The sequence below is a fragment of the Schistocerca serialis genome, chromosome 1 (genome assembly GCF_023864345.2).
Source record: "Schistocerca serialis cubense isolate TAMUIC-IGC-003099 chromosome 1, iqSchSeri2.2, whole genome shotgun sequence".
Classification (NCBI taxonomy): domain Eukaryota; kingdom Metazoa; phylum Arthropoda; class Insecta; order Orthoptera; family Acrididae; genus Schistocerca; species Schistocerca serialis.
This window is the reverse complement of record NC_064638.1, coordinates 128,084,443-128,156,531: the sequence shown is the minus strand read 5'-3', so window position 1 is coordinate 128,156,531 and position 72,089 is coordinate 128,084,443.

Below are 72,089 nucleotides of genomic sequence, written 5' to 3'. Positions count from 1 at the left end.
CATATAACTTTGCTTTTTACCTATTTGAAAAGCAGACAAAATTTTGTATGCATGCCTTGTTACCACATGCTGTGGATTTCCTGGATTTTATGAAATTTAATGTAGTTGTTTCGTTTCACAATTTGTCATCTGCAGTCATATAGAACTTAATGTGAAAAAGTTATTTACTTCGAAAATTTACTACTGGACATGTTATTACTGTGCCTGCAATTAACTGATATAATACAATGCGGAAGATTTGTGTGTGTGTGTGTGCGTGCGTGTGTTTCTCTTAATTTTGCTTGTTTCCCCATTATCTTCGGCGGCCGATGTGGCCGAGTGGTTCTAGGCGCTTCAGTCCGGAATGTGTGTGGTGTCCTTAGGATAGTTAGGTTTAAGTAGTTCTAAGTCTAGGGGACTGATGACCTCACATGTTAAGTCCCATAATGCTTAGAGCGATTTGAACCCCATTATCTTCATTGTGAAGGCCTACACTAAGTAACTTGTCGTGTCGCTGTTTACAAATAACAGAAACAGGATGGCGGATAGCTGAGCAGTTTAAATGCTTTCTGGGCAGGAGTGTTGAATCTTTTTAGAGCTTTTCTGTCACGTTCTGTGTGTGTGTGTGTGTGTTTGTGTGTGGGTGTGTGTTTGTATGTGTGTGCGCGCGCGCGCTTGTGTGAATGGGTATGAGATGTATTTATTTATTTGATTATTACTTTATTTGTTTATTTTTATATTTTTTATTTTTGTACTTTATATTTTTATGTTAAGTGCGTGCGTGTGTGTGTGTGTGTGTGTGTGTGTGTGTGTGTGTCTATTTATTACTTTTTTTCTTTCAATTACGGCTTTTTGTATTTTAAAGGTTTCTTGAGTTATTAGATTGTGTGGGGAGCTGTTGCTGCGTTTGAGAATTATCAAGTCAGTGTTGATGTTTGTTGGACTGTGTTTCATGTCCACAAGCTGCTCTGCAAATGCAGAATGAAAACCGTTACTTTTTAATGCTGTTCTATGTTCTGTTCAACTGGTATTAAAATGAAAATCTTCTTCGGTATAACAGTAATGCAAGGGCGCTGATGAACTAGCTGTTTAGCGCCCTCCACCATAAATCATCATCATCATCATCATCATCGTAATTGTGGGTAATGTTTGCGGGAAATCGCTACGTGCTCTCCTTCTCGAATACTGCTTGCTCAAGTCCGGGTAATTTTTGCTCCGGGAGATACATTTCCTCAACACATATGTATAATTTCTAGCTCTAATAGTTGAATTACTGCGTTAAACCATTAACATAAGATTATACCTGTTAATGAGTAGACTATGACAGCATTTCAAAATTTTAAAGTCGCTCAACTAATATGTGACAACTGCGATCGTACCAAAGGTTAGGGTAATATAGATAGAGTTTGTGTTAACTGGAGGGAACTTTAGAACTGCCGACACTGGTGTGTACCCTATTACGGACCCACAAACTATTCACACAGAGTCTGGTGTCGTCCTTACACAAACTGTTCGCACCTGGTAGGAATCCTTCCACGGAGCTATTACATGAAAGCAAGCAACGTACACCAATTTTCTGCGATAGAATCGTGTTGCGGAACCCACACCGAGTTAGCCCTAAGTAGGTTGCTAAGTCCCGAAGCGGCGATGATGTAAGGGTGATCCGCTTTCTCGACCCGCCGAGACAGCCACTGGGCACATTAGGTGTGGTTACTCCGCTGTGCCGCGATTGTCTCGTCTAGGGTTTACAAAATTTTCCATCGCTCACTTCGCTGGCCAGCTACTCGGTAGTATTTCACAATACATACAAGATGACGCACGAATAGCTGATACATTTTAACACTGAATAAAAATTGTACCTCTCGTTACATTTCATTCAAATTTCGCTTAAAAGTGTTTCATGCAAATTTCTGAAGAGGAAGCGCTGCTGCAGTGTCTCCAGTTCGTTGTTTCGCAGTTAGCGTTTCGCACGACATAGCATGAAGTGTATCTCTTGAACAGCGTGTTAAGGCAGTCCTCCTATACGCTTAATTGAAAAGTGTCGCATTAATGTAAGCAAGATGTAGGGTAATATTTAACATTTGTTGGGATCCATAAAGGAGCACATTTCTCCGATAGCGAGAAAGTTTGAAGAAGAAGGCTGTTTGTTGGAACGGGAACGACCTCGGGCACCGATTGTTCGTTCTCCCGAAAACATCACATCCAGACAAGTAATCCCAGAGGAAAGCAAGGGAGATGTAGATATCTAGTTGTTATATACAAATACACTACTGGCCTTTAAATTCCTACACCACGAAGATGACGTGCTACAGACGTGAAATTTAACCGACAGGAAGAAGATGCTTTGATACGCAAATGATTAGCTTCTAAGAGCATTCACACAAGATTGGCGCCGGTGGTGACACCTATAACGCGCTCACATGAGGAAAGTTTCCAACCGATTTCTCATACACAAACAGCAGTTCACCGGCGTCGCCTGGTGAAACGTTGTTGTGATGACTCGTATAAGAAAGAGAAATGCGTACCATCACGTTTCCGACTTTGATTAAGGTCGGATTGTAGTCTATCACGATTGCGGTTTATCGTATCGCGACATTGGTGCTCGCGTTGGTCGAGATCCAATGACTGTATTCAGAATATGGAATCGGTGAGTTCAGGAGGGTAATACGGAACGCCGTGCTGGATCCCAACGGCCTCGTATCACTAGCAGTCGAGATGACAGGCATCTTATCCGCATCGCTGTAACGGATCGTGCAGCCACGTCTCGATCCCTGAGTCAAAAGATGGGGACGTTTGCAAGATAACAACCATCTGCACGAACAGTTCGACGACGTTTGCAGCAGCATGGACTATCAGCTCGGAAACCATTGCTGCGGTTACCGTTGACGCTGCATCACAGACAGGAGCGCCTGCGAACCTGGTAGCACGAATGGCAAAACGTCATTGTTTCGGATGAATCCAGGTTCTGTTTACAGCATCATGATGGTCGCATCCGTGTTTGGCGACATCGCGGTGAACGCACATTGCAAGTGTGTTTCTTTATCGCCATACTGGCGTATCAGCCGGCGTGATGGTATGGAGTGCCATTGGTTACACGTCTCGGTCACCTCTTGTTCGCATTGACGGCACTTTGAACAGCGGACGTTACATTTCAGATGTGTTAGGACCCGTGGCTCTACCCTTCATTCGATCCCTGCTAAACCCCACATTTCAGCAGGATAATGCACGACAGCATGTTGTAGGCCCTGTACGGGCCTTTCTGGATACAGAAAATGTTCGACTGCTGCCCTGGCCAGCACATTCTCCAGATCTCTCACTAACTGAAAACGTCTGGTCAATGGTGGCCGAGCAACTGGCTCGTCACAATACGCCAGTCACTACTCTTGAGGAACTGTGGTATCGTGTTGAAGCTGCATGAGCAACTGAACCTGTACACGCCATCCAAGCTCTGTTTGACTCAATGCCCAGAGATATCATGGCCGTTATTACGGCCAGAGGTGGCTGTTCTGGGTACTGATTTCTCAGGATCTATGCACCCAAACTGCGTGAAAATCTAATCACATGTCAGTTCTAGTATAATATGTCCAATGAATACCCGTTTATCATCTGCATTTCTTCTTGGTGTAGCAATTTTAATGGCCAGTAGTGTAATTGGCACAATGATCTCAGGTTCTTGCCTACAAAAAGACTATTACAGAAGCTGGCTCAGCAGAAAAAAAACACAGAATACTGGAGTATTCATTATGGGCAGAAGGAAAATAAGAAATAATGTTCAACATTTTGTTCTCAGAAGAAGAACAGTAAACAAGTAAAATGTTAGATTTTGGAGTAGAGAAATATCACAAAACGTTTACTCTCATGAAAAAACGACGCATGGATAGTGTGAGTCATGGCCCAATAGGAGCAATGTTTTTGAACGAAACTGTCAATGCTGACCGATACAAGACACTGTTTGAAAATGACTTTGCGTCACGTCTTCTTGCCCGCAATCTTCGAATTAACACACAGTGGTTTGTACAAGACGGCAGAACACCTCATACGGCTAATGCTCTACTGGATTTTGTACAGAAAATATTCGGTAACTGTCACGTCCCACCGTTACTCGCAGCGCCATCATGGGGGTTCTTTATTTCCAGATTTCAACCCATGCGTTTTATTATTTTTTTTTGTGGCGCTATTTGAAAGAGAAACTGTTCTCCTTGAGACCACAGGATATTATGGCAATGCAGGCCCTGATAGTGCAATTGTGCAACGAGATAAAGGAAGATTTGTGCCACATAGTTGTGAAGAATATGTGTACTCGCCTTCGCTAAGTTTTCCACTGAGTGGAGCGCATATCGAACACGTGATGAAGTGAAATACATTTCCATGGACCATACTACCAGTGTGTTAAATTTGAAAATTAGCGTTTCAGAAATAAAAGTTTAGTGGCATTATTAAATATGAAATTGCAGAGCCTGTGTTATTAAGAATTACGATGCAATGTTACTTCGTACATTCATGCATGCCGGAAGAAACACTGCATCGTACTTTTTAATACAGAGGCCCTGCAATTCCGTATTTATTCGCCAGTACCACGCCATCGACCCTCAATAAATACGACCTTCCTGAATAGGAAAATGGCGCCCCAAAACCTCAAACCACACACACACACACACACACACACACACACACACACACACACACACACACACACACAATAGGAAAATGCCTAACGTACGAGTGCAGCTTCTGACACAAGGACGACGGCACATGCTAGTTTACGCCTGGCCTTTAGTCGTGCACGGATAGCCGAAACACTCAGCTACGTTCGGGCCGGTCTTCCAGTCACCCGTCCTTCTCGTACAAAAGACTATTATAGTTTGTTTCTGCTGTCCAACCCTTGCGAACCCCATGGAGCTACAGCACCCTGACATTAACTGGCGAACTGTTTGGGGGTGTGTGCATGCACCCTTTTTACCGTCGTCTGCGTCTGCACTCTGGTATGTTTTAGTCTATGGCAAATTCCCGACTAATAGTCGACTTTATCACATAGGACTGGCCACCTCCCCACTCTGTCCTGACTGTCAGCTCGAAGACACCGACGAGCACCGTCTCACGTGGCCCCTAAAACGAAACGTTTGGCTCCTCATCCAACGAATCGTGGGCTTTTACCTCCGTGCCCCGCCAACGACGGTAACCCCAGATTTCTTGTTGTTGCCCCAGACATTTTACTACCCTCTTGCTAAGCACCATACACCCATCTGGTTTCGAGGACAGGCTTTAGAATACCTCTTTCAGAGTGGTCCCCATACAGTCCTCGATTTCTGGTACAAAGTTGTGACCGCGCATAGCACCCTCACCCGAAAACCATTTTATTGACAAACTTTTACCGGTTATCTGCGCAGCGTCTTCCTTGATCCCCCCCAAAGTTCAGGTGTGCCATGCCTAAACGCCACATGATGCAACACCCTTATCCTCGTTCTCATGCATAAAAAAAGACAGAATGTGTTATATTTTGTTGTATTTAATGTTTTTCTAATAATTTTGTTAAACTAAAATCATTTGTAAGCGTTTAAATTGTACCTTGAAGAACTCTTCCATTGTGTATATATATGTACTGTTAGTTTGTTCAATAAAGATTGTTGCATCTTTGGTGACGAAATACATACCAGCAAAAAAAAAAAAAAAAAAAATAAATAAATAAATAAATAAAAAAAAATTGAAAGAAGAAAAAGCCAGTTAAGGTGGCCGCTCGAGTGAAGCGGGAAATCCAGGTTCGAGTCGCCATCTGGCACTTATTTTCACTGTCGTCATTCCAGTATACAGTTGATGGTGGTTCATATTTTCACCAAAATACAGCCGATGAGGCTCCTATGCGCAATTACGAATAAATTTCCTGAAGAATACCATTTTTTGGAGTTATTTGAAACACTTTTGAACCTTAAAACCGTACTGCGTCACACAATGAATGGAAACACAAACAAATGTATTCCCAACTTTGAGGCAAGCTCCCAATTTAGTTTTACAATGCGCAACAAAACTGAAGGTCAGTATTTACTATTGCAAAAATGGGGAAATATAGGAGTCTCATGTCACATCTTGCCAGGGCGTTCCTTGAAATATTTCCATTTTTGGTGTTATATCACAAAGTAGAAACGTCTGGTGCAAGTAGAAACCCTGTAGCAACGCTTTTAAGGACCTAAGAAATTAATTTAGCGTTAAGATTCTTGATTAGTGTACTAGAAAGTTGGAGGAATCCAAGAATGTACCGACTGAACACTTCAGTAGACCTGTTACATGCGGTGGCACCTATAGCACTTTATACTGCTTCATAACGTTCAAGACGAAAGAAAATCACTAGCTACCAAAATTGTTTTTTCTTTTTTTTTAAATTTGAGGAATAAATCTCTTTAAAGCTTCCTTCTTTGAGCCTTCATCGTACTTCAGGGACACTACAATGAAATCATTCACATTCAGATTATGAAATTCTTCGAACTTGAGACAGAATGGCCATTGGCGACACAGTCAAAGGTTATACATACCAGGGTCACTCCAAAAGAATTGCGCACTATTTATTTTAAATCCATCTTTTATTCCACATGTTTGAAAGTTTCACAGTGTGTAGATACATCCTTTAGGAACAATATTTTCATTTCTCCACATAATTTCCATCCCTCTCAACTGCCTTACGCCATCTTGGAAACAGCGTCTCTATACCCGCAGGTTCCCAAAGAGATGATAGTCACATGGAGCCAGATCAGGACTGTAAGGCGGGTGTTTCAGTGATGTCCATTCGAGTTTTGTGATTGCTTCCATGGTTTTTTTACTGACATGTGGCCGTGCATTGTCGTGCAACAGCAAAACATCCTGATTTTGCCGATGTGGTCGAACACGACTCAGTCGAGCTTGAAGTTTCTTCAGTGTCGTCACATATGCATCAGAATTTATGATAGTTCCACTTGGCATGATGTCCACAAGCAAGAGTCCTTTGGAATCGGAAAACACCGTAGCCATAACTTTTCCAACAGAAGGTGTGGATTTGAATTTTTTTTCTTGCGTGAATTTGCATGATGCCACTCCATTGATTGCCTCTCCGTCTCTTGTGAAAAATGATGGAGCCATCTTTCATCAAGTGTCACAATTCTTCCAACAAATTCATCTCCACCATTCTCGTACTGTTCCAAAAGTTAGCTGCATACCGTTTTTCTTGTTTCTTTGCGAGCCACTGTCAACATCCTGGGAACCCACCTGGCACAAACCTTTTTTAACGCCAACACTTTCAGTATTCTGCAAACACTTCCTTCCCCTATCCCAACGTAGCGTGACAATTAGTTCACTGTGATGCGTCTGTCAGCAGTCACCAATTCGTTAATTCTCTGCACATTGTCTGGAGTGTGTGCAGTATGAGGCCTGCCGTTGCGAGGACAATCCTCAATACTGCCGTACTCGCTTTCATCAAGTAACCTGCTTGCCCATCGACTAACTGTACTGCGATCGACACCAGCATCCCCACACACCTTTTTCAACCTCTTGTGGATGTTTCCCACTGTCTCGTTTTCACATCACAGGAATTCTATGACAGCACGTTGCTTCTGACGAACGTCAAATGTAGCAGCCATCTTGGGGACATGCTGTGACGGCGCCACTCACGGGAACAGGTTGAACTAAGTTTGAAAACAAGCGGGAAGGATGTATCTACACACTGTAAAACTTTCACACATGCAGAATGAAAACTGTATTTGTACAAAAATAGTGTGCATTTCTTTTGGAGTGACCATCGTACATATCTGAAGGTGGAGTTTGGGTCTTATGATGAAGACTGTTAACTGGCAGCACAATAAAGACAATCACTTACCTGCTGTCGGTGTGTTTTCCAACATGGCATTCATATTTTACGCTGTCTGTGAAATGTTAGACTTCTTTCTAACAAAATACCCATCACAGACGGCACAATTTTCAGGGTGTATGTAACAATTCGTAATAAATATAGCGGAAGTATTCTTAGGGTCGAAACAAGACAAAATGTTCACGCGAATAAATGCCCTACAGTTCGTTGTTATGAGTTATTCCCAACGGAGTTACAGAATAGTGGTGAAGTCACAGAAAACACTGCGGAGTTACTGTGTATGAAGGACGTAGCAGCCAAGAGCGGCAGTCCATTCATCGCACTTATTAACATTTGTTGATGTCTACATTTATTGTACCAGGTCTAGGCCTTTCAGACCTCCCTCATATCCAACCAGACATTGTTAAAGTGTCTTTCTACAGTTAATATTGTAACATGAGCTTAATTATCTTTAGTAATAATGTTATTAATAATAATAATAATAATAATAATAAACTCCGCCATAGTCGGTATCGAGCGCGACTGAGGAAGGAGTAATGGGAAGAGCATTGGTTCAGGTGGCCTAGGTGACAGAACCTCGCGAGGGTGCCTTGCCAGGGCAACGGTGAAGACCTCAACGGTAGTGAAAATGGAGAAGAAGATCATCGGTATGGGGAAACTGGCGGAAGAGACAATCCTGCTGTCAGGGATAACATAAAAGCTACAAATTAAAGTCCAAATGTGTGTGCTCTCGTATCGAGTGGCAGTTGGTCAGCATCTGTATTCCATGTGAAGAACTGCTAAAATTACTTTGGAACTTACAATCTCAGGTTTAAATGGGAATTGGCACACGCCAATTCCACAACAAGAATATAAAATACTTACAGCTTATGCAGAATGTAATTTCTCCAGATTGAGCTACGGCAAGAGGTTACTTGAAAGGGAAATCCTACATCGCAGAAAGCGGAGTAATTGGGCCGTCTTATAACGAGGAGTCCGAAAAAACATGCAAAGTGTAGTATTCACAAGGTTCTGGAGGACCTATACGTAAATTAAGAACAAAGAGAAAATAGTGTTTTGGTACCCTAAGATAAATTCACTTTTGGAAACAGGGAAACTAATAAAATAGATTAAAGTAGTAGGCGAATACGAAATTCAACTCTTGATTCTACAAGATACTAAATACGCTCTTGAGGACATTATACCGACATCAAAAACACTTTTTCATCATCTCGGTTCGGAGAGTTCCGGAACCTGTAAAGAAAATTGGAATAGCGATCAACATAAACATCATTTCCGCCCTTTTTACTGCTCATGAAAACCACACGTGTCATGCTGTATCACCATACACCGAGACCTTCAGAGGTCCAGATTGATGTACACACAGGTACCTCCAATAGCCAACAGCACGTCCTCTTGCATTGATGCGTGTCTGTATTCGTCGTGGCATACTATCCACAAGATCACTGTCCACTGTTGGTCCAGTTTGTCCCACTCCTCAACGGCGATCTCTCAGGGTGGTTGGTGGGTCACATCGTCCATAAACAGCCCTTTTCAATCTATCCCAGGCATGGTCGATGGGGTTCATGTCTGGGGAGTATGGTGGTCACTCTAGTCGAGCGATGTCGTTGTAATGTAGGAAGTCACTCACAAGATCTGCACGATGGGGGCGCCAATTGTCGTCCATGAAGACGAATGCCTTGCCAATATGCTGCCGATATGATTGCACTATCGGTCGGAGGATGGCATTCACGTATCGTTCAGTCGTTACGGCGCCTTCCATGACCACCAGCGGCGTACGTCGGCCCTACGTAATGCCACACCAAAACGGCAGGGAACCCCCCACCTTACTGCACTCGCTCGACATGTGTCTAAGGCGTTCAGCCTGACCGGGTTGCCTCCAAACACGTCTCCGAGGATTGTCTGGTTGAAGGCATATGCGACATTCATTGGTGAAGATAAAATGATGCCAATCCTAAGCGATCCATTCGGCATGTTGTTGGGCCCATCTGTACCGCGCTGCATGGTGTTGTAGTTGCAAAGATGGTCCTCGCCATTGACATCCGGAGTGAAGTTGCGCATCATGCAACCGATTGCGCACAGTTTGAAGCGTAATACGACGTCCTGTGGCTGCACGAAAAGCGTTATTCAACATGCTGGCGTTACTGTCAGGTTTCCTCCGGGCCATAATCCGTAGGTAGCGGTCACCCACTGCAGTATTATCCCTTGGGCGGCCTGAGCGAGGCATGTCATCGACAGTTCATGTCTCTCTGCATCTCCTCCATGTCTGAACAACATCGCTTTGGTTCACTCCCAGACGTCTGCACACTTCGCTTGTTGAGAGCCTTTCTTGGCACAAAGTAACAATGCGGACGCGATCGAACCGCGGTATTGACCGTCTAGGCATGGTTGAACTACAGACAATACGAGCCGTGAACCTTCTTCCTGGTGGAATGACTGGAACCGAACGGCTGTCGGACTCCCTCCGTCTAATAGGGGCTGCTGTTGCAGGATTGTTTACATCTTTCGGCGGGTTTAGTGACATCTCTGAACAAAGGGACTGTGTCTGTGATACAATATCTACAGTCATCGTCTATTTTTAGCAGTTCTGGGAACCGAGGTTATCCAAAACTTTTTTTGATGTGTGTAGAATCAGAAGGATATAGGATAAGGAAAGAAAGGGTGGAACCGAATGGAAAAGGATAATCCGCTTCTAGGGACAGGAATCATTTTAAGCAGAACAATAGTAAATTTGGTCACAGAGTTCAGTTCTTCAAGCGAAAAGCCCTCAGTCCTTACTCGGCGAAGTGCAAAGAAGTCTTACATCTTAATAAACTACCATGGTCCTATAAATGAGAACAGGACAAGAAAAGGACTCCAGAAAAAGTTGAAAGCTTTTGGGAATCAATGGTACATGACCTATCAAAAGTTCCATTGAACAATGTTAAAATTTTCGTAGGGGGTTTCAATACGCAGATTGAAAAATAAGTAAATAAGTAAATAAAGTTCATGAATGAAGTTAGAGGGGATCCAGCACACAAAATAACAAATAAAAATGGGGAAAGACTAACGGAACTATGCGGAGGCTTCAACGTCAAATGAACATCTACAGATTTTGAGACACTGCCGAGGAAACAAAAAACTTGAAAATCACCTACTATAAACCTAGATTAAGTCAGACAGACCATATAGTTACGTCTTTTAACAATCAAAAAGGAATCAAGAACGTAAGTGCTAGAAAGTGTGCAAGTACAGAAACAGATTAATCCCTGACCACAATACAAATGGAAGATATTCCACAAACAAGGATTCCAACACTAGGACATACAATTCATAAAATTGATAATGAAACCCTGAAAGCGAAGAAACAAGATTTAATAATGTGCTTCATACAGACTCAGAAGTTTTGGAGGAGATTAAAACAAAATTAGTCAAAATAGCCCTTAAAATAGCACCACTGACGAAAAGCATAGATGGTGGGATGAACAGTCTCAAAAAGTATACTGCTTAGAAAAAAGTGCCCACGGAAGTGGCACTCCAAAAAAAGAAGTGAAGACTATATCAGCTTTAATTATTACAGGCGTCAAACGTCAAAAACGATAAAGGCAGTCCAAAGGAAATTTGAAAGAAACCAGCAATAATTAATTGTGGAAGACTTCCAAAAGGACGACTCAGGAACATTTACAAAACTTTATAACAAAGTTTCCAACTTACCAGTTTCCTAACTTGTGCTTCGAAAATGAATATGGAAGATTAGCTCCAAACAGCATAGAAAGGTGTGAAGTATTAGGAAGCTATTTCAATGAATTGTTAAATTGTGAGGAAACAAGAGCAAAATTTCTAGAGCTGGTTCCAGAATCCACTCACACTAACTAAAAATCTTCCCAGTATTGATAAAATCCAAAATATCGTTAAAGATTTGAGGAATGATAACGCCCCTGGGGAAGATTCAGTTCCTGCTTAAATATGGTAAACTGCAGGTGCTGGAACAGTCGTGAAGGCACAAGGAGTCTTCCAAAGAATCTGGGAAACAGAAGCTATACCAATAGATTGAAAAACAGCAATAATGCTTATACTACACAAAATAGAAGATAAAGCTAACCCCAAAAACTATACAAGAATTTCCCTCTTTTCAGTGACATGCAAAATTCTTTCAGAAGCATTAAAAACTGGCTTGAAAGCCAACTGGATCAGCTATTAGGAGAATACTATGGAGGGTACTGGAAGGGTGTGGAACAAATTTTAAATCTGAAATTTAGAAGGACCAAGAAACAAAAGGATTTATATAAAATTTGTAGACGTTAAAAAGAATATTATTCGATTGACAGGGAAACATTATTCAACACATTAAATGAGTTTGGAGCTGACAACAAATACAAAAAGCAAAACGAAATTTTTAGGTGAACACCACAAGGCTTTTGAGATCAAAACTGGTGTAAGAAAAGGAGATATTTTGTCCCATTGCTGCTCAATTTCGTATTAGAAAAAGTAATTAGGGAATGAAGGGAAATAACAAAGGAAAAAGGTATTTAAAAAATCACAGTTGGAAGACACGGGAATAATGTGACTATTAATTGTTTGGCAAACGACCTTGCTACCTTAGCTGTAACTATAAAGATAAAACAATGCAGATAAATCTCCTACAAGAGAAAGTTTCAAAAGCAGGCCTGTGTATATTGAAAAAGAAAAGAGTGTGTGATAGATGCAAGAGGCACCGAAATACATGGAAACTAACTATGGAAGAGTAAGAAAAGGCCAAAAAATTTAAATATGTAGGTGAAATAATACAACGAAATGCTTTAGACAAAGAAGCTAACTTAGGAAAGACAAGGAAAATGGTATTGGCTTTTCAATTAACAAAAAAAAAAAAAAAAACTGAAGAACGAGAAATGTGTTTCCATAAATGCAAAACCACAGCACTACAACAATGTCGTTGGACCAGAATGCAGTTATGCTTCAGAGTGCCTTTCGTTAAACACAGCCAAACAATTAGGTGAAACAGGAAAGAAGGAAAGTGTGGTGTCACTGCCAGACACCACACTTGCTAGGTGGTAGCCTTTAAATCGGCCGCGGTCCGTTAGTATACGTCGGACCCGCGTGTCGCCACTGTCAGTGATTGCAGACCGAGCGCCACCACACGGCAGGTCGAGAGAGACTTACTAGCACTCGCCCCAGTTGTACAGCCGACTTTGCTAGCGATGCAACCCTGTCAAATACGCTCTCATTTGCCGAGACGATAGTTAGCATAGCCTTCAGCTACGTTAATTGCTACGACCTAGCAAGGCGCCATAGCATTGGATATTATTTTATATTGTGGTTATAACATGTATCGTCAAGAGAGATGTTCTACAATTGTGGATTAAAGTTAAGTATTATATCAACTACGTACTTTATTTGCTACTATTAATTCCCTTAACTGTTCCAGACCTCGCGCCAGCCTGCGTGAGCTTAAGCGCGTGCCTTTCGGCTTACTTTCATTGTGACTTGGCTGTCTTGCCAAGTCACAACAGAAAGCAAAATAATCAGGAGAATCTTGGGACCAAAATATGACACTAAGAAATGGAAATTTAGAAGTAAGAAAGACGTTTATGAAAAAAATATGAAGAATATTAGATACAATGAAGATGAATTGTGTTATAAGAACACTTAAAAAGGCCAGACGAAAAAAGAACAACAACAATAATTTTTAACTTTTTAACAGAAATCCAAAAATATAAATGACGTGAATCAAAGAAGTCAAAGTGGAGTGAGGGAATTTCAGTTAACATAGGAAGAAATAGGAGAAAGAGAAAAGTTCAGGGCCAAAGTAAAAAGTGTCAAGGGCTTCCAGGAGGAAACAAAGAGAAGACAGTTGGAATAGGAAAAGAAGATAGAAGAGAACAATACAGGGAAAGAATGAAAAACTATTGGAAAAAGAAAGGAGAAAATATAGAAGACATAAGTTATTTCATGTGGTCCTTAGTAGACCAAACCAACAAAATAATAACAATTATTGCAGTAGTGAATGTGGATACTAAGGCAATATCAGCCTTATTAGAACTTGCATAAAGTACACATGAACAGTAGATTCTGTCGAATGGGAGTAAAGGCATACTAACATAAGCGCTTGGTATCAGTGTAGAAGGACACGAAAATGAAGAAGAAAGTAGCAATCTGGGGAAGATCTGGAAGTAATACAGAGAAGACAGCAGACGAAAGGATGGAAACAACTGGAAATATGTCCGATAAGCACGAGGAAAGTTCAGGGAGTGTTGAAATTTTGCAGCTATGTTAGTTAGCTGTTGGGCAAGAGGAAGCCAGTAGGAATTTACCGAGAGGGAAGCTAACAAGAAATGCTTTAATATCCCCTTGAAAGCAGCGTAGTTTTGAATCATATTGCATTGTTTGTTCCAGAACCGCATGAGGGCAATGTAGAAGGAGATGGAGAAATAGTGAAAGGCAAGGTGCAGGGGGTATTAGATCATTTAGCACAGTTATGGGATGACGATAAATATCTGATATTCGTTGAAAGGCCTTGAAGGCACAAGTGATTAAGAAGCCTATGAGATAACCATGTGAAAATGGAGGTGGGCAGAAATTTAACTACCGGAAGATACGCTGCCATTGGCTGGTGTTACCTGACGTCACAGAGAGACAGAAGTTCTCCGCTGCACTAAGCGGTGACTGCAATTTTGTTCCTCTCTTTTTTCGTACTGATAATAAGCCGTTGTACCTATAAACTCTGGTAAATTTTAAAACACTCAGTATTCTAATTGGGTAACCTGGAAACGTTGTACAATAACAATGTTAAAAAGAGGATGAAGTTTCTCGAAGTAAAAGAAGGTTGCACAGCCAGTTTATTTTTCCTCGCAGCTGAGTGTATTTTCCGTTTATAAAACATATCTTATCACTATGAATAGCAATGCAAATTTAGTAATTTTTCGCATGAAATTTGTTACCCAAGTTAATAAATAATGGTGTAGTCAATTTAAACGATATTTGGAAAAATACTCTCGGACTCAACCAATGAGAGTAATCTAGTCATGATTCGCGATTTATTTTGAGGGAGTCTGACCATTGTTGTTCGCCATTTCAGTGAGGACTCGTTGAACGGTAGAACGAAATACTGAGAAAGAAGTGCTTTTCACTTTTGTCTTTGATGTGAATTACCGGTTAAATTGGTTGTAGTTTCACGCTTAACTGAGTTTCCAAAGACAGTTTCCGTAATCTGCGTTAGCTTCTCCGAAAGCATACAATTGTTTGAGGAGACACTATTGTCCTTTTCCCTGTCGTCAACTCCCCAATCATGGACGAGGCAGCTTAATTATAGCTGGAGGAGAACTGTTTAAAAACTTCGAAGAGGTTGCATATGTGTCCGTAAAGTGAACATTGACAGTCAAATAAGTTTCATCCGCTAATGTGATACTTCAGTTGATTGAGCTCCGACATAAAAACGGCTAGTGAGCTTTTAGGAGTAATAAATAGTAGTAGAAGGAACTGAAGCGCGCATTGTAGTTGTTACTTGGGGGCCAACAATTTTGAAGCACAGAAGCAGCCTGGGTTACTCTCAAATAAAACGTATTTCTCAAACCATGCGGACCGTGACAGGGTAGTATGGGTAGTCTGTAATGCACGCGCTGTTGAAAGTGCCAAGAAATCATTAAGAAGACGAGAGATTACTTTCGCCAAATGTCATGACCGTGTCAAAGAAGTTAATCTAATGTGAGAACTTTTCCCGGAGAATCGAATGTTCAAATAACTTACGGGTTTGCTGCCGGGTGACGTCGTCGAACACCGCCGATATTTCGACAGGAGCACACCCTGCCATTCTCAAGGCACAAATGCAAGGAAGAAAAAGTGTGCAAGCAAATTTAATACCTCGGTTAATAGAGGAGAAACAAGGAAGACACCACACACAGAACAAGTGTCAACGCAACCAAAGATAACCAACATCAGAAATATCGATGGTTACTATTAATCAACAGGTGAGGTAGCACTAATACTGTCCCTCTGTTTTTTGATGAGAGACAGAGCCGGATTCCAAGCAGTATTTAAACAAAATCCACCATCTCTGTTAATAAGGTTGCTTGATAGTCTGATTTCAACAGCTTCGTTAATAACACAATCCCAATAGCTGGACGTGCAAACCAGAATCTCAGTGTTGTTGTGTTCCATAGGATGACCGGTGTCAATGCAATGTTCTGCAATAGCGGATTTGCTCGGCTGTTGTAAGCGTGTGTGACGCTTATGTTCAATACTTCGGTCTTCCACAGTCCTGATTGTCTGACCAATATATGACATGCCACAACTGCAAGAATACGATAGCCCCCAGCCTTACGCAAACCAAGATCATCTTTTACGGACGCTAACAGGGCCTTAATCTTAGAAGGTGGTCGAAAAACACATTTCACATCATATTTCCGCAAAATACGGCCAATCCTGTTGGAAATGCACGCAGGTTTCAAGGTCGCTGACTCCAATGCACGTTCCTTAAAGTCCTCCATAAACAAATTGGCCACAATAGATGACAACGGACTGCGTGTTTTTTCAGATATGTAAACGATGCTTTTGTTGTGTGGCCCATGGTAGTGAGAATTTAAACCGGTTTTTGGAACATCTGAATTCAATCCACCCGAATATTCAGTTGACTATGGAGGTGGAAAAGAATGGATGCCTTCCCTTGGTCAAAAGGAAGACTGATGGTACGTTGGGACATTCTGTTTATAGGAAGCCCACCCACACTGACTTGTATCTGCGAGCTGACAGTTGTCACCATCCAGCTCAGCGTGAAGGAATACTTTGCACCTTGGTTCACAGGGCCCACGTTATCTCAGACCCTGAAAGTTTGGCAGCTGAGCTAGCACATCTCGAAGTCACCTTTCGCCAGAATGGTTATAGTGAGAGGCAGATCAAACGTGCGTTGCGCCATCAGCCTTCTGTGCAACGGGTGAGTGACGATAACAACGAAGTGGTACCTAAGTCTACGGCCTTTTTGCCTTACGCAGGAAGCATTTCTAACAGGATTGGCCGTTCCTTGCAGTTGTGGCATGTCATGTATTGGTCAGACACTCAGGACTGTGGAAGACCGATGTATTGAACATAAGCGTCACACACGCTTACAACAGCCGAGCAAATCCGCTATTGCAGAACATCCTATGGAATACAACAACACGAAGATTCTGGCTTGCACTTCAAGCTATTGGGATTGTGTTATTAACGAAGCTGTTGAAATCAGACTATCAAGCAACCTTATTAACAGAGATGTTGGATTTTGTTTAAATGCTGCTTGGAATCCGGCTCTGTCTCTCATCAAAAAACAGAGGGACAGAATTAGTGCTACCTCACCTGTTGAGTAATAGTGACCATTGATATTTCTGATGTTGGTTATCTTTGGTTGTGTTGACACTTGTTCTATGTGTGGTGTCTTCCTTGTTTCTCCTCTATGAACCGAGGTATTAAATTTGCTTGCACACTTTTTCTTCCTTGCATTTGTGCCTTGAGAATGGCAGGGTGTGCTCCTGTCGAAATATCGGCGGTGTTGGACGACGTCACCCGGCAGCAAACCCGTAAGTTATTTGAAGTTAATGTAAGATCTGATGATTATCAGAAGAGGGATCTGTCAGTTGTGTTTCATAATTACGCGATAATTAACCTCAATGGTACTGGGCGTGTACGGGGAAGTGTGAGGATAGCTACTGTTACTTCCAGGCGACCGTGTGTAAGATGTGAAATACACTATGTGATAAAAAGTATCCGGACACCTGGCTGAAAATGACTTACAAGTTCGTGGCGGCCTCCATCGGTAATGCTGGAATTCAGTATGGTTTTGGACCATCCTTAGCCTTGATGATTGCTTCCGCTCTCGCAGGCATACGTCCAATCAGGTGCTGGAAGATTTCTTGGGAACTGCAGCCCATTCTTCACGGGGCGCTGCACTAAGAAGAGGTATCGATCTCGGTCGGTGAGGCCTGGCACGAAGTCGGCGATCAAAAACATCCCAGAAGTGTTCTATAGGATTCAAGTCAGGACCCTGTGCAGGCCAGTCCATTACAGGGATGTTATTGTCGTGTAACCACTCCGCCACAGGCCGTGCATTATGAACAGGTGCTCGATCGTGTTGAAAGATGCAATCGCCAACCCCGAATGCTCTTTAACAGTGGGGAGCAAGAAGATGCTTAAAACATCAATGTAAGCCTGTGCTGTGATAGTGCCACGCAAAACAACAAGGGGTGCAAGCCCCTCCATGAAAAACACGACCACACCATAACACCACCGCCTCCGAATTTTAGTGTTGGCACTACACACGCTGGCAGATGACGTTCACCGGGCATTCGCCATCGGATCACGACATTGTGTACGGTGATTCAGCAATCCACACAATGTTTTTCCACTGTTCAATTGTCCAATGTTTACGCTCATTACACCAAGCGAGGCGCCGTTTGGCATTTACCGGCGTGATGTTTGGCTTACGAGCAGCCGCTCGACCATGAAATCCAAGGCTTCTCACCTCCGGTCTAATTGTAATAGGCCTTGCAGCGGATCCTGATGCAGTTTGGAATTCCTGTGTGATGGTCTGGATAGATGCCTGCCTATTACACATTATGACCCTCATCAACTGTCGGCGGTCTCTGTCAGTCAACAGACCAGGTCCGCCTGTATGCTTTTGTGCTGTACGTGCCCCTTCACGTGTCCACTTCACTATCACATCGGAAAAGTGGACCCAGGGATGTTTAGGAGTGTGCAAATCTCGTGTACAGACGTCTGATGCAGGTGACACCCAACCACCTGACCACGGTCGAAATCCGAGAGTTCCGCGGAACACCTCTTCTGCTCTCTCACGATGTCTAATAACTACTGAGGTCACTGATACGGAGTACCTGGCAGTAGGTGGCAGCACAATGCACCTAATATAAAAAACGTATGTTTTTGGGAGTGTTCGGATGCTTTTGATCACATAATGTAAGTCTTGAAGAAAACACTATTCAGTCACTCATTGACCACGATGGAACCGAAACAGAGGACGACCGAAGAAAGGCAGAAATACTGAATTCAGTGTTCCGAAACTGTTTCACTGCGGAAAATCGTAACACGGTCCCTGACTTCAGCCGTCGCACGGACGCCAAAATGGAAAATATTGAAATAAACGATATCGGAATTGAAAAACAACTGCTATCACTTAGTAGCGGAAAAGCATCCGGACCAGACGAGATACCCTTAAGATTCTACAGTGATTATGCTAAAGAACTTGCCCCCTTTCTATCAGCAATTTATCGTAGATCGCTGGAAGAACGTAAAGTACCTAGCGACTGGAAGAAAGCGCAGGTCGTTCCCATTTTCAAGAAGGGTCATAAATCAGATGCGAATAATTATAGGCCTATTTCGCTTACGTCAATCTGTTGTAGAATAATGGAACATGTTTTGTGTTCTCGTATTATGACGTTCTTAGATAATACAAATCTCCTTCATCATAACCAACATGGATTCCGCAAACAGAGATCATGTGAAACTCAGCTCGCCCTATTTGCCCAAGAAATTCACAGTGCCGTAGACACTGGCGAGCAGATTGATGCCGTATTCCTGGACTTCAGGAAGGCATTTGATACGGTTCCGCACTTACGTTTAGTGAAAAAAATACGAGCTTACGGAATATCGGACCAGGTTTGTGATTGGATTCAGCATTTCCTAGAAGAAAGAACACAACATGTCATTCTTAACGGTTCAAAATCTGCAGATGTAGAGGTAATTTCGGGAGTACCGCAGGGAAGCGTGATAGGACCTTTATTGTTTACAATATACATAAATGACTTAGTTGACAACATCGGTAGCTCCGTGAGGCTATTTGCAGATGACACGGTTGTCTACAAGAAAGTAGCAACATCAGAAGACTCGTACGTACTCCAGGAGGACCTGCAGAGGATTAATGCATGGTGCGACAGCTGGCAGCTTTCCCTAAACGTAGATAAATGTAATATAATGCGCATACATAGGGGCAGAAATCCATTCCAGTACGATTATGCCATAGGTGGTAAATCATTGGAAGCGGTAACGACCGTAAAATACTTCGGAGTTACTATCCGGAGCGATCTGAAGTGGAATGATCACATAAAACAAACAGTGGGAAAAGCAGGCGCCAGGTTGAGATTCATAGGAAGAATTCTAAGAAAATGTGACTCATCGACGAAAGAAGTAGCTTACAAAACGCTTGTTCGTCCGTTTCTTGAGTATTGCTCATCAGTATGGGACCCTTACCAGGTTGGATTAATAGAAGAGATAGACATGATCCAGCGAAAAGCAGCGCGATTCGTCATGGGGACATTTAGTCAGCGCGAGAGCGGTACGGAGATGCTGAACAAGCTCCAGTGGCGGACACTTCAAGAAAGGCGTTACGCAATACGGAGAGGTTTATTATCGAAATTACGAGAGAGCACATTCCGGGACGAGATGGGCAACATATTACTACCGCCCACATATATCTCGCGTAATGATCACAACGAAAAGATCCGAGAAATTAGAGCAAATACGGAGACTTACAAGCAGTCGTTCTTTCCACGCACAATTCGTGAATGGAACAGGGAAGGGGGGATCAGATAGTGGTACAATAAGTACCCTCCGCCACACACCGTAAGGTGGCTCGCGGAGTATAGATGTAGATGTAGATGTAACGTAATTTTACTGAACAAGTAAATAATACGCGTTCAACTCGAGATATCCTATATGGTCTCAACATTAAAAACCTGGAGAATATTTCAAGAATATTTGTGGAAGTTTCTTCGGCCATGACTGTAAGAAGTCAGGTGATTCTCCAAGATCTTTAAAAATTTGTTTTCACATCCTTGAACTCAATTATTGGTTTCTTTTGCGGTATAATAAACGTGGGAGCATTTGTGGCCCAGACAACACGCTTTCGTTTTCTTAGTAAACATCGAATGTGCCCAGATGTGAAACGTCGTGACAAAATAGCCTGAATGTCATTAGTAACAGTCTTATGTTTCGTAATCTTCTATGTTTTCCGTCGTTCCTTACTTGCTTCTATTGTCTTGGTGATGTCGCCCGTCTACGCAACTAAATGAAAGGCTGTTTTGTGCAGTACGCATTTCGCATCTTTTTATTTATGGTGAATCTTCAGTATCCGAAATGCAAGCTTCTTTTATGTGTGTCATAATTGCGCCATGTAATGATCCCAGAAAAGTAGGTATATTACACTTATTTGTTATTCTCTTGCTAGGTAAGGAACATCTTTTAGCAGTGCAAGTTTCATAATATTGAATTACTGTTTGGTTCTACTTAAGATTTTGCCGATCTTATTATTCCATATGTGTCGTCCTGAATTATACTTGGGTGGCCTGCGAAATCAGGAAGCTGGATTTTCGGCGTTTTCGAACACATTTCATATAAACACTTCCGTTGTGCGTCGGTTTTGTGTGGTTACCGTATATAGTCTTGCCAACTGTCGCTGTGCGTTTTTCGTTCGTCTTTTGTTTATGTTGAGGTGTCTGAGTGCAGCCTGATATTGTGTGCGTGTGTTAAACTTCTAACATTACAGGAATAGTCTCACGAGCCCTTGTGATGAACAAGAAAGTAATAAACGCCGTAATCAGTATAAGTAACAATTCGCTGATCATGTTAGCCACTGAAACGACAACAAATAGAGATGTAAAATATAACCAGATTAAATAATAACTTTATCTCCCACCACAGACATTGAAAAATTTACGACTTTCTCCACTAAAAATATCAGAGAACTCCCGCCACACACAATAACACATGCACATAAATAACAAACAAATATCAGGCTACACACAAAGATCACAACACAATCAAAAGGACGAACGAAGAACACACAGCAACAGTTGGCAACAACATATACGGTAACCATATACGACGAGTACTTTCCGAAAGTGAAGTGTTTAGTTGAAATGTGTTCGCAAACACCTAGCATGGGAAATCCTCGTCCACGCAGACCAACTCCAGGATGATACATTGGTGTAATAGAATCGCATAATCGTAAGTAGCACCAAAAAGTAATTTAACCTTACGGATCTTGCTCTTCATTGATCTGTTTCTTAACCAACGAAAGAATAACAAAAAGTGTAATACGACAGCTTATCTGGAATAAAGTATTAATTGTATAGGCTGTAAGAAAACTACATATAGATAGTTGTAGAGTGTTTAGAGGAGATAAAATAAAACACCTTTTATGTGAAAGAAATGTGAAAGGTGTACCGTTTCCGCGCTGAGGTCGCACGTAGGTTTTTGCCGCTAGGGATGTTCGGAGACGGTATTCAGATTTTCATGTGACGAGTATTGTTTCAGAGACGTTGCAGAAAATGCCGATCGTTTACATATTGCACAACTAGCATCTGCGTGTTAGTAATTACTTGACACGCCCAGAACAACAGGTGTTCCAGGAATACATTGTCCTCGATGGTGAGTGTTCATCGGAGGTGAGGGTATTATCTGGAGTGTCCCAGGGAAGTGTGGTAGGTCCGCTGTTGTTTTCTATCTACATAAATGATCTTTTGGATAGGGTGGATAGCAATGTGCGGCTGTTTCCTGATGATGCTGTGGTGTACGGGAAGGTGTCGTCGTTGAGTGACTGTAGGAGGATACAAGATGACTTGCACAGGATTTGTGATTGGTGTAAAGAATGGCAGCTGACTCTAAATATTGTTGTTGTTGTGGTCTTCAGTCCTGAGACTAGTTTGATGCAGCTCTCCATGCTACTCTATCCTGTGCAAGCTTCTTCATCTCCCAGTACCTACTGCAACCTACATCCTTCTGTATCTGTTTAGTGTATTCATCTCTTGGTCTCCCTCTACGATTTTTACCATCCACGCTGCCCTCCAATACTAAATTGGTGATCCCTTGATGCCTCAGAACATGTCCTACCAACCGATCCCATCTTCTGGTCAAGTTGTGCCACAACCTTCTCTTCTCTCCAATCCTATTCAATACTTCCTCATTAGTTCTGTGACCTACCCATCTAACCTTCAGCTTTCTTCTATAGCACCACATTTCGAAAGCTTCTATTCTCTTCTTGTCCAAACTATTTATCGTCCATGTTTCACTTCCACACATAGCCACACTCCATACAAATACTCTCAGAAACGACTTCCTGACATTTAAATCAATACTCGATGTTAACAAATTTCTCTTCTTCAGAAACGCTTTCCTTGCCATTGCCAGTCTACATTGTATATCCTCTCTACTTCGACCATCATCAGTTATTTTGCTCCCCAAGTAGCAAAACTCCCTTACTCGTAATCTAATACCATCAGCATCACCCGACTTAATTCGACTAAATTCCACTATCCTTGTTTTGCTTTTGTTGATGTTCATCTTATATCCTCCTTTCAAGACACTATCCATTCCATTCAACTGCTCTTCCAAGTCCTTTGCTGTCTCTGAGAGAATGACAATGTCATCGGCAAACCTCAAAGTTTTTATTTCTTCTCCATGGATTTTAATACCTACTCCGAATTTTTCTTTTGTTTCCTTTGCTGCTTGCTCAATATACAGATTGAACAACATCGGGGAGAGGCTACAACCCTGTCTCACTCCCTTCCCAACCACTGCTTCCCTTTGATGTCCCTCGACTCTTATAACTGCCATCTTGTTTCTGTACAAATTGTAAATAGCTTTTCGCTCCCTGTATTTTACCCCTGCCACCTTCAGAATTTGAAAGAGAGTATTCCAGTCAACATTGTCAAAAGCTTTCTCTAAGTCTACAAATGCAAGGAACGTAGGTTTGTCTTTCCTTAATCTAGCTTCTAAGATCAGTCGTAGGGTCAGTATTGCCTCACGTGTTCCAATATTTCTACGAAATCCAAACTGATCTTCCCCAAGGTCGGCTTCTACTAGTTTTTCCATTCGTCTGCAAAGAATTCGTGTTAGTATTTTGCAGCTGTGACTTATTAAGCTGATAGTTCGGTAATTTTTACATCTGTCAACACCTGCTTTCTTTGGGATTGGAATTATTATATTCTTCTTGAAGTGTGAGGGTATTTCGCCTGTCTCATACATCTTGCTCACCAGATGGTAGAGTTTTGTCATGACTGGCTCTCCCAAGGCTGTCAGTAGTTCTAATGGAATGTTGTCTACTCCCGGAGCTTTTTTGCGACTCAGGTCTTTCAGTGCTCTGTCAAACTCTTCACGCAGTATCATATCTCTCATTTCATCTTCATCTACATCCTCTTCCATTTCCATAATATTGTCCTCAAGATTATCGCCCTTGTATAGACCCTCTATATATTCCTTCCACCTTTCTGCTTTCCCTTCTTTGCTTAGAACTGGGTTTCCATCTGAGCTCTTGATATTCATACAAGTGGCTCTCTTTTCTCCAAAGGTCTCTTTAATTTTCCTGTAGGCAGTATCTATCTTACCCCTAGTGAGATAAGCCTCTACATCCTTACATTTGTTCTCTAGCCATCCCTGCTTAGCCATTTTGCACTTCCTGTCGATCTCATTTTTGAGACGTTTGTATTCCTTTTTGACTGCTTCATTTACTGCATTTTTATATTTTCTCCTTTCATCAATTAAATTCAATATTTCTTCTGTTACCCAAGGATTTCTACTAGCCCTCGTCTTTTTACCTACTTGCTCCTCTGCTGCTTTCACCACTTCATCTCTCAAAGCTACCCATTCTTCTTCTACTGTATTTCTTTCCCCCATTCCTGTCAATTGTTCCCTTATGCTCTCCCTGAAATTCTGTACAACCTCTGGTTCTTTCAGTTTATCCAGGTCCCATGTCCTTAAATTCCCGCCTTTTTGCAGTTTCTTCAGTTTTAATCTACAGTTCATAACCAATAGATTGTGGTCAGAGTCCACATCTGCCCCTGGAAATGTCTTACAATTTAAAACCTGGTTCCTAAATCTCTGTCTTACCATTATATAATCTATCTGAAACCAGTCAGTATCTCCAGGCTTCTTCCATGTATACAATCTTCTTTTATGATTCTTGAACGAAGTGTTAGCTATGATATAACTCTAAATATAGATAAATGTAAATTAATGCAGATGAATAGGAAAAAGAATCCTGTAATGTTTGAATACTCCATTAGTAGTGCAGCGCTTGACAGTCAGTCGATTAAATATTTGGGCGTAACATTGCAGAGCGATATGAAGTGGGACAAGCATGTAATGGCAGTCGTGCGGAAGGCGGATAGTCGTCTTCGGTTCATTGGTAGAATTTTGGGAAGAAGTGGTTCATCTGTAAAGGAGACGGCTTATAAAACACTAATACAACCTATTCTTGAGTACTGCTTCAGCGTTTGGGATCCCAATCAGGTCGGATTGAGTGAGGACATAGAAGCAATTCAGAGGCGGGCAGCTATATTTGTTACTGGTAGGTTTGATCATCACGCGAGTGTTACGGAAATGCTTCAGGAACTCGGGTGGGAGTCTCTAGAGGAAAGGAGGCTTTCTTTTCGTGAATCGCTACTGAGGAAATTTAGAGAACCAGCATTTGAGGCTGACTGCAGTACAATTTTACTGCTGCCAACTTACATTTCGCGGAAAGACCACAAAGATAAGAGAGATCAGGGCTCGTAGAGAGACATATAGGCATTCATTTTTCCCTCGTTCTGTTTGGGAGTGGGAGAGAAGATGCTAGTTGTGGTACGAGGTATCCTCCGCCACGCACCGTATGGTGGATTGCGGAGTATGTATGTAGATGTAGATAATGGCTGCAGCTCCAGCCAAACGGGCAACCAACTTGTCTGGAGGTGGGAAGAATGTGGTGGCCAGAGTACTGGCCTACCGCTTCCAATCCAACAGTCGGGGAAAGCTTTGTCTTAATGTCCTCTAATATCAACGGCAAAGTGTGGTGGACCAGTTATGCTGGAACCATAATCGTTGTCTGACATACTCCAAGATATGCTGTAAAACTTTAAGGAGAGCCGCGCGGGATTAGCCGAGCGGTCTTAGGCGCTGCAGTCGTGGACTGTGCGTCCTCCCTCGGGTGTGTGTGCGTGTGTTTGTCCTTAGGATAATTTTGGTTACGTAGTGTGTAAGCTTAGGAACTGATGAACTTATCAGTTAAGTCCCATAAGATTTCACACACATTTGAACATTTTCTTTAGGGAGAAACCTCCGGTAATTTCGTCCGATGAGTGTCTCAGGTAGAATATACGGTGCAATCAGATAGTCGAAAACAGTGTCAGGCAATCCATTTACGGTAAATTTCTGTCGATGTTGGAACACACGCGTTGCGTCCTCGTACGGGACGAGGCAGCTAATGTTGACGTGGAGGCGGACGGGATATCCGACCTCATGAGAGACACCGCCATTGTCACACGGGACGAGCTGGTTAACGCAATTTGCACTCTCAGCGCCCTCCAGCGGCCGTTGTCGGGTTTATTTGGCTGCAAAGCACACAGTTTCTTTACGAAAATGGACAAGCTCAAAACAGCTGCGTTCTCTCTGAGAACGGTTGTCGGAGAACAGCGGAGAATATGGCGAAGAAGATTCTGGACTCGTCAACGGGCTGAATAGCGCAATGCTGATAGAGGAATACTACACAATGCTGTACAATGATGTGGGATACACACTAGCAGAAATTATTGGTTTACTAAATTGTATTTTCATCCCATTTCCTGTTTTAAATTGAATATAGTTAAGGTATAGGGCGTCAGTTATTGAAGTATATGAAATAAAATTGTCATAACTTCTGAACGGTTTGCGTTAGGACATTCAAACTGCCGCTGGGCATGATGGGAGTTAGTATGGCGGTTTAGCGACGGAGCCCACTTTCGATTGGATGGATTCGTCAATAAGCATAATCAGCTCATTTGAGGCACTGAGATTCTGCACTTCGCGATCGAGAAGTCTCTTCACCCTCAACGGGTGACTGTGTGGTCCACAGTCCAGTCACGGAATAAACGATGCGATATTCCTTGATGCACGGTGACTACCGAACATACGTGAAGGTTTTGGAAGATGATTCCATCCTCATTATCCGAAGTACCCTGATTTCCACATGATGTGCTTCATGCAAGACAGAGCTCTACCCCATCTAAGCAGGAGAGTGTTTGATGTCCTGTAGGAGCACTTTAGGGACCGCATTCTGGCTCGTTGTGTACCCAGAGACTACTGGCATGGTCCTCGATTGGCCGCCATAGTCTCCGGATTTGAACCACATGCGTTCCTTTTTGTGGGATTGCATTAAAGGCAAGTTGTACAGCAATAATCCCAAAATCATTGCTGAGCTGAAAACAGCTATGCAGGACGTCATCGACAGCATCGATGATCCGACACTTCAGTGGGTCATGCAGAATTTCGCTATTCGTCTGCGCCACACCGTCGCCAACGATGGCTGCCATATCGAACATGTCATAACATAAATCCAAATATCTGTAGTGACGTTTACATGTTGAATAAAGTGTGTGCACGCCGTAGTTTGTAACTCATTTAAGTTTTTTTTTTTTTCATGCAGTTCAGTAATCGTCACCTTGTGTAGTGGCTAATGTCAGTCTGCGCACTCATAGGATCCATATTGTTGCACTGACTAACAACACGTACTTTACCACATAGATTTCAAGATCGAGATTAGTTTATACTTTCAATCGAATGGGGAGATTTTTACGAAGCTGCACATCGTGACTGAAAAAGGTATTTACCGCCAAGATAGAAACATAAGGCAGTCGAAATCCAGAGAGAGTTACATACATTGTACATAAAGTTTCATTATAGCAAAAATTTCCGGTTTGAACTTGTGAAATAGACTAGCTGTCACGTTAAGGTTTCTGGCGGAAGGGGTAACATTCCAGGCCCTTGCCTTTGCAGCAAATATGTGATTTACGTTGAGGTAACGAAAGTCATCGAATACCTCCTAAAGTCGTTCTGCCCGGCATAGTGCAGCAACTAGACTTGGCATTGACTCAAAAAGTCGTTGGAAGTGCCCTGCAGAAATATTGAGCCGTGCTGCCCCTATTCTGCCCATCCCCCCCCCCCCCCCCGTCCCCACAAGATCGGTTGACATTGTCTTTGGTAGGAAGGTTCGCACGCCTCAGCAAAACAGACAGCCGTACCATGGATGCAACAATGCAACAACAGCAGAGGGGTATCTGGTGAGAGACCCCTGAAACCGTCCGTGCAGTGTTGCTGGTGCAGGATTTTCTGCACGAACTGATCTTTGATTATGTCACACAAATGTTTGACGGGGTTAACGTCGGGCGATCTGGATGACAAAGTCATTCGCTTGTGTTGTCCAGAAAGCTCTTCAAACCAATTATTTATAATAAATAAATAACATCGGCTTTCGAGATAAAACTGCTATTACATGAATAAGAAAGACCCAGAAACTTTTAGCAAACGAAAGGTGGAAAGAACCTGGAAGGATGTGGACGCGAACTAGCTACTTTTCTATTTACAACTCACGAGCCGGCCGGAGTGGCCGTGCGGTTCTAGGCGCTACAGTCTGGAGCCGAGCGATCGCTAGAGTCGCAGGTTCGATACCTGCCTCGGGCATGGATGTGTATGATGTCCTTAGGTTAGTTAGGTTTAATTAGTTCTAAGTTCTAGGCGACTGATGACCTCAGAAGTTAAGTCGCATAGTGCTCAGAGTCATTTGAACCATTTTTGAACAGCTCACGACGCTATAAATTTTTTTTCCCCATGTTAAAAGAAGAGCCGGCCGTGGTGGCCGAGCGGTTCCAGGCGCTGCAGTCCGGAACCGCGCTGCTGCTACGGTCGCAGATTCGAATCCTGCCTCGGGCATGGATGTGTGTGATGTCCTAAAGTTTAAGTAGTTCTAAGTCTAGGGGACTGATGACCTCCGATGTTGAGTCCCATAGTGCTCAGAGCCATTTGAACCATTAAAAAGAAGAGCGAAAAATTCGTGGTCCAACCGAGACGCGACCCCGTGAATTCTTGAATTCCATCCACACGCTTTAAAGCCTTTTTTTTTTTTTTTTACGCCGTATGCTGCATTAGCATATGTGACAGTGGTACGGCCTAAGCAATTACATCAAACGAAATGCAGTGTACAAACTAAAGAGAAGATCCACTCTATATTTCTGCTTTGCTTACGCAGTGCGGCACGTTTTCCGCTTCTTTTATTTAATTTTATTTTCACCACGAAGAACCAAAACAACACAAAGGAAAATGTAACTTTATTAACACTAACATCTACGAATGGCACCCATTGTCCAAAGCACGTTGGAGTCGCATCAGCATAGGCTGCAAGGATGAATATAGCGATAAAAAATAGGTAACAAATAGGGGGAGAACCAATTGATTCGCCTCCGTCATAGCAGCAGCTCGTGGGGGCGGAATGGGCACATCTGTGGTATACGTTAATGCTAGCCGATGCGGTCATTTCAGAGAACACGTAAATATAACTTCAAAAAGTGTGAAATTAAGCATTGGAGAGTGTTACGTATGTATGCTAACTCCTTCATTTTATCTCATAAATTGAAACCTGTATTACTGTCGCAGACTCAACCGTAATACTGATTTTCATGTGTCGAGATACGGATGAAAAAACTGACGAGAGGATGTCAAAACTCCGTTCTGCGTGAACCACGTAGTACGGTCAACTGCTAGGGACAGTGTTCCAGTATTGCAGGCCATGTGTCGGAGTGGTATGCGTGACTGATCACTTGATCGTGCATAATACCACATTACAGTTTTGAGACCAGATCGCAGTTCGTCGACGATTACGGCAACATGGTGTAGTACTGGATGTAATATGTCATACAACTCACCCTCAGCGACAAGAATTGTTTAGTTATTACTTTCATTATTATTATTTTTATTTTACTTAAGTTTGTTTAGGTAACGTAGAGAGTTTAGTTCGATTATTCATCTGTGTAATTTTTGTCGCTGGCATTTTCTGAGGAAGCAAAAGACAGAGTCTGAATGTAGGACTTATTTCACTATCGCTGAGCTAAGCAGACATACAGGGCTATTCAGCTGTCCATACCGCTGAGTTTTATGCAGCCCGGAATGCCTTCTGATAATACCTGCAAGATTTTCATACTCGCTAACTCGCCATACAGAAAGTGTTGGTTCTACAGAAAAAGTGAACAGGACTGAACAGGACCGTTGTGTAAGAAATTTAAGTAGGTTTTTTTTTTTTTTGTTCATGAAAAACTTGTCTGAAGGTTCCTTCTGTACGTTTTTCTTGCTTTAATCTAGTAAAACTCATTCCACTATAGAAATGGAACGTAGTTATATTTTGTACTGGAATACGTTTTCGATGGAGGCCATGGTTTTCGAGTTTGTACGTTTTTCTTGAATAATTCGAAAATTACCCCTCTAGCGAAGGCGCATTCCAGTACAAAATTTAACTACATTACATTTCCCACATAAAGATTCCGTTCATTTTTTCTGTAGTGCTAATGGTTTGTGAGTAGCGAGCGAGGAAACATGAAAATCTTGCACGTGGTGTTTGGAGTCGTTGTGAGTTGCTTTAAACTCAGCAATAAGGGTAACTGAATCATCCTATAAATGTAACCATGGGGAAAGTATTGCAAGGAAGAATCATAAACAAGCGTTCATAAAAGCGAAACAACAATAAAAAAATTAAGTTCAGAAACAGTGGTCTCGTTTAAATTATTCACGATTAATCCGTATCTGTTTTATGGTTAAAAAGCGGCTCCTAGTATCAGCGATATAGTACATTTTTAGGGGGAAGTACCATTTTCCAATAAAAAAAAATGTTAGACTGCTGACACGTGATTATTTCCTGGTGTGATCGTTTGTATGTTCGTGTATCACGTGTTCAGTTTTCCGAATTTATGCTTGCCGGACCAAGGTGTTTCTACACGTTTTGGAAAATGTCAGGATGATTCTTAGGGGTAGCGTTTCTACGAAAGCATGTCCTACACGCTTTTGTGGTGAGATTCTGGCGTTGCACAGATCTTTGTACTATTTCTCCCTTTGTAAACTTTTATTTAAGAGATTTAAATGAAAATTTAAAAAGGGACAGATAGTACAAAAATCTGTTCAACGTCTCCTCACCGTCAATGCCTGTACAACTTAAAGAAACATTACTCCTAAGACTCATCCCGAAGTTTGTCAGAATGTGTAAAAACACCTGATTTCGTCATTCACGTGGTCAGCAAGCATATGTACGGAATTCTAGACAAAAGAGACACGAAAACTGAAATACATTATATAGATGTGTGCGTCTTTTGACTTCAGATGTCATGATCACGTTCGTCTGTCTGTGACGCTCATTACCCGACTACTTTTGAGATTTACTAGGGCAGTGAGGTGATGAAATTTAGTGACACCATTTGCAAATGCCGAGAAATTCTCAAGTTGAGCAAACGTGAGAGTAATTACGTAAAAAAAGCCGACTTGTTTACAGCCGAGCGCGTAATTAAATATTTCGAAGTCCGTGTAGTGTTGAAATCAGACGACTCAAGATATTAAAAATAAGGATTTTTCTAAATAGAAACTTTATTTGCACCAGGCAATGTTTCGTGCTATTTAGTATCATGACAATGCATCCTGCGGCACTATACTACGGCGACTGGAGTCTACAAGTATCAGCGTTGTCAGCTTTCACTTCAATTTTGATCAAAAGATAGCATATTAAGCTCTAGCAATATGATATGACATAAGTTGTAAATCAGAATTATGTACTTGTGAAGTATCCTTTAGTCCATAATAGAATAGAGACTGCCTCTGACCAAAGAGGAGCTTATGACAACGCCATCTACCTCGTGAGGAGTGACAGGTTGTGCTTTTACGATCGAATATTTTACCTATGTTGACTTTAGGAGTGGTAGCATTCACATCTACTATGCTATACAATCCTTCAGTGGAACTGTTATCGAGTTGCAGCAGGCACCTTATTTTTGTTTTTGGATGGGGTCCGCCCTACACAAAATATTTTTTTTTCTTTTACACAGAAATGTTTCGCTGAAGTTACAGCATCATCAGTAGGTTTTCCTTGATACCATAAAAAAACACTGATAATGTAACTTCAGCGAAACATATCTGCGCAAAAGAGAAAAAAAATGTATTTGCACAAGACGGACCCAATCCTGAAACAGATGTAACAGGGGAGTCAATTATTATCCGCATAGTACAATAGTGACCATTAAAATTACTACACCACGAAGATGTGCTACAGACGCGAAATTAAACCAAGAGGAAGACGATGATGTGATATGCAAATGATTAGCTTTTCGGAGCATTCACACAAGGTTGGCGCCGGTGGCGACACCTACAACTTGCTGACATGAGGAAAGTTTCCAACCGATTTCTCATACACAAACAGCCGTTGACCGGCGTTGCCTGGTAAAACGTGTAAGGAGGAGAAATGCGTAAAATCACGTTACAGACTTTGGTAAAGGTCGGATTGTAGCCTATCGCGATTGTGGTTCATCGTATCGCGACATTGCTGGTCGCGTTGGTCGAGATCCTATGACAGTTAGCAGAATACGGAATCGGTGAGTTCAGGAGGGTAATACGGGACGCCTTACTGGATCTCAACGGTCTCGTATCATTAGCAGTCGAGATGACAGGCATCTTATCCGCATGGCTGTAACGGATCGTGCAGCCACGTCTCGATCCCTGAGTCAACAGATGGGGACGTTTGCAAGACAACAACTGTGGTGTCACCGCCAGACACCACACTTGCTAAGTGGTAGTTTTAAATCGGCAGCGGTCCATTAGTACATGTCGGACCCGCGTGTCGCCACTGTGTGATCGCAGACCGAGCGCCACCACAAGGCAGGTCTCGAGATATGGAATAGCACTCGCCCCAGTTGTATGGACGACTTTGCTAGCGACTACACTGACGAAGCCTCGCTCCTTTGCCGAGCAGATAGAATAGCCTTCAGCTAAGTCAATGGCTACGACCTAGCAAGGCGCCATTAGTAACATTGCATGTATCTAAAGAGTGTCACTTGTATCGCCACAATCTCCAGATGTACCAAAAGGATGGATTAAAGTTAAGTATTCCAGAAGCTACGTACTTTTCTTTATAGCATTCATTACGTATCCTGTTTCAGACCTCACGCCATCCTGCTTTAGCTTAGCGCGTGCCTTTCGGCTTCCTCTCATTGTGCCTAGGCTGTCTTGTCTAGACACAACAACAACTATCTGCACGAACAGTTCGACGACGTTTGCAGCAACATGGACTATCAGCTCGGAGACCATGGCTGTGGTTACCCTTGACGCTGCAGGAGACAGACGGGATCGCCTGCGATGGTGTAGTCAACGACGAACCTGGGTGCAGGAATGGCAAAACGTCATTTTTTGGGATGTATCCAGGTTCTGTTTACAGCATCATGATGGTCGCATCCGTGTTTGGCGACATCGCGGTGAACGCACATTGGAAGCGTGTATTCGTCATCGCCATACTGGCGTATCACCCGGCGTGATGGTACGGGGTGCCATTGGTTACACGTCTCGGTCACCACTTGCTCGTATTGACGGCACTTTGAACAGTGGACGTTACATTTCAGATGTGTTACGACCCGTGGCTCTACCCTTCATTCGATCCCTGCGAAACCCTACATTTCAGCAGGATAATGCACGACCGCATGATGCAGGTCCTATACGGGCCTTTCTGGATAAAGAAAATGTTCGACTGCTGCCTTGGACAGCACATTCTCTGGGTCTCTCACCAATTAAAAACGTCTGGTCAATGGTGGCCGAGCAACTGGCTCGTCACAATACGCCAGTCATTACTCTTGATGAACTGTGGTATCGTGTTGAAGCTGCATGGGCAGTTGTACCTGTTGTGGGTTGGCAGGAGAGCCAACACCAGTATACTACAGGAAGCCGAAAGGCACGCGTTTTAGCTCACGCAGGCTGGCGTGAGGTCTGGAACAGGACAGGGAAATTATACTTTAGAAAAACGGACGTAGCTGGTGGAATACTTAACTTTAATCCATTAATGATGAGCGTCGCTCTTGACGGTACATGATTACTCTATCAATAGTAACTGGTACTGGCGCCTTGCTAGGTCGTAGCAAATGATGTAGCTGAAGGCTATGCTAACTATCGTCTCGGCAAATGAGAGCGTATTTTGTCAGTGATCCATCGCTAGCAAAGTCGGTTGTACAACTGGGGCGAGTGCTAGGAAGTCTCTCTAGACCTGCCGTGTGGCGGCGCTCGGTCTGCAATCACTGATAGTGGCGACACGCGGGTCCGACGTATACTAACGGACCGCGGCCGATTTAAAGGCTACCACCTAGCAAGTGTGGCGTCTGGCGGTGACACCGCAGTACCTGTACACGCCATCCAAGCTCTGTTTGACTCACTGCCCAGACATATCAAGGCCGTTATTATGGCCGGAAGTGGTTGTTCCGGGTACTGGTTTCTCGGGATCTATGCACCCAGATTGCGTGAAAATGTAATCACATGTCCTAGTATAATATATTTGTCCAATGAATCCCCGTTTATCATCTGCATTTCTTCTTGGTGTAGCAATTTTAATGGCCAGTAGTGTATTTACAATGAAGAAGAATAGATCTTGAAACAGTGCGCCTTTATCAAAAAATATTTGTTACTATGATCTCGACACCATTACAAATTAACACGCATAGTAAAATATTTACTACCCTTTAGGGGCCCAAAAGTTTGAAATGATTGATTTAGCCCCACCTTACCCTATACAGGGTGTTCCCGTGGGAATACACAAAGTGCAGGGACCCATGTATGGAAATCTCCTGCAAGAAACCTACATAACATCTGACACAAATGCACCAACCACTATCAGTAACCTGCCACCCGAGCAGCGTTAACCGTTGCATTCTCCATTGTGAGTGCGAACGCGCGAGCACCACTGTAGCTCCTGAATGTCTGGAGGCATTTACATCTGCCTCGGTAAACACAGGAATCCCTGTCTCGAAAAAAATTGAACTAGGACACCGTAAGGACTCCTAAAGATGAAGGTGAGATTAGGAGGTAGAAGCCGGTCACGTGTGAGGAGCTTTGCAATGCACGGAGAAATTTCAACACAAACTTTGCACAAATGACTTTTTATGTAGAGGAAAATGCTATACAATTGAGACACGCTTGGCAGCCCTATTGCTTAGAGTAGGCGTGGGAAAAGTGTGATGTATATGAATAACTGTGAAACACCTCGAACAATTACAACCAGGCTTGGTCAGTGTGTGTATTACTATCAGAAAAAGTGTAGCTTAAAGGTGAGTTGCTGATGTTGAGAGGGGTGACGTAAAAACAGTCTAGAACTATTACTTTGAATTCATAAGATTTACAGTTTTAAAAACATGTAAATACACTGTTCACTATTACTTCATAGAAAGGTGGATTCCTTTTCCTATCTAAAAGATGTGTGGATTAAATAAGTACGCCGCATCGGAGGTCAATCAGCTAATATAAAATAAAAGGAAATATGAATTACCTACTAAGTTCGGTGAAACATACTGATCTGAAGAAACCAGCCCTGTTATTCGAGGTATCGCTGAAAGAAACAAACAAAATTGTGTCAATTGCATTTCTCTGTAGTATGTCTGTTATGTGTGTGCCATAAAAGTTATCTAACAAAAGTTGCCTAACATGTTACAAACATCACCACAGGCCTCACGTATCCTGCTTTGTCCTCGTCTCGTCCCACTAGGGCTCAATGAACGACTATTTTCCAATTTTGTCCAGAGATAAATACCTGAAGGTTTTCTGCCTGGATGTAAGACCCGCTCTATGTATCCTCGATGCCCAGTGGCGTGGGTGGGTGATATTTCCCAATATGAGCGGTACTGTTGAACGTCTCTCACGTCGAGCAAACTAATTAAGATAGTGTGTTACCCTCATGTAACTGTTTCGTTCACACTACACTAGACATTGCTTCAGGAAAATGAGTAGTTTATCTACACAATATACATTTCAGCCAACCTCTTTACAATGCTGTCTAACAACAGCGGTACAGAAAAAGGTAGTAGCAGCAAGATTATGCGAAGTGAATTTTGTCAGTAGAGAAAAAATGAGCATAGAAACTTTTGAAATGCGGTGTTATAGAAAAATGTTGAAGCTTGGATGGATAGATAGAATACCAACGAAGAGACTCTGAATCGACTCGCAGAGCAATACTATTTAGGGCAAAACTTGAGTAACAGATGGACACATCAAGAGATGCGAGAGAATAATTAACTTGGTAATGGAGACTTCAGTAAGAAGGTCAGAGAATGAATGTAAGCTGCAGTAGTTAGGCAGAGATGAAGCTACTTGGAAAGGGATGGACTAGCATGGAGAGTTCCATCATACTAGTCTTCGGACTCAACACATTAACAACATTTTTCCCAAATTTCAGTTACGAATTTATGAGGGCCATTCAGTAAGTAAGCCAACGGCCTTGCCGCAGTGGTAACACCTGTTCCCGTCAAATCACCGAAGTTAAGCTCTGTCGGGCTGGGCTAGCACTTGGATGGGTGGCCATCCGGCCTACCGAGCGCCTTTGGCAAGCGGGGTGCACTCAGCCCTTGTGAGGCAAACTGAGGAGTTACTTGATTGAGAGGTAGCGGTTCCGGTCTCGGAAACTGACCTACGGTCGGGAGAGCTATGTGCTGACCACATGCCCCTCCATATCCGCATCCAGTGACGCCTGTGGGCTGAGGATGACACGGCGGCCGGTAAGTACCGTTGGGCCTTCATGGCCTGTTCGGGAGGAGAGAGAGAGAGAGAGAGAGAGAGAGGGAGGATTCAGTAAGTAATGTAACATTTTTCTTGAAAAAAAAGCTGAATTGGTTGTGGAACGTGGTAGAATAGTCTTAGTTTCGATGGGTGGCGGCGCTATAGGTACTCTTCAAATTGGCGTCTAAACGGAGGTGAGTTCCAAGCAGAGAGCTGCCATTAAGTTCATTTTGGTGGAAAATCAGAACATCGCAGATATTCGTTGGCGGTTGTAGAATGTCCACGGAGAACTGTAAGCGAACAAAAGCACGGTGAGTCGTTGGGCGAGGCAGACCTGTCCGATCTCCCGCGTGCCAGCCGACCGCACACAGCTGTGTAATGTTGGAACTTGAGCACACTTTCATTGGAGGTGATCTACGAATCATAGTCAAATACCCCGCTGCACAGCTGAACTTTTCTGGTGGTACTGCTGACACAGCAGAAGGCTGTAAAGAGCAACGAAGGACCATCTGTGCGGAATTGCTTGTGCGTTACGAGACTGATTGTAACAATTTTTTGTCGAACACCGTCACGGGCGATGACACATTTGTGCATAACTTCCAGACGGAGCCAAAACGGAGTGTTCATCCTCATCCACCCCACAGCCCGAATGTCGCACCTCCTGACTTCCATTCGTTTGACAAAATTAAGGATGCACACCGCGGGAAGCAGTGCGTGGGTGATGGGGAAGTTATTGATGCAGCAAGACGTTGGCTTCGCCGTCTACCAGTATAATGGTACCATGTGGACATACAGGCCATTCCAGTAAGGTGAAGCATTGAACGGAGATTAAGTTGGAAAATAGGGTTTTGTAGCCAAAAGTGTGGGGAACAGCATAGTATATTGGAATCCTGAATAAAACCAATCTACTTTCAGAAAAAATGTGTTGCATTACTTATTGAATGCTCCTCACAGGTAAAATTGTGTCCATATGTGAGTCAGTCGATAGTATTTATTTACAAACAATATGAATCTTAAGCCGGATTACAGTTTTGACTGAGATGGTTAAAATCAGATTCATAGAAAGTGACAGAAATAATGCTGTGCAATATTTCGCACGGTAGAGGTGTGAGCCAGCAGTTGCAGGAAATGTTGGGGAGTGAGTACCAGGTCACCAGCATTGTGAAGCCTAGTGCAGTGTTGGCTCAGGTGACTGACAGCGTAGGGGAGTTATGCAGGAATTTTACGAAGGCTGATCAAGTAGTGATAGTGGGTGTATCAGGGGTCTTGTTAGGGACTGGGAATATGATGCAGGTGGTGACCAGGTAAAGATAGCTACTCTAAAGTACATTTCGTGCGGCTATTTCAGCATCATGATCGGCCTCATCTTAATGAGGCTGGAGATGGCGCTGATGGCAGAGGCTATGGGTCACATTTCGGTGATGTCAGTTGGGTCTATCAGTAGATCAGGTTTCACTAGGCCTGGCCTGCACCTCAATAGGTATGGGAAGGGGAGGCTGGCAAAGCTTGTAGTTGACAGTGTAGTGGGTAGTGGCGGGGTCACTCATGGAAGAATTCCTGTAGTAGTTGATGTTAGAGGTGCACCATTTTTAGATTGAAGTCAGCTGATAGGTATACCTGCTTAAAGGATGTCTCCCTGACTAAGGGCTCACCGTCAGGGGATGTCATGTTTCCAAGTATAGAAGGAATTAGCATATTTCATCAAGATATAAGAGATATAAAAGTTAGGTAACTGCTTATAAATGTTGACTCTGAAAATAGTGGTATGTCGGAGCACCACTTAAATAATTTGACAATTCAGAGGCTTTCTTTAAAAGGATACAGATTAGTTTTCTGATTTTGAAGGAGTTCCTTGTGGGGTGGGGGAGAGGCTATATATCTAACAAAACAGTATTCCATTTGAGTCCATAGACGTATCACGGCACTGCACTGAACTGATATTTGAATGTTGTGCAGGTGCAGTTGAATTTAGTGAAACTGAATTCGTAATTGTTATTGTTTATAGGTCCCATAACTCTGACTTCACAGCATTTCTGCTCAAGCTAGAGAGCGCTCTTGGTTCACTTTGTAGGAAGTACCAGAAATTAGTTATATGTGGTGACTTCAATATAAATTTTGTATATGATGGTGCAAGAAAAAGGGTGTTGGAAGATCTCATAAATTCATATGATCTCATGCAGACACTGTTTTTTTCCAGTTAGGGTGCAGGGGAACAGCATCACAGCCAAAGACAATATTTTTATTTAGTCTTCATTACTAGATGGGCATTCTGTTAGTAAAAGGGTGAATGGCCTTTCAGATCATGATGCACAAATTTTAACACTAAAAGGCTTTTGTACTCAAACAAATGTTATATGTAATTACAAACTACGTAGGAAAGTTAATCCAACAGCAATAGAGAGTTTTTTAAACGTTTGTCAAGGAACATGAGTGGTAGGGTGTTTATAGTGTCAATAACATAGATGATAAATATAATGCTTTCCTTTACACATTTCTCAAGCTCTTTGAGAGTTGCTTTCCATTAGAACATTCTAATCGGGGTACTGGCAGTAATAGGCAGCCCAGGTGGCTGACTAATGGGATGAGGATATCATGTAGAACAAAGTGGGAATTATATCAAAATGTTAGAAGTAGTCACAATCAAGCTGCAGTAGCCCATTTCAAATACTATTGTAACGTGCTTAAAAATGTTATTAGGAAGGCAAAGAGTATGTGGCATGCAAATAGAACAGCTAATTCACAGGATAAAATTAAAACCATATGGTCAGTTGTAAAGGAAGTGTCTGGTCAGCAGCACAACGTCGACGATATAAAGTCAGTTCGTAGCAGAAATATTTCTGTTACTGATAAATCAGATATATGTACAATAATTAACAATTATTTTCTGAGCATTGCTTGTGAATTAAATAAAAATTTAGTTTCTACAGGGAATCATATACCTTACTTGGAAAATGCCTTCCCGAGATTGATATCTGAAATTATCCTCTGTGATACAGACAAAGGGGAGACTGAGTCAATAATTAAATCACTGAAGACTAAGGACTCTCATGGTTATGATGGAGTGCCTAGGTGAATATTAAAGTACTGTGCTGCACATGTTAGCCCTGTATTTAGCCATATTTCTAATTTTTCCTTAGGAATGGTCAGTTTCCTGAACAGTTGAAGTACTCAGTAGCAAAGCCGCTTTATAAAAAGGGAGAAAGGAATACTGTAGGCAATTTTAGACCTAATTCTATGCCATCAGTGTTGGCGAAAGTTATGGAAAAGTTTGTGTATATAAGGAAAGTTGTTCATTTTATATTACACAATTTGCTATCAAATGAACAGTTTGGCTTTAGAAGTTGCTTAACAACTGAAAATGCTATATTTTCTTTTCTCTGTGAAGTACTGGGTGGGTTAAACAAAAGATTTCGAAAGCTGGGCATATTTTTTGATTTAAGTGCGGTAAGGTATTTGACTGTGTTGATCACAAAATATTGCTCCAGAAGTTGGACCATTACGGAATACGGGGAGTAGCTCACAATTGGTTCACCTCTTACTTTAGCAAGAGAGAGCAAAAGGTCATTATTCAGAGTGTTGAGAATGGCTGTGATGTGGAGTGGGGTATGGTCAAGTGGGGGGTGCCCCAGGGATCAGTGTTGGGGCCATTCATGTTCCTTATTTATATAAATGATATGCCCTCTAATATTGTGGGTAACTCTAAAATATTTCTGTTTGCTGATGACACTAGCTGGTAGTGAAGAATGTTGTGTGCAACTCGGTTTCCAATAGTGCAGATTATGTCCTAAGTTCATAGCTTGTAGAAAATAAACTAACGCTACATCGCAGTAAGAATCTGTTTTTACAGTTTCTAACACATAATTCAACAAAACCTGGCGTTTTAATTTCACAGAACGGGTATATGATTAGTGCAACTGAACAGTTTAAATTTCTAGGTGTTCAGATAGATAGTAAACTGTCGTGGAAAGTCTATGTTCAGGATCTTGTGCAAAGACTTATTGCTGCAATTTCTACTATTCGAATGGTATCTGAAGTGAGTGTTCGTTCGACACGAAAATTAGTCTACTTTGCTTATTTTCATTTGCTTATGTCGCATGGTATTATATTCCCATTCTAAAAGGATATTTTTGGCTCAGAAACGAACGGTTCAGGCAAAAAGTGGTGTAAGTTCACGAACCTCTTGTCGAACCCTGTTGACGAGTCTGGGTATGTTGACATTGGCCTCTCAATACATATATTCCTTACTGTCATTTCTTGTTAACAATATTAGCTTATTCCCAAGAATAAGCAGCTTTCACTCAGTTAATACTCGGCAGAAATCAAACCTGCATTTGGATCGGACTTCCTTAATTCTTGTGCAAAAAGGTGTGCAGTTTGCTACTGCATCCATTTTCAATAAGCTACCACTCGAATTCAAAAATCTTAGCAGTAATCCATGCGCTTTCAAATCGAAACTGAAAAGTTTCCTCATGGGTCACTCCTTCTGTTCTTTCGAGTAGTTCCTTAAAAAGTAAGCTGATTCTTGTTTTATTGATATTGCGTTTACTTAAACTTAAGGATTGATTTTTTTCGGGTTCATAAACACTTTATTTTTATCTGTTATTACTTTTATGTAGTAATTTCATGTACTGACACGTTACATGACCTTGGAGATTTGCTCCTCAATTTGGTCCTACGGAACTTTACGTATAAATAAATAAAATTTTCGTATTTCAGATTTGGTGGCATTATCTCGTAGAGGTAGTCTCACATAAAACCTGCTAGCTTTCTGTGGTTCTGACTTTCAATATATGATGTCGACTTTAGGCATGATCTAGAAAGAGGGAACCAAAAGAGAAAGCTGTCTTTGTATGCTAATATCTCTCCGAATAAATTTATGTGAAGTGATAAAATTATTCAGGCTTTCACGGCCGTCTGGTGGTCGGCTCTCTGGAAGTTTAGCAGTTGTTACTAATATTTCAGTCGTTACTAATATTTATTCTTCCCGATGTTTCGTCAGCACGTGTGACTAACGAGAAGAAATCTTACCGGACAACGGCCTGTAAGCCACTGAATTCAGTGAGTGAAATGTTTGGAAGCAAAACAAACAGTAAATTATAAGCAGCTCAAAGCTTATGATATGCTAAATCAGTACCAATTTCTGTTTCGCGTGGATTGAGATCTGAAAAACCAAAGAGATTCTATTTCTATATGATAGGTCAGTGTTCTTGCTTCGAGCTTTAATGGTAGAATGCAGTGATGCGTGAAGGCAGTATAGCTTCGAAATTAAATCGTAAGTAACAGCTAGAAGAGGACAAAATCAAATATATACTCTATTTGAAAAAAAAAGCAAGACCCTCACGACTGAAGTAGACAAAGAATTTTTCTTAAAGGGTTGCTTAGGACTTACGATACATTCTTAGGATCACCACACCAAAAAAGGCTATCTATGTGGCGTGCTATAGCCAGACACATTAAAGGCAACACGACACCTGCAGAAAAAATTTCTCCTGGCGGCAGTGAGGTGCGGTCTGCCTAGAAGATACTTAATTGACTCTTCTCTGGCATAAAAAAGTGTGAGACATATATTTTGAGATGATGATTCTTCATAGTTTTGGGTCCGCTATACCAAAATGCGCAGAAAATAACCCTGAACAGCCTCGGTAATTATGTCTGTTAAGTTCAGGCTTAGCCTGTACAATATAAATTAGTCACGCAGAAATGGAAGTACCTTCCATTCATGTTGCGATCTTCAATAAATCAATGCATGTAATGGAAAATGCCCGGATTCCTGTACCCCTTTCAGGATAATGCATTCTGGAAGAGGAAAAGTAAAACATATTTCAAAAGGACTGAGAATTAGCATATCCAACAGCGCTTAGCACATTACCGGTCTCTAACTCTGGTCTAGCTTTGTCACCAGTAATAGTGAAACACGTATGTAACATAGCAGCGATGGCGAGGCATTGTAGCATCTGTGACCAGAGAGTATGCGCTTGACCACGCGAGTGTTGCGAGCGGTTCTCAGTCTGTCAGTCAGTCGTTGCGAGTCTGTAGCTCTGTCTAGTTGAGGGCAGTACTCTGTCAGTAGTCGTCGCGTGCAGTACGCTAGTAGTCGTCATGCAGAGCAGTCGGTCAGTGGTAGCAGCCCAGTGGGGTTGCGTGATGTGGTCTGGCGACAACACTGGTCAAGATGCTGAATGAGGTATACTGTTAATTAAGATAATCATCGGATAATGTAAAGTTTAACTATTGTAACTAATTTTCAACAAGTGCCCCCAATAATAACTTTGATTTCAAAAGCAATTTTACATAAAATTTTCATTTGATTGAAGTAACTATTTCGTTCCACTTCCCTTAAACAAAAGTTTCAGTTTTCAATTAGATTACAAAAAAAAAAAAAAGGGAATATTATTATTTGCAATGCAGTTCCTCCAAGCGGTGCGCAAGAACAAGAGCAGTAATTTGATTAGATGTTGTAATGAGGTAAGAATTTTAATTTTGATTTTTTGCACAGGGCCAAAGACCGATATTTCGGTTTAATTGAATAATCATTATCACTGAATGGACTTTCATTATTTTAGTGGGAGCTTACACCAGAGTCAGATTGCGAATTTCACATTTTTGTTGCCTTTGTTAGTACATTTCATTGCACGGAGGTTATTCTTGGGTCCCGTTTATTATTATAATTTCTTATTTAAATATTTCTGAGGGGACGATATTGCCGCTTGGCTCCATTTTCATATAATTTTTGTCAACAAAAAAATGGTGGGGAGGTTACAATAGGTAAAGACCAATCCGCGTAGCTTAAAACAAACCGAAGCACCTAATAAAATTTGCTCCCTCTTGGAACTGTGGTTGCTCTACAGTTGAATTGAATATCTTGCATTTTTTAGTTCCTTCTGCAACGCACAAAAATAACAAAACGCAAAAACATATTCGAAGTTCTCAAAGCTGTTGATTAATTTCCCATTTCTCAGCTATTTTTGACGTCATTGGCCTATGGAAAAGGGATTTTTACAGTTAAATTTTATTTTTGCATGTTTAGATCTTTGATTAATTTATGGTAAAAGTTTGATTTAGGATGACAGATAGTTCAGTGTCTGTATATCCATGACGGTAATGTATAATGATACTAAATTTTCCGTACATTAATGTGCAACATGTTCACCTCCGCAGCTGAGTGGTCAGACGGTCTGAATTCCATGCAAAGGATTTGGGCTCAGTTCTCGCCACTGTGACGGAGTTTTTTCTTGAAGAGGGGACAGAAACAGGTTGAACTCAACCCGTGATGACGACTGAGTAGCGGTTCCAAGGTGTGGAAAGCTGACAACGACGCAGACAGAGGTGTGCTCACCGCACGTGGCTCCTTGCAGCATAGGAAGTGGTAGACGATGACGTGCCGGTCGCAAAACACCGTGTGGCCGTCTAGGGCTGATTGACGAGTTACTTCACCTCCTATGTACGAAGTAACTTTGCTACTCTACATATATTTCACAATTTTGTGTTTTGTAGTGTCGATCGTTGCCCACAACCACATGTAAAAAAGTCCGCACATATAACATTAGTATGACCCATTTTTCAGTACAGCTTGAATTTTTGGGATCTGCGCCAGGTCGGATTAAAGGGAGACATCGAAGCAGTTCAGAGGCCAGCTGCTAGCTTCGTTACCGGTAGAGCCGATCAACAGGCAGATATTACAGAGATGCTTTGGGAAGTGAAATGGGAATCCCTGGACGGAAGGTGACGTAGTTTTCGATGAACACTGTTGAGAAAATTTAGAACATCAACTTCAGCAGCTGACTGTAGATTGATCCTACTGCCACCAAAGCACGTTCAATATACCGGGCGATCAAAAAGTCAGTATAGATTTAATAAACCACGCAATAATGTAGATAGAGAGGTAAAAATTGACACACATGCTTGGAATGACATGGGGTTTTATTAGAACAAAAAAAAATTGCTAGATGCGTGAAAGATCTCTTGTGCGCGTCTTTTGGTGATGATCGTGTGCTCAGCCGCCACTTTCGTCATGCTTGGCCTCCCAGGTCCCTAGACCTCAGTCCGTGCGATAATTGGGTTTGGGGTTACCTGAAGTCGCAAGTGTATCGTGATCGACCGACATCTCTAGGGATGCTGAAAGACCACATCCGACGCCAATGCCTCACCATAACACCGGACATGCTTTGCAGTGCTATTCACAACATTATTCCTCGACTACAGCTATTGTTGAGGAATGATGGTGGACATATTGAGCATTCCCTGTAAAGAACATCATCTTTGCTTTGTCTTACTTTGTTATGCTAATTATTGCTATTCTGATCAGATGAAGCGCCATCTGTCAGATATTTTGTGAACTTTTGTATTTTTTTGGTTCTAATTAAACCCCATGTCATTCCAAGCATGTGTGTCAATTTGTACCTCTCTATCTACATTATTCCGTGATTTATTCAGTTTTCAAATTTATACTGACTTTTTGATCACCCGGTACTTTTGGAAGCAAGTTGGTTTTATTCAGAATTCCAATATAGAGTATTATTCTCCACTCTTTTAGCTACAAAACCCTATTTCTCAACATAATCTACGTTCAATGCGACGGCATTACACCACGTTACCGGGAGGGACTGTACGCCCGCATGGCACCACTCTAAAGGTCGACCTATGAGCCTACGTCTCGATGCATCAATAATCTCCCCATAACCACTGTATACTGCTTCCCGCTTTGTGCACCTTCAACGGGCCAAACAGATGGAAGTCGGAAGGAGCGAGAACCGGGCTGTAGGGTGGATGACGAACAGTCCAGTGAAGTTTTGTGAGCTCCTCTGTGGTGCGCTGAGTTGTGTGAGGCATTGCGTTGTCATAGAGCGGAGAAGTTTTTGTGCATTATTGTGGCGACGTTAAGGCTGAAGTCGTTTCTTCGATTTCCTGAGGGTGGCCCAGTACACTCCTGTCTGACCGCTTTGAGCAGGAGAACGGTGTCCCTCAGGGTAGCGTTTTAAGTGTGACTGTCTTTGCCATCGCTATTAATAGCATTACCTCCATAGTGAAGAGTCCTGTCCAGTGTTCCTTGTTTGTGGATGATTTCTCTTTGTTTTGCTCTTCTTCAAACCTCGCAACGACAACGCGTCAGTTACAACTTACTCTTAGACGGTTAGATGACTGGACGCAGAAGAGTGGTTTTAAGTTTTCCACCGAGAAGTCCGTATGTGTTCTTTTTCACCGTTCTCGTTCGATTTTAACCTTTCCTGAGTTGAGGATGAGGGACACTGTCCTTACTTTTGAAGACACGGTGAGATTTCTGTCGCTCATTTTTGACTCGAAGCTTACGTGGTTACCTCACCTTAAAGACCTGAAACGACGGTCACTTTAAGTATTTTAAAATGTCTTAGCCACAGTACATGGGGAGTCGACAGGACTTGTCTGCTCCAGTTTTACAGGGCGTTTGTACGATCTTGGCTCGATTATGGGTGCACGGTATATGGGTCTGCGAAGCCTTCTTACTTAAAGATGTTAGACGTTGTGCACTATGAAGGGTTTCGGTTGGCCACTGGGGTATTCAGAACTAGCCCCATACCAAGACTCTGTGCAGAGGCTGGCGAACCGCCACTTCATATGCAGCCTGCTATTTAAGGTGCGTCAGACGTATAAAACTTTGTTCACACCATACACACCTGCATACCATACAGTTGCTCAGCCTCCTCTCGCACGTCTAATTCATAACCGGCAACGAGCGACGCGGCCCTATGGGATTCGCGCACAGGATTGCCTCTCTGCGATGGATACGGCTGGTCTTCATGTTTTCCGTCGCGGTTGGAGCAGGTTTCCACCTTGGCTCCTCTTAAGAAAGATTGTACACCAGATTTTACATTCCAATACCTGTTTTTTAACATTTTAGATGCGCATCACGGTTTTACCGTCGTTTACACTGATGGAGAATTTCCTTGGCTGTTCTTGTAGCGTTCCCTGATCATGTTACCCGAATTCGCCTCCCTGATGAATATACCGTTTTCGCAGCGGAGCTCCAAGCGATCCAGAAGGCACTGGAGCGGATGAATCGTGTTCGGGGCTATCGATTTCCTCCTGCTCCGATTCTCTTAGTGCCTTACAATCATTTCAGAATATGTATCCAACTGAGGAGATGGTCCAGCTGATATATGACCAACTGTACTTGCTCCAACGGCGGGGTAAGGAGGTGTCCTTCTGCCGGGTGCCTGGTCATGTAGAAATATGGGGCAACGAACAGACCGATCGGGCTGCCAAGGAAGCCTACAGAGATCAGGATGTGGTCCAGTGTCCTATTCCCTTGCGGTCTGTCATTTCTGCACTCCACAAGAAGTGCATGGAGTTGTGGGAGGAAGAATGGCTCGTGGTGACGGCCAATAAACTGCGGTTGGTGAAGTCAACAACTCGACCGTGGCGTTGGTCCTGCCGGTTGTTCAGGCGGGAAGAAGTGGCTCTCACGCGTCTTCGGATTGGGCACTGTCCTCTCACACATAGCTTTCTATTACGGCGGGAGGATCCCTCGTTTTGTGATGCTTGTGGTGTGCACATCTCTGTCAGTCACATTTTAACGGACTGCATTTTATACCCTGACGCAAGGGCAGAAGCACGAGTTGATGGGGATCTGCCCAGTGTTTTAGCTAATGATGAGACGTGTGTGTCTAGGGTTTTAAAGTTTTGTTATGTGTCTGGACTCTGGCCTAAACTTTTAGGCTGGAGGTTTCAGTGTATTGCAAAGTGGCTGGCTCCTCCCTTTTTTCCTTGTGGTCAACCAGCCACTTCCATCTGCTATGTTGTTTTGGCTCCCTCTACCACTTTCTTCCTGTGTTGTCCATGTCTTACTGCTGGCGGCATGCTTCACCCCACGCTTCGGTGTTGGTAGGCTCATATTTTTCTAAGATTGTTATCTGTGTTTTACGTTCTCTTTTATCTTACTGTTCTGAGTCTTTTCTTGAGACCCGTCTCAATCTGTTACTGAGCTGGCGCTGAAGACCTTGCCGTCATGCGCCCATACAACCCTCTCCATCATCATTCATCATGACAGATATTCGTTGCACGATAATGGAGGACATCAAATAGCATAACGTCTCCAGAGACTAAGAAGACCATCGCCATGACTTAACCGGCTGATGATACGGCTTTGAACTTTTTTCGTTCAGAAGATAGGTGGAGTGGCGCCACTCCATGAATTGAAGTTTTGTTTTTGGTTCGAAGCCATGAATCCGTGTTTCATCGACTGTGACAATGTTCGACGAAAAATTGTCACAATCAGCCTCGTGAGCGTGCTATCCCGCACTTATCGTCTTTGCTTCTTACGGTCTTCTGTCCGGTAGGGAAGAACCCAGTGGACACACATACATTTGAGTATCGCAGCTGCTGGACGAGTGTGTCAGCAGCACGAACAGTGACGTCCAGTTGGGCAGCGAGGCGTTTGATTGTGATCCGTCGATCATCTCGACTGAGAGTGTCCGCACGTTCCAACACTGAAGGCCAGCTGTGACAGCTGTGTGCGGCCGGCCGGCACGCGCGAGACCGGACAGGTTTGCGCGACCTTGTTGTGATGATGACAGACGCCTCGCCCAACGGCTCATCGGGCTTTTGTTCATTGTCAGTCTCCGCCAAACATTCTGCAAGCGCTTGCGATGCTCTGGTTGTCCGCCAAAAGAAACTCAGTGACAGGTGTCTGCTTGGAACACACGTCCGTTACAGACGCCAGCGCCATACCTACCAGAACTTCTTGAAATTACAAGAGCCGAAGCGGGAATATTCCACAGTGTCCCACAGCAAATTCCGCATCTTTTCAATCGAAACTGGCGAGAAAACAGTATGTTACATTATCTATAGAACGCTCCACTTACATTTCTCGTACGAAGGCATATAGACTGTCTTTTTTCACACCACTCTGTTCGCTAGCGGGACAGAAAAGTAAATGACTAGTAATGGTAAAGGCTAACCTCCGCCACGCACCGAACCGTCGTTTGCGGAGTACTTTTGTAGACGCTGATGTATATGTAGAATCGACTGTTTGCGTATGTGAGGCAGAGCAGACCCCAACACGCCGCGCGGGATTAGCCGAGCGGTTAAAAGCGCTGCAGTCATGGACTGTGCGGCTGGTCCCGGCGGAGTTTCGAGTCCTCTCTCGGTCATGGGTGTGTGTGTTGTCCTTAGGATAATTTAGGTTAAGTAGTGTGTAAGCTTAGGGACTGATGACCTTAGCAGTTAAGTCCCGTAAGATTTCAAACAAATTTGAACAGACCCCAACACGTTGTAATAGAATCACTAAGTACTATACCATCGACGGAGTTGAGAAAAAGCAGCTGTCACCGCTCCACAGGAACCGAAGTCAGGACTTGTAAGGGGTCCGTAGGCCCTTACTATAAGTTTTGCGACAGCACAGGTCGACAGGACAAACAATCGATAGTGTGCGTCGGGTGGCGGAGTTATAAATTAGAGTGATAGTAGTATGGACGGCACGAACCCCGCTGAAAGGACGGCATACCAAAGGGGTAGCTGGCATTCAACTAGTTTCTTTTCTTGTCTTTGCTATAGCAAGTTATAACAGATATGTAGTTAATGACTCGTACAAACCTTTGAAAGCGAAAAGTTTTTGGAAATTTTTGGTAAGATAAGTTTATAAAAAATATTTACCATGCTATGTTAAGTAAGTAGGATTGATGTTGTGTGTTATTTGGACAATGCCATATTTTTGAGATGTAATAACTTTTTGTAGAATATTATTGTAGAGGCAGCCCACTACCGGAGTCAAGGATTTTCTTGGTGATTGTAATTTCATTACTTATTTGCACTGTGTGTTTTGTTCATATGTAGTGATGTCTAATTCCCTAGCCGATTCTTTTACGCCTGTGGCTTCAAAGAAGTTTTCGAGGGCGGGGATGTAAGGGGTCCGTAGGCCCTTACTATAAGTTTTGCGACAGCACAGGTCGACAGGACAAACAATCGATAGTGTGCGTCGGGTGGCGAGAGCGAGAGCGAGTGTTGAGACAGTAGAGTGGGACCCAGGCTGCGGGCCGGGCCGTGGGGCGGCCGGTGGCCGTAATGCAAGGCCGTACCGACAAAGGGGGTGGCCATCGCCGCGGTTTAACCCATTTTGTGTTAGAAATATACGGGAAAGTGAACAAGTACAATTACTAGTGTGATTCAGTGATATTTCAGTGCCGATATTTGTATTTTCGCGTCTTCCGCGCCGGCATTATTTGGATTGCAGTGTTGGATTGCAGTGTTGGATACAGTGATTAAAATTTGCGTGTGACGATAAAGAATAACAAAGAGGCCTGTGCTGAGATTAGCCGTTATTAATTTTGTACGACGAAGGCAGTGGCTGTCTCCTTACTTTGTGTTTTTGGTGATAAATGTAGGTTGTTGATTAATGAAGCTGTGTTGTTGTTCTTCTTGGCACCAGACATATCATTATTACAGCATTTGAGAAGGACAAAATGGAATGTAACAACTCCGTAGCAGTCCAATCCGATTGCCAGCCCCATTAGGTACACGGTCACATTAATTAATATCTATTTGGGCTGCTATCAGATCCCGATCGAGCGGGATAAGTCAGTAAGATTAAACCGGAGTGTTACAGACTGTAACTGTTAACGATTTGTTTTTCTGATTTGTTGTTTAAGGAATGCGCCTGGCAGGACAAATAACAAATACTTTTTTTTTTTTTTGAGTTCCGTGCCGCCTCGATCTGTAAAAAGGTAGCCCTTACGGGATTGCTTTGTTGTCCATCTGCGTGTTAGTTAAAACCCTTTTTTTCAGGAACTGGTGAACGTATAAAGTTGAAATTTTTGTCACATACTAAGATCTAAAGGCCGTTGATGGTATAACAAACGTTAGCTTCTAAGTCAAGCCATTTGTGATTGCGTAGCCTCAGTTGTGGGTAAGGCAGCTGGTAAACTTCAGATTATTGGTAGAATACTGGCGAATTACAATCAGTCTGCAAAGGAGACTGCTTACATATCACTTGTCCGACCCGCTCTAATATTGCTCAAGTGTGTGGGATCCATACCAAACAGGACTGACAGGGGAGATTGAACATATAAAGAGAATGACGGCACGAATGGTCAGGTTTGTTTGATCTGTGGGAGAGTGAGACAGAGATGCTGAAGAAAGTGAACTGGCAGACTCTTGAGGGCATACGTAAACAGTCCCGACAATGTCCAGTAACGAAGTTTCAAGAACCGTCTTTAAATGATGAGTCCAGGGATGTACTGCAACCCTCTACGTATCGCTCACTTGGGGATCGTGAAGACAAGATTAATTACAGCACGCGCATAGGCAATCAAATAATCATTCTCACCGCGCTCCATAAAAGGATGTTCGGGAAGAAACCCTTATAAGTGGTACAATGGGACGTATCCTGTGCCATGCACTTCACGATAATTTGCAGAGTAGGGGTGTAGATGTAGATGTAGATGTAGATATTCTGATACTCGCAAACTCACTCATTAAACCCATCAGGGTACTTTCCCTCGACGTAGAATCGTGAAATTTGGTAAGAAGTTAGGTTTGACTCTACATGTAAAGGTAAAAATCCGAAGATTGTTAACTTGTAATTATGTTCGTAATACGACACCAAACTTGAAATTAAAACAATCAGTAGTTTTGCGTTCAGGCTGACTGGGTTGCAATTTATTAATCATCAGATATCCAGGAGATATTATTGCAGACCTTCAAACGCCATATTTACGTGCAGTAATCGCTCCTGGATATCTGATGATGGATAAAAGCGTCATATGATCAATATATTCATTCTTTGCCTTATGACCGAGCGAGGTGGCGCAGTGGTAGCACACTGGACTCGCATTCGGGAGGACGACGGTTCAATCCCGTCTCCAGCCATCCTGATTTAGGTTTTCCGTGATTTCCCTAAATCGTTTCAGGCAAATGCCGGGATGGTTCCTTTGAAAGGGCACGGCCGATTTCCTTCCCAATCCTTCCCCAACCCGAGCTTGCGCTCCGTCTCTAATGACCTCGTTGTCGACGGGACGTTAAACACTAACCTAACCTAACCTTTGCCTTATGTTAGACTTACGATTGCGATCTAGTTATGCTAATTGTTACATTTATATTACTGAAATTAAAACAATCCCGAAAAATTCCAGAATGAGATTTTCAATCTGCAGCGGAGTATGCGCTGATATGAAACTTCCTGGCAGATTAAAACTGTGTGCCGGACCGAGACTCGAACTCGGGACCTTTGCCTTTTGCCGGCAAGTGCTCTACCATCTTTTTTATTTATGTTTTTTTTTTATTTCGATATTGTTCGTTACGTTGGGTCTGGGCGGACGTCACAAGACATCCGTTGAAGTTGATCGTTGACTCTTTGACTCAGTTTTTTTTTTTTTTATTACAGAGAGCACGCAGCCCTCTGACCGAACACGCCGTGCCGGCACCATTTGAGCTACGCAAGCACGACCCAGCCACGTACTCAGATCTTTAGTAGGAGACGAGGTACAGGCAGAAGTAAAGCTGCCAAGACGGGGCGTGAGTCATGCTTGGGTAGCTCAGATGGTAGAGCACCTGCCCGCGAAAGCCAAAGGTCCCGAGTTCGAGTCTCGGTCCGGCACACAGTTTTAATCTGCCATGCAGTTTCAATCCCGAAAAATGTTGGAATCCCTGGGACCGATATCTTGCCAGTATTAATAACACGCAAAAGTAGTCGAGATTCTCGATTCACGTAATGGTTGAACTGTCAATGAACTTGGACATAATTAAGTTTGTAGGGAACTCTCAGTGCGCGGGTCATATTCACACTTGGCCAGTTTTTTTATTTTTTTTATTTTTCTTTTTCTTTAAATGCTACTTCGTTGCTCAGTGGATGTGGGGCGCCAATCGCGAGATAGGTACTAGGATTTTTCTGACACTTGTCGCATTGTTCGACTCTATCGATGATTTACCTGCGAAAGAAAGCACAGTTGCACCGTGATGCGGACTCCACATTAAACTGTAAGTGTCTCATTAGTTTTTCTCTATTCTCGGTGAGTTCCAGGGCTCAGAAATAGTCCACACCGATGGATCAATGGTCGACGATGTTGTTGGTTTCGCATACGCTCGCGTTGGACATACTGAACAGCCCTCCTTATAGGCTGACTGTAATGTTTTCACGGCAGAGTTGGTACCGCTCTTGAGCATATCCGCTCCTGGGCTGGGAAGTCCTTTGTCATCTGTAGTGACTCCTTAAGCACCCTACAAGCTGTCACCCAGTGCTTCCCTCGCCATCCTTTGACACTGAATATCCTGGAGTCTCTTTATGCCCTCAGCTACAGTGAAGGTTCAGTGACGTTCATTTGGTCTCTAGGACATGTCGGGATCCCGGACAATGAACTTGCTGACCGCCTGACCATACAAGCTACCAGTAAACAAACTCTGGGGATTTGCCTGCCGGAGAGTGATAATCGATCGGTCTTCCGCCGCAAAGTCTTCTCGATCGGGGATACTGAACGGCGCACCCTCAGTACACCAAATAAACTACATGTCAGCAAGGAGACAACGAATGTGTGGCAGTAACCCAGACTATCCAGGACGCCCTTCTCCAACTACGGCGACTGGGGAAGGAGGTGTCTTTCTGCTGGGTATCAGGGCAAATGGGAATTCCGGGGAACGAAAGGGCTGATCGAGCAGCCAAGGAGGCTGCTTTCAGTGTGCTATCCCCCTGGATGCTCTCACCTCGCTGTTGCGGTATAAAGTCCTGTGTCGCTGGGAACATGAGTGACTAGAAGTGACCGACAAAAAGTTCCGTTTGATCAAGCCCACAACTCGGCCGTGGCGCACTTCCTCCCAGCCACGTCGAAGAGTCGAGGTCCTCCTTACTCGTCTTCGCATCGGCCACAGCCCTCTAACGCATGGATTTTTACTCCGGCAAGAGGACCCTCCGGCGTGTGGTACTTGAGGCGTGTAGATCACGGTGCACCTCATTTTCTTTGGGCTGCATTTTATTTGCTGACCAGCAGACTGCAGCGAATTTGCCGGTGGATCTGCAGTCTATTTTATGCAATGATCAAACGAATCTGATTCGCGTTTTAAAGTTTTGTGATTTGTCCCACGTTTTTAACAAGATTTTGGGGAGCTGTTTTTAATGTGTGAACAGGGTGGCTGGCTCACCCAAGTTTTTTGTGAGTGGTCAGCCTGCTGTTCTTTTAGCTCTTCAGTGTTTTGTTTTCCCTCTGTTTTAATTTCTTGATTAGCTATCTTGCCTACAAATTGGTTTTAGTGCATATGAGAGTGCCTGTCCGATTGTGTGGTCATTGCGTGTGCAAGCTTGTACGACAGTTTTCGTTCTTATACACATTCGTTTATTTTAATCATCGTTAGGGCGCTGATAACCTCGCCGTTGGGCGCCCATAAGATCCCCAAACCACACACACACACACACACACACACACACACACATTTGGACTCTAGGCCATGTCGGTATCCCGGACAATGAACTTGCTGACTGCCTGGCCATACAGACTACCAGTCAACCAACTCTGGAGATTTGCCTGCTGGAGACTGGCCATCGATCGGTCTTCTGCCGCAAAGTCTTCTCGATCTGGGATACTTAATGGTGCACCCTCAGTACACCAAATAATCTACATGTTATCAAGGACACAACGAATGTCTGACGGTCATCCATCAAGCGACTCGCAGGGACTCCATTGTCCTTTGCCAGCAATACATCGGCCATACCTCCACCGCCGGCCGCGGTGGTCTCGTGGTTCTAGGCGCTCAGTCCGGAATCGGGCGACCGCTACGGTCGCAGGTTCGAATCCTGTCTCGGGCATGGATGTGTGTGGTGTCCTTAGGTTAGTTAGGTTTAAGTAGTTCTAAGTTCTAGGGGACTGATGACCACATATGTTAAGTCCCATAGTGCTCAGAGCCATTTGAACCATTTTGAACCATACCTCCACCGTCGCGAGGACCGACCTCGGTGTCGCTGTGGCTCCCGTATGGCTGTCGTCCACCTCTTGCTGGACTGCCCAATTTTAGCCCTTCTGCGGCGGACTTTTAACCTTCCCAGCACCCTGCCTCTGGTGTTGGGTGACAATGCCTCAATGGCTGGTGTTATTCTACGTTTTATTCGTAAGGCCGTTTTGTGTCATACAATCTGAGGGTGGTAGTCTGGCTTTCTGCCCCATTCCTCCGCTCTCCCTCCATTTAACTTCTCCTCACTCTTTCTTTGCATTTTGTTTACCTTGGTGTTCGTGTTTTCCATCTGTGTGTGTTCATCTCGCCTTCGTTTGTAGACTGGAGAATTTAGTGTGTTGCCGAGTGGCTTGCCCACCTTTCTTTATTCTTGTGATCAGCCAGCCTCGGCTACCTACAATACTATTTTAATGGACAGCAGTTACAAATAACCTAAATTGGAATTATCACATAGATAATGTTGTGGACAGAGCAAATCAAAGACTGCTGTTCATTGGCAGAACACTTAGATGGTGCAAGAGGTCTACTAAAAAGACTGCTTACACCACGCTTGTCCGCCCTATTCTGGAGTATTACCGTGCGGTGTGGGATCCGCATCAGGTGGGACTGGCGGATGACGTCGAAAAAGTTCAAAGAAGGGCAGCTTGTTTCGTATTATCGCGAAAAAGGGGAGATAGTTGCACAGACATTGGAGTGGCAATCATTAAAACAAAGTTGTTTTTCGTTGCGACGGGCATCACGATAAAATATGAGAAATTAGGACTCTCAAAGAAAAATTTAAGTGCTCGTTTTTCCCGCGCGCCGTTTGAGAGTGGAACGGTAGAGAGACAGCTTGAAGGTGGTGCATTGAACCCTCTGCCAGGCACTTTACTGTGAATAGCAAAGTAATCAAGTAGATGGAAATGTAGAATACTTTCCACTGCTTTTCCTTTGAGTGTTCGTTTTCCCCTTTTAGTTAGTTTCAAAATGCTTCAAATGTCTCTGAGCACTCTGGGCCAAAACTTCTGAGGTCATCAGTCCCCTGGAACTAAGAACTACTTAAACCTAACTAACCTAAGGATAGCACACACACCCATGCCCGAGGTAGGATTCGAACCTGCGACTGTAGCTCAAATGGTTCTGAGCACTACGGGACTTAACTTCTGAGGTCATCAGTCCCCTAGAACTAAGAACTACTTAAACCTAACCTAAGGACATCACACACACCCATGTCCGAGGCAGGATTCGAACCTGCTACCGTAGCGGTCGCGCGGTTCCAGACTGTAGCGCTTAGAACCGCTCGGTCACTCCGGCCGGCTGCGACCGTAGCGGTCGCACGGTCCCAGACTGTAGCGCCTAGAACCGCTCGGCTACCCCGGCCGGCTTAGTTTCTTTCGTTTTTTCTTTCCATGTGGATGCCCATTAGTCTCCCGCCCTTTTCCTTTCCCGGATTCCTTTTGGGAACTGTTTTAGCTTGAGCCTTGTTTTCTTGAGGAAAAAGGGACTGATGACCCTGTAGTTTGGTCCCTTTGTACCCCAAAACAATCAGTCAACCGTCACCTTCAACAAGACCGTGCCAAGTAAAGCAGTGCAGTGACATTTTTGTTTGATGACAGCTTTACTTACTATAAATGAAATGTAGTAGCACAATTCAGGAATTAAACAGCTGAAATGGTTGGAAAGTTCCGCGCCAGTTCCTGTCCGCTGCTCTTAAAATGACACGGCGCTGTTATGCTTTGCAGGTACGCCGGGGAACTTTCGCCCGTGCGGCTAAATCGGCGCTGATAAAAGAAAGCAGGCAGCGGTAATGTCAGCAGCACAGCCCGGTTCTGCGGGAGGAGCGATTGCATCGGATCTGGGCTGGCATCGGCGGCGGTCGCGATGCAGTGGGTAAGAGCCGGCGGCCGTGTCGCAAGCCGCGCGGCCCGCTCCGTTCTGCGAACTGGGGCGGCCCACCCCGCCCAGCACTGAGAGCCCGGCGTCGGCACACACGGGCGGCCGGGCACAGTGTTTCCTGGTGGGCGGTCGCGGCAGCGGCGCGCTGCTCTGGCGCAACGGCCGGCCAAGTGCGCCCACGCGGCCAGATACCGGCCTTCGAACGGCCTCCAGCCCTGCGCCACATTCCCTGCTGTCTGTCTGTCCGCTCCTCTAATAGCACTACGTCTTGACCGGCACTCCACGTGCACCGTACTGGAATTACAAGCAACAAACTCACCTTTTGCCGTTATTCCACCGATACCTTTGTAAGGTGTCAGGCAAATCCAACACCTTCCATGAAAACCCTGACATGATAAGCAAATCCAGTAGTATGTCACATAGCTCCGAATAAATCGTGACATTAAATTAAACAAAGCAATACGAGTAACGAGTGAGCAAATGGAATACCACAGATTAACACAAGAATGCCTAAATCCATGTCATACCTTCCCACCGTGAGACAGACGCACTTCCGAGGGGAGAAACGAGAACAGAAGCCGAGAGCAGAACCCTGTTAAGCTAGAAGGCCCTACGATAAGGGACGGACACCCACGCACCAGCTAACCGCCAGGACCACCCCACCAGCCCATGTTAAAAGCTAGAGCCCTCTAGAAGAACAGTATAGATCTTATGATAACATTAAATGGGCCACACCAGTTGCAAGTTTTAGCGTGAGACTTTTTCGCGTCTCTGTTACGATGCAAACGTTAAAAACATTGCCCCACCACGAAAAGTAGCCGCCAGGACCACCCCCCAGCCCATGTTAAAAGATAGAGGCCTCCAGAAGAACAGTATAGATCTTACAATAACACTAAAAGGACCACACCAGCTGCAAGTTTTAGCGTGAGACTTTTTCGCGTCTCTGTTACGTTGCAAACTTTAAAAACATTGCCCGACCACGAAAAGTATAACGTTTCTCATTGGATAGACAGAATTTTTGTAGGCGGAGCTTAAGGTTAACATTGAGACCCTGATTGGTCAGATGAAAACACAGCCAGATAGTTTTTTTTTTTTAAACCAACTTCGGTAAATTGTGGTAAGGAGAAGTTAGGAGAGAGTTGCTTCCGAGACGGCAAGCTGTATGGAGCTGCGCCGGCCGTCGCCCCCTGACGAACACCGACAAGGTAATGAACGCACGCGATGCCGCATTTTTGAGCGCATAAGGCTTCACTCAGAACTGCAGAAGTCTCATCTGTTACATCCGATTTTTACGTAATACTAGTGTCGATCGTCAATTGAAGCTCATGGTATTCACATTTGCTACGTAAGTTAAAATCTGAAACGCGATGATTTTTTTCTTATATAATTATTGAGAAACCACATCAGCCACTGTAATTTACGACAACTTAGATAAGTAATTAAAGATAATTGAGGGTCACTGTAGACCATTTTGATAGTTTCTCTTTTGTGAAACTTAATTTAAACCTAGATTATAGAAGTGATATGGCATAGGTCATCCTTCGATTCATTGTAGAACTTGGAAACCCACTCAGGAAATATTCGTTCACATTTTTGTTGAACGCTGTTGGTTTTTATCATCCTGTATTAAAATATTTCCTTTTATCAATACTGCAATTTATAAACAATGTTTTGTGAGTAGAATAAAATTTCCAATGGTAAACTTAACTGCTTTTTCGACGTTATTTTACCAGCTAACTGAAAATAGGAAAGCCTTGAACCCCTTCCACAAAATTTAGTTAGGATTAAGATTATTTTACAGGGAGTGCAGTGGAGCTGACGCTGAAATCATTAAGTATTTGGTTATATCATCGCTAGGCTCCCTGAACTCTTCTGAACTCTACATGTCATGCGTGGTCTGGCGTCTCCTTACCAGCAACAGGTCCCAGGTTCAAACTAGTCAGTTCCCTAAAAACACGCTCAGAGCGTCGTTGCGCGAAAGTGGTAGGGAGACACGACTTAGAACAGATAAACACCACGCATAATGTTAGACCTATTTCGTTTTTAGGGTTCCATACCTCAGTCGGTACCCCTGTAAGGTTCGTACAAGTATTACTATATTGAACCAAGCGTCGTCGCGTTGGGGGACCGCTAAGTAAACGGTAGACGAGCTAAACAGGAAAATAAAGACCAAATAATGAAAAAAACTAACGAAAGCACACCAACACATACAACCTGCAGTACTACAAAAAATGGCATACAGTGACCTGTTGTTGTTGTGGTCCCCAGTGCAGAGACTGGTTTGATGCAGCTCTCCGTGCTACTGTTGAGTGGTACTTAAGATATGTAAATAAATTAGTGAAATCAGTGTGAAGTAGAAATTAGAAAATACATGAGAAACTTAGTTTAGTTTAGAAAAGTACACACTGGCAAACAGCGGGCAAAGCAGCAGTGGCAACGGCTGGCGCTTGCAAGTCAGCACGTTCAAGAGAAGCCATCGCCCTCCCCACATAAGCGGAAGCTGTCGATTCAGCCGTCAGGGCATCGCCTGACCGGCTGATGTGTTTCTCAATGGTCACATGTGATCAAAGGCCCTCGCCTACATTCCAAGAGCCAATGACCGACGTTAAGAAGATTCTTCGAGAAGCTTTTCAACGTGACAGAAGAGGCAATGACCGTGAAGTCGTTCACCTCCACTGAACTGAAGTGAATAAATACGCGAGACGCAGTGGGCCCAACAGGAGAGTAGTTTTCAGTTCAGTTTCGGTGCTGAAGACCGTCATGCAGGAAGAGACTACGTCGTACACAGAAGCACCAAGTCCGCCGCTGTAATGGAATAGCAAGCAGCAGCCTCGCAGACAGAAGGCAGAAGTTAGAAGGTATTTGAAGACTGATTTTTACGTACCCGGGTGACTCGTGAGGACGGGTCGGAGACGGCCTCACATCAGCAGTCACCTGTGAGCTGGGATGAGATCTGACAGCCAAAGACTGGCAAGCTGGAGTCCGTTGTTCGAGTCCGGGACACTGGCCTTCCCCCGCTTCGCCACTCCGCTGGCCGACGCACAACACACGCTGTCTCATCGAGAAGAGAAACACTGGGACGCCACATCCAAATTACGACTTCGTTCTCAATAATTAAACGGGCCACCGCACGAGACGCGTCTCCAGTCAACTGCGCGAAACGGCGACACGAGATACACACACCGACAGGCGTAATCAGACGTCGCCGCTGCCGCAGCAGAAGCGTTCGCAGAAGACACAGCTGCCGCTCTCCCAGCCAGAACAATCCAGTAAGGAAACCGTTGTACAAAACTTTCAATACAACTTATCTTATGTAAAAATGCTGTTCCATTCTACCTCATACCCGAGTCAAGGAAGAACCCACCCTGCCCACATGTTGTTACGAGAGAAAAAGTAATTTATTGAGAGTTTTCACCCTGACTTAATGCTTTAGAATCAAATGCCCTTTGCAGTAATGCTCATCCTGACAATTGACTAGCATCAAAAGAGAAAACTCAGTTACACTACTCTATCCTGTGCAAGCTTCTTTATCTCCCAGTACATAATGCAACCTAAATCCTTCTGAATCTGTTTAGTGTATTCATCTCTTGGTCTCCCACGCTGCCCTCCAATACTAAGTTGGTGATCCCTTGATGCCTCAGAATATGTCCTACCAACCGATCCCTTCTTCTAGTCAAGTTGTGCCACAGATTCCTCTTCTGCCCAATTCTATTCAATACCTCCTCATTAGTTATGTTATCTACCCATCTAATCTTCAGCATTCTTCTGTAGCACCACATTTCGAAAGCTTCTATTCTCTTCTTGTCTAACATATTTATCGTCCACGTTTCACTTCCATACATGGCTACACTCCATACAAATACTTCCAGAAACGACATCCTGACACTTGATGTTAACACATTTCTCTCCTTCAGAAACGCTTTCCTTGCCATTGCCAGTGTACAATTTATATCCTCTCTACTTCGACCATCATCAATTATTTTGCTCCCCAAATAGCAAAACTCCTTTACTACTTTAAGCGTCTCATTTCCTAATCTAATTCCGGCAGCATCACCCAATTTAATTCGACTACATTCCATTATCCTCGTTTTGCTTTTGTTGATGTTTATCTTATACCCTCCTTTCAAGACATTGTCCATTCCGTTCAACTGCTCTTCCACGTCCTTTGGTGTCTCTGACAGAACTACAATGTCATCGGCGAACTCAAAGTTTTTGTTTCTTCTCCGTAGATTTTAATACCTACTCCGTATATTTCTTTTGTTTCCTTTACTGCTTGCTCAATATACAGATTGAATAACATCGGGGCCGGCCGCGGTGGCCGAGCGGTTCTAGGCGCTTCAGTCCGGAACCGTGCGACTGCTACGGTCGCAGGTTCGACTCCTGCCTCGGGCATGGATGTGTGTGATGTCCTTAGGTTAGTTAGGTTTAATTAGTTCTAAGTTCTAGGCGACTGATGACCTCAGAAGTTAAGTCACATAGTGCTCAGAGCCATTTGAACCATTTGAATAACATCGGGGATAGGCTACAACCCTGTCTCACTCCCTTCCCAACCACTGCTTCCCTCTCATGTTCCTCGACTCTTATAACTGCCATCTGGTTTCTGTACAAATTGTAAATAGCCTTTCGCTCCCTATATTTTACTCCTGCCACCTTCAGAATTTGAAAGAGAGTATTCCACTCAACATTGTCAAAAGCTTTATCTAAGTCTACAAATACTATAAACGTAGGTTTCCCTTCCCTTAATCTATTTTCTAAGATAAGTCGTAGGCTCCTATCAAATCAAATTGACACAGAAAATAGATAACGTATTTACACTGAAGCGCCAAAGAAACTGGTAAAGGCATTCCTATTCAAATACAGAGGTATGTAAACAGGCAGGCAACGCCTATATAAGACAGCAAGTGCCTGGCGCAGTTGTTAGATCGGTTACTGCTGCTACAATGGCAGCTTATCAAGATATAAGTGAGTTTGAACGAGGTGTTATAGTCGGCGCACGAGTGATGGGACACGGAATTTCTGAGGTAGCGATTAAGTTGGCATTTTCTCGTACGACCATTTCACGAGTGTACTATGCATATCAAATCTCCGACATAGCTGAGGCTGGAAACAGATCCTGCTAGTCCAGGATTAACGACGCCTGAAGTAAATCGTTCATCATGACAGAAGTGCATCCCTTCCGCAAATTGCTGCAGATTTCAAGCGTGCGAACCACTCAACGAAACATCATCGATATGGGCTTTCGGAGCCCACTCGTTTACCCTTGACGGCTGCACGACACAAATCTTTACGCCTCGTCTAGGCCCGTCAATACCAACTTTGGACAGCTTGATGATTGGAAACATGTTACCTGGTCGGACGAATCTCGCTTCAAATTGTATCAAGCGGATGGACGTGTACGGGTATGGAGGCAACCTCATGAACCCAAGGACCCTGCATGTCGGCAGGGGACTGTTCAAGCTGGTGGAAGCTATGTAATGGTGTGGGGCGTGTGCAGTTGGAGTGATACGTCTAGATACGACTTTGACAGGTAACACGTACGTAAGCATCCCGTCTGATCACCTGCATCCATTGTGCGTCCCGACGATCTTGGGCAATTCCAGCAGGACAATGCGACGCCCCACACGTCGAGAATTGCTACAGGGTAGCTCCAGAAACACTGTTCTGAATTTAAACACTTCCGTTGGCCACCAGACTCCTCAGACATGAACATTATTCACCATTTTTGGGATGCCTTGCCACGTGCTCTTACGGATTTATGGACAGCCCTGCAGGATTCATGTTGTCAATTCCCTCCAGGACCACTTCAGATATTAGTCTAGTTCTTTCCACGTCTGGTTACAGCACTTCTGCGTGCTCGCGGGGCCCTTACACGATATTAGGGAGGTGTGCCACTTTCTTTCATTCTTCAGTGGGGGGGAAAAAAGGCGTAAACACTGCTTACAAAACAACTCAGTTAAAAAGCACATCCCAAAACTGAAATGAAAACTAGTTTCTATCAGCTCAGTTACAGCGATTGTGAAAAAAATATACATTGGAATGACTGGCAGGATATTCGACACAAGACATAAAGAACACGTCAGAGCATTTAAGTATGGTACAAACCATTCAACATTTGCAGATCGTCTAAAACAAAAATACCTCAGACCAAGCAATAGTGAAAAAGATATGTACATCATAAGAATCAGCAGAGACAGACACACCCTACTTTTTCCAACAAAATTTCCACGTGCACAAAGCATTATCACAAATAAACAGTTGCTCAATGACCAAATAAATATTAGAAACGAGACACTACATAAAATAATTGAAGAAATTACACGGAAAAGAAAAGACCTTATTCCATCCTTCCTCCTCTCCCATCCAACCCCCACACCCTCCAAATTTAATTTCAGTTCTTACTCCCCACCTTCTTCTCCAACTGTCACTCCATCACACATTACACTATTATACACTTACGACCAGTCAGCAAGGCTTCGGCGTCCCCCAGCTAAAAAAAAGAACAAGTCCATCACTGTTCCTTCCCTTCTCTTACGCTGCATGTAAATATAGAGCAACATAGTTAAACAGAATTACACACATACAATTAACAAAAATAAAACATAAGAAATGCACACTTCTACAGAGAAAGTAAAAATTAGATTTCAAGAATCAGTGTTTAGTGTAGAAAAACATCAAACGTGTTCCGACGTAGGGAAGAAACCAAGCGGAAATCACCGTCAATAAAAATCAAAATATTGTTAATGACCTGTTTTTCGAATTTAAAGACGAATCAAATTGTAAATATCTTTAATTCGGACCACTGATGTCGCTTTACCTCAATAAAGCGAAACGCGCCTGGTGGAAAAAACTCGCATTTTCTTGTTGTTGCAAAGACAGACGAAAATACCCTTAGGAATTCTAAAGCAACTACACGCAACATGGCTTCATAAATGAACAAAATAAAAAGAAATAGGAAGTTAACAGCAGCTGTTCTTTCTAGAACAGCGTGCGTTCATTATTGCCGTCTGTAAGTCCCTTCTGTTTGGCCTCATCTCTCTCAGTTGTACACGTCGCGCATCGACATCTAAAAATAGGCAGTGAAGTTATATTTATAAGGGGCATTCAAATGAAACACGTTCACTAGCGTAAAGTAAGGGTAACGATTTTATTAACTAAAAAATGTAGCAGGAAGCTGTGGCCGAGCGGTTCTAGGTGCTTCAGTCCGGAACAGCGCTGCTGCTACGGTCGCAGGTTAGAATCCTGCGTCGGGCATTGATGTGTGTGATGTCCTTAGGTAAGTTAGGTTTAAGTAGTTCTAAGGCTAGGGGACTGATGACCTCAGATGTTAAGTCGCATAGTGCTTAGAGCCATTTGAACCACTTTTTCTTTTCAAAAATGTTGTTATACACAGTACACAATTCAAAAATAGTCGTCAAAACTGTTGGCACATTTATGCCATTGCGGTACTAGCATCCTTGAAGAAGCCTGTAGGCTGCTGTCGGATCCAGGCATTATGGTGTGGGCGGTGCGCACGCTAATACTCAGTAACTGATGGATCTCGTCCACGGTGATTCTGCGGTTGTCCAAGACTGAAGCATCACTTCCGCAACCATTTCCGGCGTGATGACACGGTGAGCCTGTCCAGGACGAGCATCGTCTTCCAGTGACTCGCACCCCTCAAGGAATCGTTTGCGCCATTCCACAACACTTGAACGACTCAGACTGTACTCACCGTATACAGCCTTCATCTACATCTACATCTACATTTATACTCCGCAAGCCACCCCACGGTGTGTGGCGGAGGGCACTTTACGTGCCACTGTCATTACCTCCCTTTCCTGTTCCAGTCGCGTATGGTTCGCGGAAAGAACGACTGTCTGAAAGCCTCTGTGCGCGCTCGAATCTCTCTAATTTTACATTCGTGATCTCCTCGGGAGGTATAAGTAGGGGGAAGCAATATATTCGATACCTCATCCAGAAACGCACCCTCTCGAAACCTGACGAGCAAGCTACACCGCGATGCAGAGCGCCTCTCTTGTAGAGTCTGCCACTTGAGTTTATTAAACATCTCCGTCACGCTATCACGCTTACCAAATAACCCTGTGACGAAACGCGCCGCTCTTCTTTGGATCTTCTCTATCTCCTCTGTCAACCCGATCTGGTACGGATCACACACTGATGAGCAATACTCAAGTATAGATCGAACGAGTGTTTTGCAAGCCACCTCCTTTGTTCATGGACTACATTTTCTAAGGACTCTCCCAATGAATCTCAACCTGGTACCCGCCTTACCAACAATTAATTTTATATGATCATTCCACCTCAAATCGTTCCGCACGCATACTCCCAGACATTTTACGGAAGTAACTGCTACCAGTGTTTGTTCCGCTATCATATAATCATACAATAAAGGATCCTTCTTTCTATGTATTCGCAATACATTACATTTGTCTATGTTAAGGGTCAGTTGCCACTCCCTGCACCAAGTGCCTATCCGCTGCAGATCTTCCTGCATTTCGCTACAATTTTCTAATGCTGCAACTTCTCCGTATACTACAGCATCATCCGCGAAAACCGCATGGAACTTCCGACACTATCTACTGCGTCATTTACATATATTGTGAAAAGCAATGGTCCCATAACACTCCCCTGTGGCACGCCAGAGGTTACTTTAACGTCTGTAGACGTCTCTCCATTGATAACAACATGCTGTGTTCTGTTTGCTAAAATCTCTTCAATCCAGCCACACAGCTGGTCTGATATTCCGTAGGCTCTTACTTTGTTTATCAGGCGACAGTGCGGAACTGTATCAAACGCCTTCCGGAAGTCAAGGAAAATAGCATCTACCTGGGAGCCTGTGTCTAATATTTTCTGGGTCTCATGAACAAATAAAGCGAGTTGGGTCTCACACGATCGCTGTTTCCGGAATCCATGTTGATTCCTACAGAGTAGATTCTGGGTTTCCAAAAACGACATGATACGCGACCAAAAAACACGTTCTAAAATTTTACGTACAACAGATCGACGTCAGAGATATAGGTCTATAGTTTTGCGCATCTGCTCGACGACTCTTCATGAAGACTGGGACTACCTGTGCTCTTTTCCAATCATTTGGAACCTTCCGTTCCTCTAGAGACTTGCGGTACACGGCTGTTAGAAGGGGGGCAAGTTCTTTCGCGTAATCTGTATAGAATCGAATTGGTATCCCGTCAGGTCCAGTGGACTTTCCTCTGTTGAGTGATTCCAGTTGCTTACTCGTATGAATTTTCGGTAGTGGACGATAAATGGTGTGACCACCTTCTCTTCGGCGTGAAACCACACTGGTGCTATGCAACATCAAACGGTGTGCACGCGTCAGTCTCTCTACCAAACGTGGCGCCACCATTTCCGCAGTTACGTGGTGCAGCCTTACGTGTAAGGCAAAAGTAGACCCACTGACCAGATTTCATTTGAATGAACCTCATAATTATTATATGAACTATGAAAACCAATCCATTTTTAATTAGCTTAACATTGTTAAAGAATACAGTTAGCTACCTATTTTAGATCATTTTTTATATAATTATGTATAAACCTAGATTTATGCGTTAATCTGTCTTACCAGGCAGGCCGGTCTGGCCGAGCAGTTCTAGGCTCTTCAGTCTGGAACCGCACGACCGCTACGGTCGCAGGTTCGAATCCTGCCTCGGGCATGGATGTGTGTGATGTCCTTAGGTTAGTTAGGTTTAAGTAGTTCTACGTTCTAGGGCACTGATGACCTCAGGTGTTAAGTCCCAAAGTGCTGAGAGCCATTTGAACCAATTTTGTCTTACGAGGCCTATGTCCTGCATATCGTACCAACTCAGGCTTCATTAAAGCGCGAGCGCCCGTCGCGCGGTGCGTGGTATGCGGCGCGCGGTCCGTGACCGACTGCAGCGACCCAAACGGGCAGTCGCATGAGGGCAGACGTCGTTGAAGGTTGTGTTTACGTTGAGAATTTTTCAGAGTAAAAAAGTTAATACTTAGACTCAACGATTTCGTACTGTCATTTTAATATTTACCTCCGTCGCTTAGGTAGCTTACTTGTATTCAAATTTCACACTTTACAAGTTTTAAATGTATTTTGTTTTTGTTTTATTTATTTAACGGTCCCCCAAGTCGACGACGCTGGATCAAAATGTTACCACATATATTAAACTTAAACAGGCAATACATATTTTATTTAATTTTTCGAGTTTTTTTTAAAATTGTAAATTTAAGTTTTATTTCATGCTTTTTAACACTTGATGTTTTACTAGTAGGCACGGAACGATAGACTGTCCATCCTTACATTCACACAAATACTTTCCGGGGCGAAAAACGAAATTGGCAAACGAGATCTTCCCACGCGAAAATCTGCGCGTTCTAACAGTAACTGTATTGAAATAAATATTATTGCATTTGCTAGATTTCGGCAATTCAATATCACACATGCGGTTTTTAGTTTCAAGCTGAAACTCATATGCCAATCTTTGTAATTTGGTACACACATCAAAAAAGAAGTTTTGCATCACCCCGGTTCCCACAACTTCTAAAGACAGGCGGTGACTGTGGATATTGTATCACAGACACAGTCCCTTTGACTGTTTAGAGATGAGCAGAGCCTATTAGACTGAGGGGGCCAGCAGCCGACCAGTTCCAGTCCTTCCAAGAGGAAGGAGGCACGCGGATCGTGGTGTCTGTAGTTCAACCATGCCTAGATAAGTCAATACCGCGGTTAGATCGCATCCGCATTGTTACTTTGTGCCAGGAAGGGCTCTCAACAATGGAAGTGTCCAGGCATTTCAAAGTGAACCAAAGCGATGTTGTACGGACATGGACGAGAAAAACAGAGAGACAGGAACTGTCGATGACATGGTTCGCTCAGGCCGCCCAAGGGCTTCTACCGCAGTTGATGACCACTGCCTACGAATTATGGCTCGGAGGACCCTAACAGAAACGCCACAATGTTTAATAATGCTTTTCGTGCAGCTGTGCGTAATATGCTGCATGATGCGCAACTTCACTCTCGACGTCTATCTTTGCAACCACGACACCATACAGCGCGGTACATATGGGCCCAACAAAAAGCCGAATGGACCGCTCAGGATTGCCATCACGTTATCTTCGCCGATGAGTGTCGCATATGCCTTCAACAGACCATCGTCGGAGACGTGTATGGAGGCAACCCGGTCAAGCTGAACGAAAAAAATGGCTTTGAGCACTATGGGACTTAAATTCTGAGGTCATCAGTCCCCTAGAACTTAGAACTACTTAAACCTAACCAACCTAAGGACATCAGACACATCCATTCCCGAGGCAGGATTCGAACCTGCGACCGTAGCGGTCGCTCAGCTCCAGACTGTAGCGCCTAGAACCGCGCGGCCACTCCGACCGACCAGGTTGAACGCCTTAGACACACTGTCCAGCGAGTGCAGCAAGATAGAGGTTCACTGCTGTTTTGGGGTGGCATTATGTGGGGTCGACGTACGCCGCTGGTGGTGATGGAGGGCGCCGTAACGCCTGTACGATACGTGAATGCCATCCTCCGACCGATAGTGCAACCATATCGGCAGCAAATTGGCGAGGCATTCATCTTCATGGATAACAATTCGCGCTCTAATCGTGCACGTCTTGTGAACGACTTCCTTCAGGATAACGACATCGGTCGACTAGAGTGGCCAGGATGTTCTCCAGACATGAACACTATCCAACATGCCTGGGATAGGTTGAAAAGGGCTGTTAATGGACGACGTGACCCACCAACCACTGTAAGGGATCTACGCCGAATCGCCGTTGAGGAGTGGGACAATCTGGACCAAGAGTGCCTTGATGAACTTGTGGATAGTGTGCCATGACGAATATAGGCATGCATCAATGGAAGAGGACGTGCTACTGGCTATCAGAGGTACTGGTGTGTACAGCAGTCTGGACCACCACCTCTGAAGGTCTCGCTGCGTGGTGATACAACATGCAATGTTTGGTTTTCATGAGAAATAAAAAGGGCGGAAATGATGTTTATGTTGATCTCTATTCCAATTTTCTTTACAGGTTCCGGAACTCTCGGAAACGAAGTGATGGAAAACTTTTTTGATGTGTGTAGCATACACTGTCTCATCGAAAGTATCCGACAACAGCTATGTAGTGCAGAATTGACCATTATATGTCGCGAGGGGCGGACCCGCCAGTAGAAAAACACGCGGGGAGTAGTTCGTTGTCACCAGAAAAACAGTAACACCAGAATACGTCGGTTACGAGATTTCAGTAATTTCGACAGTGGACTAGTCATCGGACGTCACCTGAGTAATAAACCCATCACAGATTAACGCTGTCGAAGACGACTGCTGGTGATGAGACTGTGAAGTGGAAACGCGAACGAACGACTACAGCTAAAACAATCCTTGGCAGATCTCATACAGAGACGGATAGGGACCGTCAAGCATTGTGGAATATAATGTTGATATGTGTAAATAAACAGTATTAAATTCAATTCAGTAGACGACTTAAAACGGTGACTGACCAGAAATAACTTACACGTTTCAATTTCCTAGATTAATTTTTGACATTTAGAATAATTTGCAATTTTCACTTGTAGTTATTATTAGTTATTAAAATGCATTAAACACTATCATCGTATTTGGCATTGTCACTTACGCGGTTTACATTTTTTGTTTTAATTTACACGTCATGTAATCATTGACTATGTTTCAACATATGCAGGGTGGTAGTAAATTCCCGTTACATACTTCTAGGGCCTGTAGAGGGGAATGAGGGCATAATATTTTGAATAGAAAACCATATCCGGAAACGTACCGTTTCCTGTCTATTACGGTTTCAGTTCAGATGTTTAACTCATCCATCGCTGCTTAATGAAATGAAATAGGCGTGAAGTAATTATTAGGTGATAATTCGAAAGGAAACGTAACGAAACATAGATTTATCAGTTAAGAACATTTGTTTGTATTAGCACTTATACATTATTTCAAAACAAAAAAAGAACCTAGCATACTGTACGCACAGAACAGTACTGATGTATTACAACAGCGGCTCGATGTAGCGACCACCAAAGTTGTTACAGACATTGTGCCTACGAAGCATTTCGTGCAATCTCTCCATCCCGCATGGTGTTTCTTAAATCTCTAGTGCAGCGGCCACAACTCGTGCATGCACATCTTCCTCTGTCTGTACAGAAGTGTCGTAAATTAAACTTTGCGTACGATCCCAGAAGAAGGAGTGCACGTCATCCTGTCAGTCCAGAAGAAGCAACTGTGAAACTTTCAGAGGTGCACGCGTTACACATCTGAACTGAAACCGTCGTAGGACGGAAAAGGTCCGTTTCCGGATTTGGGCTCCTGTTCAGAATATTACGTGCTCACTCCCCTCTACAAGTTCGAGAAGTTTGTAACGAAAAGTGCTGGCCGGTGTGGCCCAACGGTTCTAGGCGCTTCACTCTCGAACCGCGCAACCGTTACGATCGCAGGTTCGAATCCTGCCTCGGGCATGGGTGTGTGTGATGTCCTTAGGTTAGTTAGGTTTAAGTAGTTCTAAGTTCTAGGGGACTGATGACCTCAGATGTTAAGTCCCATAGTGCTCAGTGCCATTTGAACCATTTTTGTAACGAAAATTTCCTGACACCTTGTGTTTAGCTAATTAAGGTAACGTATGCAGTAAGCAGTGGCGGTAATTCCAAGTCAAATCAGAAGAAAGTGGGCTGCCATTGCGCTCTCTTGCAGAGGCTGCCTAAACTAACAGGACAAAATCATTTGATTTAGTACTGAATTGTAGACCACAAAAACAACTACAAAAAAGTCTGGGAAAGCATATGTTTATCGTTTACTGTTGAAACGCAATTACCCTTTTTTGATTTGTTGGAGATGAAACGGGCGACTTCAAAATTCAAAAATCATCATTTTTGGTCAACCGTAAAAGATAAACAATCGCGTAAAGATAAACAGTCTCGTATTACGTAACTTGACGTAGCTCGTATATATGACGTAGCGTATATCAGGAGAGCGCGCGGGCAGAAAACACTTTTATTTAATTTAGCTGATGAAATTTAAACGGCTGAACAGACTTCCAAGGAATATAACTAAGAACCACCCCGATTAAAAGAGTTTTCAAATAAAAAAACTGCATTAAAATCGAACTTTTCGTTTGAGAGCTACGATGCTACAGACAGGTTGTGATATTATTGGATTTCAGATACTTTGCATATGAGATATCTGTCATAAAAGAAAAGGACAGCCGACGAGCTGTAGTTCGTAAAGATGCAAAGCACCACAGCGCGAGAGTAAAGAGACGAAATAATTTTATTTTTTAGTGTGCGCCTATACCAAGACGCGCGTCCAGCGTTTAAATACTCTAAATAAACACTATGACCCGCTGGGCGCAGATGTTTAAAATCATTGCCGCAGCGCTTGATAGCAAGAAGTTGCGAAACAGAAGAAAGAACAATCTATCTTTCGTTAAGAAATATTCTAGAGACTTCATGATCCCTTGTACTTTTGGTCGCCGACATGTTAAGACGTACTACATAGCACTGCTACGAGTTGTATTTTTATTTTGTGCAAAAACTATGTGAAACGACGAACAAATATTTCGGTAACTCGGGTGAGGATTCGATGTACTTACGCACACGCCAGGACATTTAATTTTTAAGAAGGACTGCACTGACAAAGCAGCGATTGTTGGACTGCGCCATGTACAAAAGAAATATCAGATGCAAGCCATGTATTTATTGTGTATTTGTCAATGTCTAGAAGTTTAAACCCAGTTTGTTAACAATATATTGATATTTTACGATGCAGTAATTTTCTTCTTATTTTTTCTTTCAATAACCAATAATGATGTTCAAATTGTATATGAGCTTTGTTACAGGTTCGCTCTTTATCGCTGTGTCTCGATTGTGTTTGGGAGACTACTAATTTGTTCAACTTCTGATCTATTAATCTTTCTCTTACGAAATTCCACTAATTTGCTTTCATTTCCATTTTTATATTCAAATAGGCCCCTTAGGTATTTTCATCGAAGATTCTGATTGCGTGAAGGCAATCCGGGTCAAAAGGTCAATTAAGAAAACCCCTCCGCGTAATCAATCCGTACGTCTCCTGAACACAATAGAGAACCGACGCATTGGTGATCAATTAATAATCTCTCTCTCTTTTTAAGTCGTACTAAAAACGGCCACACAGGATAGCCGTAAGTACGCAATCTAGCTTTAGGTTGCATTTTGTCAGTAAATATTACCAACCAACAGTTACAGCATCACTATTGTTATTTGCTACTATTTCTTATACAGAATAAGCAAGTTCCTAACGCCAGAAGGTACACTGATAAACACATTAAACTTGTAACTGCCTGTGTTTGCGTGGAGAGTTAAAACCCAGAACTCTTATAGAATCGCTTTGAAAAAAAAAATTGAAGCTTCTGTATCAACGCAGTCAAAAGATACGAGCATTTATGTAAAATATTTTGATATTCGCAAACTCACTCATCGAAAACTATGGTTTCTTGTGAGTGGCGACACGTGGGCTTTTAGATAATCATGTTCTATGCTACATCGGGAAAATCGCCGTTCGCGCGTACTGCATAAAACGTCTCAAAGCAGACACCCTACAACTATCGTCAGGCGGGAGGATGGAGCGTTATGGTCTTGGGAATGTTTTCGTGACCTTCCCTTGGTGATCTCCTCATTCTGGAAGGCAAAGTGGATCAACACAAGTATGCATCTACCCTTCTTGACAATGTCCACCACCCTATTCAGTTTGTTTTTCCTCGGCACGATGGAATCTGCCAGCAGAACAATGTAACATGTGCCGCGCGGGGTAGCAGCGCGGTCTCAGGCGTCTTGTCACGGTTCGCGCGGCTCTCCCCGTCGGAGGTTCGAGTGTGTGTGTTATCCTTAGCTTACGTTAGCTTAGATTAAGTAGTGTGTAAGCCTAGGGACCGATGACCTGAGCAGTTTGGTCCCATAGGAACTGACCACAAAACGCAACATGTCACCCACTTACAGCGC